At 52.1% G+C, this 68,764-nt stretch overlaps 4 protein-coding genes and 1 long non-coding RNA gene across 7 annotated transcripts; all 5 read right to left on the bottom strand.

Moving 5' to 3' along the window:
• Window positions 1-12,960: 12,960 nt before the first annotated feature.
• LOC117006070 lies at window positions 12,961-15,474 on the bottom strand. The gene is made up of 2 exons (XR_004419946.1): window positions 15,203-15,474; window positions 12,961-14,419 (listed from the first exon to the last, which is right to left on the bottom strand). It is a non-coding gene; the product is annotated as an uncharacterized LOC117006070 (long non-coding RNA).
• Window positions 15,475-32,519: 17,045 nt separating this feature from the next.
• BCL7B (BAF chromatin remodeling complex subunit BCL7B) lies at window positions 32,520-36,714 on the bottom strand. 3 transcript variants are annotated; one of them, XM_033078474.2, is made up of 6 exons: window positions 36,569-36,714; window positions 36,178-36,253; window positions 35,340-35,436; window positions 34,220-34,405; window positions 33,934-34,013; window positions 32,520-33,546 (listed from the first exon to the last, which is right to left on the bottom strand). In XM_033078474.2, the coding sequence occupies exons 1-6, from the start codon at window positions 36,658-36,660 to the stop codon at window positions 33,454-33,456; spliced, it is 624 nt and encodes a 207-aa protein (XP_032934365.1). In that variant the 5' UTR covers window positions 36,661-36,714; the 3' UTR covers window positions 32,520-33,453. The 3 variants fall into 3 exon arrangements, with proteins under 3 accessions (XP_032934365.1, XP_032934367.1, XP_032934368.1); XM_033078476.2 differs by having other exon boundaries at window positions 34,220-34,390; XM_033078477.2 differs by having other exon boundaries at window positions 36,601-36,706.
• A 548-nt stretch (window positions 36,715-37,262) lies between these two features.
• On the bottom strand, window positions 37,263-42,277 carry TBL2 (transducin beta like 2). The gene is made up of 7 exons (XM_033078522.2): window positions 41,920-42,277; window positions 41,714-41,838; window positions 41,253-41,437; window positions 40,474-40,625; window positions 39,269-39,395; window positions 38,490-38,642; window positions 37,263-37,805 (listed from the first exon to the last, which is right to left on the bottom strand). Exons 1-7 carry the CDS (start codon window positions 42,047-42,049, stop codon window positions 37,349-37,351), a joined length of 1,329 nt encoding a protein of 442 aa, XP_032934413.1. The 5' UTR covers window positions 42,050-42,277; the 3' UTR covers window positions 37,263-37,348.
• A 297-nt stretch (window positions 42,278-42,574) lies between these two features.
• On the bottom strand, window positions 42,575-60,436 carry MLXIPL (MLX interacting protein like). Its single transcript, XM_033078270.1, has 17 exons — window positions 60,141-60,436; window positions 53,993-54,099; window positions 53,769-53,851; window positions 53,490-53,579; window positions 53,256-53,300; window positions 52,823-53,021; window positions 52,091-52,168; window positions 48,161-48,375; window positions 47,487-48,081; window positions 46,906-46,979; window positions 46,344-46,518; window positions 45,584-45,696; window positions 45,307-45,426; window positions 44,976-45,103; window positions 44,573-44,696; window positions 43,319-43,448; window positions 42,575-42,936 (listed from the first exon to the last, which is right to left on the bottom strand). Exons 1-17 carry the CDS (start codon window positions 60,434-60,436, stop codon window positions 42,809-42,811), a joined length of 2,700 nt encoding a protein of 899 aa, XP_032934161.1. The 3' UTR covers window positions 42,575-42,808.
• Window positions 60,437-67,926: 7,490 nt separating this feature from the next.
• On the bottom strand, window positions 67,927-68,553 carry LOC117006209 (fibrinogen-like protein 1-like protein). The gene has a single exon (XM_033078570.1). It carries the CDS (start codon window positions 68,551-68,553, stop codon window positions 67,927-67,929), a length of 627 nt encoding a protein of 208 aa, XP_032934461.1.
• Window positions 68,554-68,764: the final 211 nt, after the last annotated feature.

Here is a 68,764-nt window from a genome sequence, read left to right as displayed (position 1 = left end):
CTGTCCGCGTTGTCGAGCGCGTACAAGTGTATTTGAATGTTTCCGAGCGTGTGCGAGTTTGCCGGCGATTGCCTGAGCTTGGCCGAACGTTCCCGAGCTCCAGAGTGTGTCTGTATGCTCCCGAGAATGTCCGACTAGTCTCGCTTGAGTGTTTGCGGCTTCGCGCAGAGAAGCCTTTCCACAACACTCGCATACATGCGAGAACACTCGGGCACAATCACGAGAACTCGGGCACTCTCCCACACACTCGGGCACACTCGAAAACGCTCCCATCTGTTCAGAAACACACTGGCACGCTCAAATACACTTAGGCACAGTCGACAACATTCGGGAACATTCAGGCAAACTCGGGAGCATGTCGACTGTGCTCGAACGTTTTTGGCTGTGCCTGAGTGTGCTTTAGTATGCTCGAGTGTATCTGTGTTTGTCTGGCATCGTTTGAGTGTGTCTGAGTGTGTTTGACTGCCCGAGTGTTCCCGAATTGCTGTCCGCGTTGTCGAGCGCGTACAAGTGTATTTGAATGTTTCCGAGCGTGTGCGAGTTTGCCGGCGATTGCCTGAGCTTGGCCGAACGTTCCCGAGCTCCAGAGTGTGTCTGTATGCTCCCGAGAATGTCCGACTAGTCTCGCTTGAGTGTTTGCGGCTTCGCGCAGAGAAGCCTTTCCACAACACTCGCATACATGCGAGAACACTCGGGCACAATCACGAGAACTCGGGCACTCTCCCACACACTCGGGCACACTCGAAAACACTCCCATCTGTTCAGAAACACACTGGCACGCTCAAATACACTTAGGCACAGTCGACAACATTCGGGAACATTCAGGCAAACTCGGGAGCATGTCGACTGTGCTCGAACGTTTTTGGCTGTGCCTGAGTGTGCTTTAGTATGCTCGAGTGTATCTGTGTTTGTCTGGCATCGTTTGAGTGTGTCTGAGTGTGTTTGACTGCCCGAGTGTTCCCGAATTGCTGTCCGCGTTGTCGAGCGCGTACAAGTGTATTTGAATGTTTCCGAGCGTGTGCGAGTTTGCCGGCGATTGCCTGAGCTTGGCCGAACGTTCCCGAGCTCCAGAGTGTGTCTGTATGCTCCCGAGAATGTCCGACTAGTCTCGCTTGAGTGTTTGCGGCTTCGCGCAGAGAAGCCTTTCCACAACACTCGCATACATGCGAGAACACTCGGGCACAATCACGAGAACTCGGGCACTCTCCCACACACTCGGGCACACTCGAAAAAAACTCCCATCTGTTCAGAAACACACTGGCACGCTCAAATACACTTAGGCACAGTCGACAACATTCGGGAACATTCAGGCAAACTCGGGAGCATGTCGACTGTGCTCGAACGTTTTTGGCTGTGCCTGAGTGTGCTTTAGTATGCTCGAGTGTATCTGTGTTTGTCTGGCATCGTTTGAGTGTGTCTGAGTGTGTTTGACTGCCCGAGTGTTCCCGAATTGCTGTCCGCGTTGTCGAGCGCGTACAAGTGTATTTGAATGTTTCCGAGCGTGTGCGAGTTTGCCGGCGATTGCCTGAGCTTGGCCGAACGTTCCCGAGCTCCAGAGTGTGTCTGTATGCTCCCGAGAATGTCCGACTAGTCTCGCTTGAGTGTTTGCGGCTTCGCGCAGAGAAGCCTTTCCACAACACTCGCATACATGCGAGAACACTCGGGCACAATCACGAGAACTCGGGCACTCTCCCACACACTCGGGCACACTCGAAAACACTCCCATCTGTTCAGAAACACACTGGCACGCTCAAATACACTTAGGCACAGTCGACAACATTCGGGAACATTCAGGCAAACTCGGGAGCATGTCGACTGTGCTCGAACGTTTTTGGCTGTGCCTGAGTGTGCTTTAGTATGCTCGAGTGTATCTGTGTTTGTCTGGCATCGTTTGAGTGTGTCTGAGTGTGTTTGACTGCCCGAGTGTTCCCGAATTGCTGTCCGCGTTGTCGAGCGCGTACAAGTGTATTTGAATGTTTCCGAGCGTGTGCGAGTTTGCCGGCGATTGCCTGAGCTTGGCCGAACGTTCCCGAGCTCCAGAGTGTGTCTGTATGCTCCCGAGAATGTCCGACTAGTCTCGCTTGAGTGTTTGCGGCTTCGCGCAGAGAAGCCTTTCCACAACACTCGCATACATGCGAGAACACTCGGGCACAATCACGAGAACTCGGGCACTCTCCCACACACTCGGGCACACTCGAAAACACTCCCATCTGTTCAGAAACACACTGGCACGCTCAAATACACTTAGGCACAGTCGACAACATTCGGGAACATTCAGGCAAACTCGGGAGCATGTCGACTGTGCTCGAACGTTTTTGGCTGTGCCTGAGTGTGCTTTAGTATGCTCGAGTGTATCTGTGTTTGTCTGGCATCGTTTGAGTGTGTCTGAGTGTGTTTGACTGCCCGAGTGTTCCCGAATTGCTGTCCGCGTTGTCGAGCGCGTACAAGTGTATTTGAATGTTTCCGAGCGTGTGCGAGTTTGCCGGCGATTGCCTGAGCTTGGCCGAACGTTCCCGAGCTCCAGAGTGTGTCTGTATGCTCCCGAGAATGTCCGACTAGTCTCGCTTGAGTGTTTGCGGCTTCGCGCAGAGAAGCCTTTCCACAACACTCGCATACATGCGAGAACACTCGGGCACAATCACGAGAACTCGGGCACTCTCCCACACACTCGGGCACACTCGAAAACGCTCCCATCTGTTCAGAAACACACTGGCACGCTCAAATACACTTAGGCACAGTCGACAACATTCGGGAACATTCAGGCAAACTCGGGAGCATGTCGACTGTGCTCGAACGTTTTTGGCTGTGCCTGAGTGTGCTTTAGTATGCTCGAGTGTATCTGTGTTTGTCTGGCATCGTTTGAGTGTGTCTGAGTGTGTTTGACTGCCCGAGTGTTCCCGAATTGCTGTCCGCGTTGTCGAGCGCGTACAAGTGTATTTGAATGTTTCCGAGCGTGTGCGAGTTTGCCGGCGATTGCCTGAGCTTGGCCGAACGTTCCCGAGCTCCAGAGTGTGTCTGTATGCTCCCGAGAATGTCCGACTAGTCTCGCTTGAGTGTTTGCGGCTTCGCGCAGAGAAGCCTTTCCACAACACTCGCATACATGCGAGAACACTCGGGCACAATCACGAGAACTCGGGCACTCTCCCACACACTCGGGCACACTCGAAAACACTCCCATCTGTTCAGAAACACACTGGCACGCTCAAATACACTTAGGCACAGTCGACAACATTCGGGAACATTCAGGCAAACTCGGGAGCATGTCGACTGTGCTCGAACGTTTTTGGCTGTGCCTGAGTGTGCTTTAGTATGCTCGAGTGTATCTGTGTTTGTCTGGCATCGTTTGAGTGTGTCTGAGTGTGTTTGACTGCCCGAGTGTTCCCGAATTGCTGTCCGCGTTGTCGAGCGCGTACAAGTGTATTTGAATGTTTCCGAGCGTGTGCGAGTTTGCCGGCGATTGCCTGAGCTTGGCCGAACGTTCCCGAGCTCCAGAGTGTGTCTGTATGCTCCCGAGAATGTCCGACTAGTCTCGCTTGAGTGTTTGCGGCTTCGCGCAGAGAAGCCTTTCCACAACACTCGCATACATGCGAGAACACTCGGGCACAATCACGAGAACTCGGGCACTCTCCCACACACTCGGGCACACTCGAAAACACTCCCATCTGTTCAGAAACACACTGGCACGCTCAAATACACTTAGGCACAGTCGACAACATTCGGGAACATTCAGGCAAACTCGGGAGCATGTCGACTGTGCTCGAACGTTTTTGGGTGTGCCTGAGTGTGCTTTAGTATGCTCGAGTGTATCTGTGTTTGTCTGGCATCGTTTGAGTGTGTCTGAGTGTGTTTGACTGCCCGAGTGTTCCCGAATTGCTGTCCGCGTTGTCGAGCGCGTACAAGTGTATTTGAATGTTTCCGAGCGTGTGCGAGTTTGCCGGCGATTGCCTGAGCTTGGTCGAACGTTCCCGAGCTCCAGAGTGTGTCTGTATGCTCCCGAGAATGTCCGACTAGTCTCGCTTGAGTGTTTGCGGCTTCGCGCAGAGAAGCCTTTCCACAACACTCGCATACATGCGAGAACACTCGGGCACAATCACGAGAACTCGGGCACTCTCCCACACACTCGGGCACACTCGAAAACACTCCCATCTGTTCAGAAACACACTGGCACGCTCAAATACACTTAGGCACAGTCGACAACATTCGGGAACATTCAGGCAAACTCGGGAGCACTGGAGCACTCTGTCACACACACGGAAATACTCGACAACACTTGGACGCTATTCAATAACATTCGGGCACATTCGCACGCTCTGGAACACATTCAGACGCACACAGTCGGGCAAGATCAGACACACGCGGCTACAGCCTACCTAACTCTCTGCGGCGTCATTTTTTTCCATTTGTGATTCAGGCCGACATGGAAGCACTGCAATGCCTTTTAAAGCTTTGCCGCTATTCAGCGCACATACTGTACAGACCTGCTCTTTGTCGTACACGGCTATTCCTTTACTTCAGCTATACTCGTATCTTTACCGCAGAGCACAAACTATTCTTGTGCCTCTTTCTCAGCGAAACGTGGCAGGAGAGAGGAGCACTCGGTCACTCTCCGACGCAGTCACACACACTCGGGAACACTCCTCCAAACCTAGGCACTCTCAAGCACACTTGCACACACGCAAACACACCCAAATACACTCGAGCACTCTTGCACGCAGTCACACACACTCGGCAACACTCACGACACTCGCACATTATCGGGAACATTCGGGTACAATCACACACGTTCTCACACAGGAGCGCACACATCGACAAACTCCACAACACTCACAACAATTCGGGAACACTCAAGCACACTCGAGCACACGCAGGCACGTTCAGGCACACTAATAAACTTGGTCACTGTCGACAACACACACGCTCCAACACAAATACACTCGGGCACACACGTACACACTGGGGCACACTCAAATTCAGCGGGCACACTCAACAACACTCAGTGTTGTGCGATTGCGGGTGTGCCCTAGCATGCCGGAGTTAGGTAGGCTGTGCCCGCGTGTGTCTGATCTTGCCCGGGTGTTTGCGGCTAAATGTGTTCCGGAGCGTGCGAATGTGCCCGAGTGTTATTGAATGCGTCCAAGTGTTGTCGAGTATGTCCGTGTGTGTGACAGAGTGCTCCAGTGCTCCAGAGTTTGCCTGAATGTTCCCGAACACGTGCGAATGTTGTCGACTGTGCCTAAGTGTATTGGAGTGTTGTCGACTGTGCTCGAACGTTTTGAGTGTGCCTGAGTGTGCTTTAGTATGCTCGAGTGTATCTGTGTTTGTCTGGCTTCGTTTGAGTGTGTCTGAGTGTGTTTGACTGCCCGAGTGTTCCCGAATTGCTGTCCGTGTTGTCGAGCGTGTACAAGTGTATTTGAATGTTTCCGAGCGTGTGCGAGTTTGTCAGCAATTGCCTGAGCTTGGCCGAATGTTCCCGAGTTCCAGAGTGTGTCTGTATGCTCCCGAGAATGTCCGACTAGTCTCGCTTGAGTGTTTCCGGCTTTGCGCAGAGAAGCCTTTCCACAACACTCGCATACATGCGAGAACACTCAGGGCACAATCACGAGAACTCGGGCACTCTCCCACACACTCGGGCACACTCGAAAACACTCCATCTATTCAGAAACACACTGGCACACTCAAATACACTTAGGCACAGTCGACAACATTCGGGAACATTCAGGCAAACTCGGGAGCACTGGAGCACTCTGTCACACACACGGACATACTCGACAACACTTGGACGCTATTCAATAACATTCGGGCACATTCGCACGCTCTGGAACACATTCTGATGCACACAGCCGGGCAAGATCAGACACACGCGGCTACAGCCTACCTAACTCTCTGCGGCGTCATTCTTTGCCATTTGTGATTCGGGCCGACATGGAAGCGCTGCAATGCCTTTCAAAGCTTTGCCGCTATTCAGCGCGCATACTGTACAGACCTGCTCTTTGTCGTGTACGGCTATTCCTTTACTTTAGCTATACTCGTATCTTTGCCGCAGAGCACAAACTATTCTTGCACCTCTAGCTCAGCGAAACGTGGCAGGAGAGAGGAGCACTCGGGCACTCTCCGACGCAGTCACACACACTCGGGAACACTCCTCCAAACTCAGGCACTCTCGAGCACACTCGCACACACGCAAGCACACCCAAATACACTCGAGCACTCTTGCACGCAGTCACACACACTCGGCAACACTCACGACACTCGCACATTATCGGGAACATTCGGGCACAATCACACACGTTCTCACACAGGCGCGCACACATCGACAAACTCCACAACACTCACAACAATTCGGGAACACTCAAGCACACTCGAGCACACGCAGGCACGTTCAGGCACACTAATAAACTTGGCCACCATCGACAACACACACGCTGCAACACAAATACACTCGGGCACACACGTACACACTGGGACACACTCAAATTCAGCGGACACACTCAACAACACTCAGTGTTGTGCGATTGCGGGTGTGCCCTAGCATGCCGGAGTTAGGTAGGCTGTGCCCGCGTGTGTCTGATCTTGCCCGGGTGTGTGCATCTAAATGTGTTCCAGACCATGCAAATGTGCCTGAGTGTTATTGAATGTGTCCAAGTGTTGTCGACTATGTCCGTGTGTGTGACAGAGTGCTCCCGTGTTCCCGATTTTGCCTGAATTTTCCTGAATACGTGTGAATGTTGTCAACTGTGCCTGAGAGTATTGAGTGTTGTCAACTGTGCTCGAACGTATTTGAGTGTGCCTGAGTGTGTTTTAGTATGCTCGAGTGTATCTGAGCTTGTCTGGTTTCATTTGAGTGTGTCTGAGTGTGTTCGACTGCCTGAGTGTTCCCAAATTTCTGTCCATGTTGTCAAGCGTGTACAAGTGTATTTGAATGTTTCCGAGCTTGTGCGAGTTTGCCGGCGATTGCCTGAGCTTGACCAAATGTTCCCGAGTTCCAGAGTGTGTCTGTATGTTCCCGAGAATGTCCGACTATTCTTGCTTGAGTGTTTCCGGCTTTGCCCAGAGAAGCCTTGAACTCTACTCGCACACACTCGGAAACATCTTGCACATTGGGCACACTCGTTCACACAAAGGCACACTCGACCTTACACTAGAACACTAAAGCAAACTGGAACACAAGAGGGCATAGGCGGGCAAATGCAGGACCAGGTTGTGTCCATAACAGCGCTCTACTACTGGGGAAGGGATGCAGTATCATGCTCTTTCCACTAGGATACAGCAATACTTGGCGGTTCTGAAGAACCGGATTGAATCCACCAGGGGGCAGCAGCACCAGAAGAAGGTGGTGCGCAGTGCTGGGATTTGTCAACCAGAGGGCAGCAGTGCCCTGGGTATGGGGGGAGCTACAGTTCTGGGTTGTGTCTACTGGGTGGGGGGCAGCACTGCTTTGGGGCAGGGCTGCAGTACTGGGTTTTGCCCACCCGGGAGCAGCACAGCCCAGGGAGTTGGGGATGGGTGCAGTACAAGGGTGAGTTCAAAAAGGGGTTGCAGTGCCTGCAATGTGGGGACACAATACCAGACCTCCACCAGCGGGCAGTTCTTCACTGGATGTGATGGTGCAGTACCGACTTGTGAACACAATGGTGCAGCACTACTCGGAGGAAGGGGGTGGCAGTACCTGGTTATGTCCACCAGGGAGCAGCATTACTTGCCCCAGGGGGTGGTGGAGTCACAGTACGGGCTCCTGAAAACCAGGGGGTCGCACAGTAATTGGGTGAGGAGATACAGTAGCACGTTGTGTCCACCAGGGGCACCATTCCCTGAGGGGTGATGACAACGCAGTGTGTTGTTTTGTCCATCAGGATGCAGCACTGCCTGGAGGGTTGGGGGCGCAGTAGTGGGTTGTGTCCACCATGGGGTAGCAGAGTTTGGAAGGTGCGGGGCTGCATTATCAGATTGTGTCCTCCAGGGGACAGCCCTTCCTACCATGTCAGGTACTGAAGTACCAGATTGTGTCCAGCAGAGAACAACATTCCCTGGGAGGTGGGGGCACAGTACCAGATTGTGTGCACCAGAAGGGAGCAGTGCCAGGGGGTTGGGGGCGTTGCAGTACCGGGTTGTATCCAGTAGGCAGTGACACTGTCGGTGGGATGGATGGTACCGGTTTCTGTCAACCAGGTGCAGCACTGCCCTGTGGGTTGTGGGTGCAACACCTTGTTTTGCCCACCTGGGAGCAACACAATCTGGGTTGTCTGGGGGCACTCTTCTGGGTTGTGTCCATCAGGTGGCAGTTTTACCTGGGTGGTGAGGGAAGGAAATAATTGGTAGTCTCCACCAGGGGGCAGCACTGCCCGGGTGGTGTTTAGGGCTGCAGTATAGGGTTGTGTCCACAAAGGGCAACCTTGCCCGGAGGGGCACGGTACCGGCTTGTGTCCACCTGGGGTCAACACTTCGCTGGGGCTGGGGGACCAGTACTGTGCTGTGTGCGTCAAGGGGCACTAATGCCTGGGGGGTGGAGGTGTAGTACTGGGTTTTGTCCACCACGTTGCAACACTGCCCTGGGGGTGGGACTCAGTAGCTGGTTGTGTCTGCCAAGGGACAGCACTGCTCTAGGGATAGAGGGGAGTGCAGCATGCGGTTGCATCCACCGGGGAGCACCACTGCCCCGGGGAGGGGGAGTGGGGTGGAGGGATGCAGCACAGGGTTCTGTCCACCAGTGGGATGCCCTGCTTTGGTGTTGAAGGCACAGTATGGGGTTTCGTCCAGCAGGGGACACCACTCCCTGGGTGGGTAGGGCACAGTATCTGCTTGTGTCCACCAGGAGGGAGCACTGCCCTGGGGTTGGGGGACTTCAGTACCAGGTTGTTCCAGCAGGCAGTGGCACTTTCTGGGGGCATGCAGTACCGGTTTCTGTCCACCATTGGGATGCCCTACTTTGGTGCTGAAGGCACAGTACGAGGTTTTGTCCAGCAGGGGGTAGCACTGCCCAAGGTGCAGGGGTCCAGTACTGAGTTGCTTCAACCAGGGGACAGTACTACCCAGGAGAGTTGGGGTGCGCAGTACCGGTTTCTGTCCAGAACGCGATAGCACTGCCCGGTGGGGAGGGGCACACAGCAATAGGTTGTGTCCACCAGGGGCAGCACTGCCCGGGAGGTGGGGGGCTGCAGTACCTTCCTGCGTCCACCAGGAAAAAGTACTGCCCGATGGGTGGGGGATTGCAGTGCTGGCTTGTGTCCACCAGGGAGCAGCACTGCCCAAGGGATGCGGTCCAGTACAGGGTTGTGTCCTCCAGGGGGTAGCAGAGCTTGGGGGATTGGGGTCTGTAATACAGAGTTGTATTACAGAGGGGGTAGAACTATCCAGGAGGTGGGTGGGCTGCAGTACTGGGTTGTGTCCAGTAAAATGCAGCACTGTCCTGGGGGTGAAGGAGCAGTACCGGTTTGTGTCCACCAGGGTGCAACACTGACCAGGAGGTGAGCAACTGAAGTATTGGGTGGTGCCCACCGGGAGGTAGTGCTGCCCAGGGGGAGTAGGGGGTGTGCACTATTGGGTGGTGTCCACTAGGGGGCAGCTTTACATGGGTGGTGAGGAGCTTAGGTACCTGGTTGTGTCCACCAGGGTGCAGCACTACCTAGGAGGGCTGGAGAGGGCACAGTAGCTGGTTGTGTCCTCTAGGGGGCAGCCCTGCCCAGGGGGGTGTAGGGCTGCAGTATAGGGTTATGTCCACCTGGGGTAAGCACTTCTCTGAGGTTGGGGAGCAGTAAGTGTTGTGTGCACTAAGGAGCACTAATGCTCGGGTGGTGGAGGTGCCGTACTGGGTTTTTTTCCAGCAGGGGGCAGCACTTCCTGGGTGGGTAAGGCACAGTATCTGGTTGTGTCCACCAAGAGGGAGTACTGCCCTGGGGGTGGCGGAACTTCAGTACAAGGTTGTGTCCAGCAGGCAGTGGCACTGCCTGGGGGCATGCAGTACTGGTTTCTGTCCACCAGGGGGTAGCACTGCCCGTGTAGAGGGGGGTCGAATATCCGGGTTGGGTCCACTAGTGCTCAGAACTACCTGAGGGAGGCGGGGGGTGGTCACTGTGCTGGTTTGTGTCCACCAGAGGCAGCCCTGACCTAGGGGTGGGGATGGCATACCTAGTATTTTTCACAAGGGGGTAACAGTGCTTTCGTGGTAGGGACGCACTATCTGGTTGTGTCCACCAGAAGTAAGCACTGCCCAGAGGGATGCAGTACCATTTTTTTTCCACCAGAGAGCATCCCTGCCTGGTGGGGTGGGGGGGTTGCAGCACCGTTTTGTGCCCAAAAGGGTGCAGAACAGCCTGTGGTTGCGGGGGGCTGCATTAGCAAGCTGTGTCCACCAGGGGGTTGAACTTCATGGGTAAAGCCCCTGAAGGGGGTAGCAGTGCTCAGTGGGGCGGGTGGCTGCAGTATTGGGTTGTGTCCACCAGGGGGAAGCACTCCTCTGCGAGTGGTGATGCAGTGTAATGGGTTGCTCCGCTAGGGGGCAATACTGTTGGTGGGGGTCGTAGTTCCGGGTTGTGGCCACCAGGGGGCAGCACTTCCTGTTCGGGGGTGGGGGTGTCATACAGCATTTAGTTTTTAAAGGGGCACCATTATTCAGGCGGGAGTTGGAGATTGGGGGGATGGGAGCGTGCACTGCAAGGTTTTGTCCACCAGGGAGAGGCACTACCCAGGGACTGGGGGGGCGGTGGGGGTGCGGGGTGGTAAGGGGGTGTGTGCAGTAGTGGGTTGACTCCAAAAGGGGGCAGCACCGCATGGAAAATGGGTACACAGTAACAGTTTGTGTCCAGCAGGGGGCAGCGTTACCCTGGAGTTGAGGGCACCATACAGTTTTGTGTCAATAGGGGGAAAGCACAGCCCAGGGGGTTGGGGGCTGATGTACTGTGTTGTGTCCAGCAGAGGTCCGCACAACCGGAGGGGGGTGCAGGGGCTGCAGTACCTGGTTAGAACCCAAATTTCCCTTTTTAATCTCAAATTCTCCTCTTTTATTCCCAAATTCTCCCTTCCAGGACCCAAATTCCCATTTTTGGTCCATTTTCTCCTTTTTGGGGCCAAAAAAATCTCCTTTTTTATCCCCAAACTCCCCCTTTTGGACTCAACTTTCCCGTTTCCAGCCCCAAATTTCCCATTTTTAGGCCAAAATTCTCTTTTTTTCAGTCTTAAATTTTCCTTTTCAGTCCCAAATTTCCCATCTGGGCACCCAAATTTCACATTTTCGCCACAAATTCTCCTTTTTTACTCCCCAATTTCCCTTTTTGAACCCAAACTTTCCAGCGGGGTGCCAAATTCTCCCATTTTTAGTCCCAAATTCTCCCTTCCTGGAACCAAATTCTCCTTTTTTGGTCCCAGATTTCTCATTTCTATCCCCAAATTTCCCATTTTTTGGTCTAAATTCTCCATTTTGGTCCCAAATTTCCCTTTTCAGACCCGAATTTCCCATCTGGGAACCCAAAGTGCCCTTTTTTGTCCCAAAATTCCCGTTTTTACCCAAATTTCCCCTTTTTAAGCCCCAAATTTTGTATTTTTGGACACAAATTTCTCTTTTTTGGGCCCCAACACCCCATTTTTGAACCCAATTTCTCCTTTTTCAGCCCAAAATGTCACTTTTTTATTCCCAAATTCCCAATTTTAAGTCCAAATTCTCCTTTTTTGGACCCAAATTTTCCTTTCTGATCTCAAATTCTCCTTTTTAATTCCCAATTTCTCATTTCCAGGACCCAAATTCCCATTTTTGGTCCAATTTCTCCTTTTTGGGGCAAAACCTCTCCTTTTTTACTCCCAAATTTTGCTTTTTGGACTCAAAGGCTCAGTCACGGGCACAGCAGCGGTGGCACTGTCCGCTGCCGGTGAGGCAGGACACGGCCCCGGGAATGGCGAGGGCCCCACTGGTAGCCCTGATGAACCCCATGCTTCCGGGTGGGTGGGACATTGCAGCAGGCGGCACCGTTCCCCCGGGATCCCATCCCCCCACCTCAAGAGGTGGGCAAGGCTCTGACATCAGCGTTGAGGGGACAGGCGGTGCCGCCCCTGCCCCTTCAGCAGGCGGTGCCTGCCATCCCGCCCCCGCGGGCGGACCCAAAGGCACAGAGGGACCCGCCCCCATCACTGAGCCCGCAGGTGGGGGGGCCCTGCCGCCACGGCCGAGCCACTCACAGGGGGTGTGACCCGGCCGCTCAGAAGCGGTGCACACTTCCCGAGCCATGGCCTGGACTTGTTCAAACATGTCCAGAGCCCAGACTTGTCCAATATTACTACAATTCCCCCCTTTTTGTTTTTTTCCCTTTTGGCATCAGCCGAATTTTCATTACAATCTTTATCTTAATTCAGTATTTTGTTTTTTGGTGGTATATATTGTGTTGTTTTATTTTTCGGCGTTATTGACTATGTGCAATTTTGGGTTTGAATGAAGGTCATTTTATGCATGGTTTTGTATTTGAGGTAGGATTAATTGAAGTAGGTTTTTAAAATAGACTTTTGATATGTATGATGGGGATTTGGGGTAGGACCAGCTCTACTGGTGGAGTTTTGGTTGTGAATTTATTAGATGGCTTTTATTAGATGCAGTTTTTAATTTTTGAAAGTTTTTTTTTAATGTAGTGCTTTTAAGATGGTTTTCCATAATATAATGTATAGCTTTATTTTGTTTGCATATGGTGTACGATAAGGTCTATATGGTCTATTTACTACTATCTTTTTTAGTTTTGGTATCGATAAGGTTTTCTTTGAATTGTGTTTTATTGTTGTTTTTACACATCCAAATTCCTTCAAGTTGCTTCGAGTTTCATCTGTTTCCTGGCACTGGGAGAAGTGAGAAGTGTTTAGCACAGTACAATGATTAGAACGGTCTCATTTTCAGAAGTCACAACTCAACGACAACAGACAGTAACACTGCTTCGAGCCAGTTTGGACACATTTCCCTTTCTGCAATCTGACCTTTCTTCTGTGTCATGCCTGAAATTCTGAGTTCCTTAGGAACTCTGACCCAGTCCTTCCCTCTCCTCTCAGCTGCCTCACAAATTACACTGCAGTAATGTGAGCTCCTGTGGCAGGTATGGCAACAACGAAATGTTAGTTTTACTTCAGGTTTTAATTACCTGAATGGAAAAGGATGCAAGAGCCATTGCTGCAGGCTAAACTGGAGCACTGCTTCAAAACAGGGCAGTGAAGGTGGAGGGTAGAAGCTTTTCTAAGAGAAACAGTATCTACCAATGGGACAGAAAGGGGAAATTCATGCCAAGTTTTTGGAGAAAACTAGAAAACTCACAGTCGTAGAGTTAAAGAGTGTTGGGTTAAAAAAAAATTAAAAAAAAAAATCCAAAGCCAAATCCAAAACAAACTGTAAACCACTTTTTGAGATTCTTCTTGCTTTATACCACAATTGCTTGCTTTGAGTGGAAAACACTCACTAGGAGGAACACTCCTACTGTATGAGAAACACTGACAATGAGTTAAATGCATGGCAAAGCAAACACAACCAAAAGCAGCATTAACAGAAAAAACCCTGCTGAAATAATTGCTCAAATATATACCAAGCCTTGCTGAAAGGAGTGTCACCGTCAGCCTGGTTTGGTTTTCTCCCTTTGAACTGGTAAAACAACTGACCTTCAACACCTCATGCAAAAGCATTTATCTAATGCTACAAAAAAAGCCTTTTCTTACACACCATATTTTAGCCCTAAACTTGCAAATCCCCCTCCAAAATAACAATTCACCACATATTGCTATGAAGTCATCCCTGTCTTTGAGCACAAGTCAAGCTGAACGTGTGGGGACAAGAAAAAGAAAAGTGACTTCATGCTGTTCCTTTGGAAATTACAGAATCATAGGGGAAGGTTTTTATTAGCTTAGGAAAATGCATGCCCAGTTCAACAGTAGCAGGGAAGTCAGGAGATAAATGCTTTGCTTTCAGAGACAAAAATTTAAATAAATATTTACATGAAACCAGGAGTCCACACATTGCCTTCTCAGAAGTCCTTATTACGAAAAAACCCCTGCGGTGTCCTCTCAAGGGACATTGGAAGAACTCCTTGGCTGGGTCACATAAGGAAATACTGTGCATCAAGGAAGACCAGAAGGAAAAAGAGCTGTGCAGCACATCTTGGGTAGGAGATGGTCCTGGTGTTCCAGAGGGAATTGTGCATGGCTTTGGGTGGTGGTGCAGATGGAGCCCAGGTCACTGAGGGCCAGGTTGAGCAGGAAGAAGAACATGGGGGTGTGCAGGTGATGGCCACAGGCTACGGTGCTGATGATGAGGCCGTTGCCCAGGAGGGCAGCCAGGGAGATGGCCAGGAAGAGGCAGAAGTGCAGGAGCTGCAGCTGCCGCGTGTCTGCCAATGGCAGCAGGAGGAAGTGGCTGATGGAGCTGCTGTTGGACATTTGCTGTATCTTGGCATGGGGATCTGTAAAAAACCTAATCATAGAATAGTTTGGTTTGGAGAGGACTTGAAATATCCCAGCCCAGCTTGGTGGCATTTTCCCCCCACTGCCTGCCCAGGGTTCTGCTGCCTGGAGCTGTCCCTGCCTGCAGCTGCTTCCCTGTGCCCAGGGCTGGGTCCTGCCAGAACTGCCAGAGCCAGCCCCCAGCCATGGGGACTCAGCTCTGCCCTGTAGACCTCTCCCAGCACAGGGCACTGCCCAGGGCCAGCTCTGCCTCTGCAGTCTCTGAAGGTATCGTCAGAGCAACTGTGAGGAGGCTGGAAAAGGATGCTGCCTGTAAGGGACCCTCTGCTGATTTCTGTCACTGTCTGTTTTGTTAAGATCTGAGAGAATATTTTTTAAAAATGTTTCTCAACCTGAACTGCGAGATGAATATTTATGTGCAATTTCCCATCCAGTCAACCCAGAGCAGTAGATTAAAAAATCAGGATTTTCCCTTCTGACTTGTGATGCTCTCTGTATAATCTATCTGAAAATGTTCCAGAGTTAGATTTGTTCTGGGAGCAGCAGCCCTGAACAATGCAGCATCCTTACCACACAAGGAGAACACTTCCAAGCCTTACCAGCTGTCTTCTTCCACCCACACCTTGTCCCCCAGTGCTGTGAGCAGCTCCCAGGGCTGGCTGAGAGCTGTCCCTGGCAGGCAGCAGAGTCCCTGCCCCAGCACAGTGCCCTGGGCTGCAGGACCCTGCTCTGCAGGACAGCCCTGGGCACCCCTGGCTGCTCTACACAAGAGATAATCAGAGAATGTACTCACAGTGTCTGTAGGCATTGGGATGTTCCAGCTTTAGAAGATCACTGCAGGAGCTGCAGCTGCATTGTCCTGCAGCCAGAGTCTTCCTGTGTCAAGGGCTGGGAGTGATTCTGCCCCAGTCACTTCTGAGCATCTTCCCAGCCCTGACTGATTGAAGCTCTCTGTGCTGTGCCAGGGGAGGCTGCAGGCAGTGCCCTCAGCCCTGCTAGCCTGTGCACAGGAGCTGCTCTTCAGCAGAATTGTCTTTTTGAAGCCGTTCTTGGTTGCCAGGAGGGACTGTGTTGTTGTTGTTTTTTTGTTGTTTGTGTGAATTTTGACTGCTTGGTGTAGCGAAGAGACGACCCAATTTTTTGTAATGAAGGTCGTACCTGCCATGCAGCTTCGGTCTCTTCACCCACCCAGAGAAGTGAGGGGGGGAACACAGTAAAGCTCTGTGTGTGTATAACTTAAGTAATTGACCTCCCTGGAGTGGTTTTGCCTACTCCTTCACAAAATGACTGAAAATCACGGTGTAAAAGATAAAGCTGAATTTTACACTCTATTAACTAAATATAACATCAGACCCTCCCCAAGGGGGGGAAGAGTGGGCACACAGTAACTGGTCTAATCTAGAAAATGTGATTGATAGAGTATGTTCTTTGCAACATGGAACAGAATTCAAACTGGGCAAAAATAAGACTAGACTCTGCTCAATTTTGGGAGCCTGTCTTACGGAAGCTGTAGAAACTTGCTCTAGGTGAAGACGTGAGGAAAGAACAATTACTGACTCTCTACAAAATTTAGTAGAAATTTTGCAAAAACAATTAGATGAAGAAAGGAATAAAAATCATTTTTTAAGGGATGAGTACCATTTTTTAAGAGCTGCCCTAAGACAGGAATGCACCCAAATTTTAAAACACACCGACTCACCAAAAGAAACAGAGGAGAAGGAAACTAATCAAATATATTCTCAAAAAGAACTAACTATGATGAAAAATTGTGGGGAACATTGCTGCCCTACCTTGAGATCCGTAATTAAAAGAGAATACAATTATATCAATGATGAGGATTTTGACCCATATATAACCACTAAAGAAATACTCTGCTACTGAATTGCCAGAACAAAAATCCAGTGGGTGCTGGGGACATGGGGTTTTTTTATCAACTCGAGACAAAGGTTACTCATGGTCCCTAACTCAGTACACAGCTTATTAGGCAGGGAGGCTCAGCCCCTTGGAAAGGGGAGACCCTGTAGCTTTAACTGGGACCCCCGACCAACTCCTAGAAAACATTCACAAAGTTGCCTGCTTGCAAATGACACATGAAGTAAAATTCACTGCTGGCTATAAATCACCTATGCAATTACCTGTAAATGTAAAACAATGCCCTCTTCCCTCTGGTGCCAAAGAAGAGATCAAACAAGTTATACAGGATTTGCAAGACCAAGGAGCAATAATTAATACTCATTCTCCTTTCAACTCTCCTGTATGGTCTGTGCAGAAACCCAAAGCTGACAATGTGGCTGTTTATCAATATATTGATGATATCCTTGTGGGAGAAAATTAAATAGAAGTAGTGGGATATACCCTAACCTCTTTAGATCAGATTAAAATGCCTATATCCAAAAAAGATCTACAACAAGCTTTAGGATTATTAGTGTTCTGGAGAAAACACATTACATTCACTACTGGGACACCCCCACCTGACGGGGTGGCCAGAGATCCTCAGTTAGAAAGTGGTATACCCAGATCGAACATTACTGTAACATCTTCTCAGTAACAGAAGGAGCTGTAAAAAATCTGGCAATGCAAGAAACTAAAAGCTTGGCTAGCAGCGAAGATAAACCTGCCTCAGTAATTAAAGTAGCCTCTCCTTTCTTCCCTAAACAATCAGCAAATTCTTGGTTCACAGATACCTTTGCCAAACGAGTAGCCCACCACACTTCCTTTGCTGAACGAACTATTGCTGGGGGAGGGGGCGGCTCTCAGGCTGGGGAGCTGATAGCTGTTTGGAATGTTTTCAAACGTGAGGTACAGAATACCTCTCTTATTTGCATTTACACTGACTCTTATACTGTGTTTAAAGGAGGTACAAAGTGGCTTCCTTTTTGGCAGCAAAATGACTGGGGAGTTAACAGAATTCCAGTCCATGTTACATGCTGGATAGTTCCATCATTTTAATCTCCTGCCTCTTTGTGGCAGATTCTGTTGTGTTTACTTTTCACAGAAGACCACCGAGGGACATGAAGAAGCACCCTCTTAGTGTTGGAAGACAAACACAATGTTTTCTCTTCCTTCATGGTAATACGATGTGATGATGTCACAATAGTATGTAGATTAACTGCTGAATTCCTCATCAAACCTGTATACAGTTATGGCACAGGACCTCACAGCCATGTTCTATTTTGTGAAATCCAAAATCAGAATTGTTGGCTAAATGTAACTGCTGTACAATTTTCCTATAAAATAATGTGTGGTAAAAACAATACAAAATACTGGGGAGAACTTGATGTTAATGTTGTAACACCTATCACCCAACCACGGGTTATGCTAAGCCCAAAAATTTTTGAAATCGGACCATATATAATTAGAAAAATTGGCCAACAACAAATATTGTTTAATCTGGCATTTTTTTTTAAACAAGTCAAATTGCCAATGCAAAACAATGTCTCAGAAATTCAGCCAGCTTGTTCGCCTTTTCGGCAAACCTCTTTTGAGGGGTGGACAACCTGGTTGTGAAAAGTGGGATCCCTCTAAGAAATGAGCAACAAGAGACATAACCGGTGTTGTGGGAACAGGATTGGGAATTTTGAATAGCATTGATTCAGAAATACTGATGAATAAATTGGCTATAACATGTCTTTAGCTCTCAGCTGTATCCAGGCTCAATTGTGGATGCAGTTGGTTGCTGGCTCAATTATAAGAGAAGGCGAGGAAGGCACTTTTCCTACTGAAATTTGTAGAATAATCTGGAATAGTGTCACTGATTTTGAAAGAGAATTCCAATCCTGTTTCAGTGCTTTCAATATTCCCTATCATTGCATTAGGGTTGAATCATGACAAAACTATTCTCTATCCTTTTCAGCATAGAGAATGGGCCCGACAAATTGGTGAGAATTGACAAACTGTCAATTTGGTAACTTGTATTGTCCAGGAACAACAAGGGTTTATCTGTGAAAGTAATGCAATCAGAGCTCAAGATATTTGTTTGGACACAGAACAGAATGTTTTTAACTTTGAAATTAATCCAAACGAAATTCCTCTAACAGTACTGGTATATATAGGCAATGGATGTGCATACTTAAGAACTGCTTGTGATGGTGTTTTTATAGAAGATTTAGTAGTAAGTACTAAAAATAATTCAAATCTTTGTGTCTGTAACTCTACTAAAATTGCAGGATGTGATTTTTTCTTTTGTAGCCCCTGGTACTTTTGATTACCTTTTACAGTTCAATTAACTATATGACTTAAAATAAGATAAAATGTGATATTAATTAAAATTGCTTATTTTAGTTGTACTGCATTCTGAAGATTGATTATTTTAGTTGGGTTGTACTTCGAATATCGATTTAAATTGTTTTGTTTAGTTGTATTTTGAATTGAAATTGATTATTTTTCTTTGTAATCAGAATTTGAAGGTATGTTCTAATTGAAAATTGATTTGTTTCTTTTTCCCTTTTTGTCTCCCTTATCTTTTTCCTGCTTTTCTATTCTGTCTGACTTTCTGTCTCTGTTTTCCAGGATATGCTACCAACTCAGACAAGTCCTGAAGACTTCAGAACAACACCATGAAGGAGTGCTCTTGACGACAATCGTGAGTCATGGGGTGCTGTAAGAGTCGGTCTGAAGTTTCCCTGATCTGCCTCACAACCATCATCAGAGACTGAGACCCCGGGACCCCACCACTCATTCTGGGCAGGAGTTTCTGGTCTGGCCAAGGTGGATGCTTGCTGAGGGACTGCTCTGCAGGTGCGTGCAATACTGTCATATTGCACGCTGCATTCGAGTAGGTATGGGCTGGGAGAGCCGTGCTTTCTACACCTGCTTCTCAGAGCAACAGGCCTCTGCACACAATAGTCCATAAATCTCCCCACCTTTTGGTCAGAGGCCACTCGCCTTGGAAAAGGACTATAAAATGATGACTTTGTGAAGAGACTTTTGAGATCTCTTTCTCCCCACGGATGGAAGACGTGTCTATTGGCTTAAGACCACGAGGACATCGTCCCATATGTTGGTTGCTATTTCCCATCCTTTCCTCTCTCTCTCCCCCCCCTTTTATTTCCTTTATCTCTCTCTTCCCTCTATCGCAAAACTGAGTTGTTGGTACTCAATATAAGTGCATTGTTGTTTGCTGCTGAATAAAATCTGAGTCTCCTGCTGTTTGTCTTTTACACCCTGAGGTCAAATGAACCATCACGACTCCCGCTCAGGTTGAGCAGATCGTAACAGCCACCCATGGGCCAAGCCAGCCAGACCTGTTACTCCTGGCACCTTTCATCTGGGGGCTATCTTTGGATTTTTGGAAATAGAATCTCAATTTGGCTTGTGGGTGCCTGGAATGGAAGAGTTCTTTTCATTAGGAAAGTAAAGAGTGCCAGTGTTTCAAAAGGCAGATGAGAGCCAGCACTCAGGAAGCCAAGGCCAGCCAGATTAGTGAGTTATGGCAGTTTTTGTCTGGGAGCTGTCCTTTAATATAGGGGATTCTGGAGGTAGATTCCCAATTTTGGCCATGGGCACCTGGATGTAAAAAGTACTTTCTTCCCATAGAAAAGGAATGCACATGGTCCCTGTGTTTCAAAGGCAGAGGAGACGTGGCCCCAGGGTGGCCAAACCAGACAGATCCACCCTCAACATGCCTAGGTCAGCCAGACCTGTCAAGTGGCCCCCAGGAGGCCCAGCCAGGCAGACCTGTTCCATGTTCCCTTGGTTCCCTGGAGTCCCACAGCGTCACAATGTTCTCCTTGATTTCGAAAGTCCCTGTAGTGTCACAAAATTCTCCTTGTCACATTGTTTCTGTAGTGTCACAATGTCCCCTAAGGTCTTGCAGTGCAACCACTGAAGGATAAAAAGGTCTGTTGGGGGTGTGTTCTCCTTCTGGTTTTTGGTTTTGCTTTGTTTTGTTTTTTTGTGGTTGTTGTCAAAAGTTAATTTTGTATTATTACCTCGGAGAACAGACTCCTTTATACCTCTGACTATGAGAGTTTGATAATCCTTCATATTCCTTCTCCCCTCTTCATGGTTTGGGTCCCACCCTGGATCTACTAGGGGCATTTTATGGTCTCCTGGGAGCCCTAATCTATTTTCCCTATCCCAGATCCTCATGTTGGCAGCTCGAATCATCCTAACCTCTTCTGGGCAGAATAATATATTAAGCATAGAATTTAACTCTCCCCAAGTATAGATACCAGGCCCCAAAAACCGGTCCACTTGATTCAATACTCCTACCGGATCCTCTACTAAGTTCCCTAGATCCTTTTTGAATCCCTGAATCTCTGAGGCCATCAAAGGAGCATTTACAAATCTGACTCCTCCAACCATTCCACCCATGGGGACCTCTCTAAGGGGGAAAAGTCTCTCTGCCCTTGATGTTTTAGACCTAATGTGGCAATAAGGTCGTTCTCCTGGGTTATTACCTTGGGAGGCAGATGTACTAGGGGTCATACAGTTGGTATTTACCGACTGTAAATGCAGTTCCCAGTCTGGGGCATGAGGAGGTAAGGGGAGGTATTAGGAGGTATTAGGTAAGGGGGAGGAGGTTACAGGGGACACTGGGGATGGAGTTGAACTAATAGATAAAGGGACAACAGAGGGGGCAGGAGGCATGGGCAGATTAGAGGAAGGTGTTAAGGTGGTGGACTGTATAGGTAAAGGAGTCAGGTTTTGGGCAGAAGCACTAGGAAGGGATGGCAACTGGATCACTGGTGGTGGAAGAACAGAGGTTATGGGTTCTGAGGAAGAGGGAATTGAAGATCTAACAACAGAGGTCACAGGGGGTACTGGGGTTTCTATAGAATAAGTTGAGGAAGAAACTTGGGGCATAACTGGGGGAGTTGGAAGAGGGGCTTCAGGTAGTGCAGGGTAAACAGGAGGTGGAGGTGGTAGATGTTCAAGGGGGTGCCATCCCTTGCCTGTTTCCCTTTGTACCTCGTTCTCTTCTTTATCTTTCTCCTTCCGTAATTTATATATCTTTGCATTATCCCAGTCTGTGGCTATCTCCTGCCAACAGGCAGTGTAGGTTAGCTCTTCAAGGTCAAGACAACATCGGTTTCTCAGATACCGACTCAATTGTGCACATATCCATTGGTCTTGGGTCCGTACCAAGGCCATTCCCCTTGTAGTTGTAATTGGGGCCAAATCTCTATGCAGTAATACACTAGTTTAATTTTATCCAGGCCCTTTGTGACTCTTAAGGTATCCCATTTATCTAACAGTTGCCCAAGAGGGCTACTAGGTGGAATGTTCTTTATCTTTTTCTTGGAGGAGCTTGTTCTCTTACTGTAGCACCCTCTCATCTCTTTAGGCCGGAAAAAAAACAACTTAATGGTGCCCCTACCAAAACGGAAATAGACGGGCAACCAAACACTTAAATAACTTAAGTTGGCCTCCCTTTTAAGTTAACTCTTATCCAAAATGTTTCTAACTTAACTCTCAATGATCAAACCCAACTTTTTCCAGCCTCTCTAGGCCTAAGGCCCAAACCCCCTTGAGCCCTTGGGCCTTGTCCTAGTGACCAACCCCCTACATACCTCCGCGCCTCGCCCCAGCAAGACTCTGAGCACTTCTGTTTGATGCTGCCAGGGTCCCTAATGCTAGATCTCCTTGAGGACCTCCCCTGCCTAGCCTTCCACTGGGTTGGATATACCCACACCCCAGACTAAAAGCAGTCCTACACCTACCATCATCTCCTTCCTGAGTTTTCTGTAGAGTCAGGAAGGAACAAAAAGACTCTCAGGGGTTACCTGGGGGTAAGCTCTCCATTACCAGAGGGTCACCCAAGCAGGGCTCGACCCCTTTGCTTTCTACCGGCCGCCTGGTGCTCTGGGCGGTGGGTTTACAGCCTCCCTTCCCTGGAGCCGCGACAGCACACCACTTACAGCACGTCTGGTCCGACCCTGGGGTCTGGGGCCTTCCTGGACACTTGGCACTGGCAGTACCTGGGGGTAACCTGTAAAAATGCACACGATTCACTTAATAATGCCTAGGCCTCCACACACCCAGATTCACCTAGGCTGCCCTTCTCAAAGGTGGAGGCTATCCTAATGCATGCCACTCACACTCAGCGCTTTCCTCCGCATACCCGGAAGTGGGGAAACCTTCTCTATCCCCTAGGAAATGCCTCAAGCATTCACTAGGCCTTGGTAGGCCTGACTCACTCTCTCTGTTCCCGGCTGGCCCTCTTGTGGGAGTTCCAGAACCACATACTGAGGGGTCCACACTCTGAGCTGCCAGCCCCAGTCTCACTCACACCTCACTCGTTCGCTTCCTATTCCCGCCACCGGCTATACCTACCGGTGCTCCTCTGGTCTGTTGTCCCAGGCTGATCTTCTGGTCCTTGTAGCCAGCTGTCCTGGAGGCCCAATAGGGCGGGCAGCCATCCCATCCTTGGTCCTCTTCAGGCATGGCTATCCCAGACGAGACCCCAGTTGAAATAAATGGGCCAGGAGACTTGCTCCTTTTTAAGGCCTTTATTGAAAACCCGCTTTGAGTGGGGAGCTCAAGGGGTTGCACGCACCACTGCTGCTCCCGATGGATGAGCCAGTGGAGGAGGAGTGCAGTTTTGCTTCTTCAGCAGAGCTGGGTCTTCTGTCCTCATGAGAATTCCTAGGAAGAAAATACTGGTTCGTTGTCAGGGCATGTCCTGTTGGAGTCATGGCGACAGGACAAAGCAGCTCCAGATGGTAAATTTGTTCTCTCCACTATTCCCTTGACCTGGGAACACTATTCTCAGTTCCAGATGTTATTTGGGCTCATTGTTTTAGGGGTTTTTTGTGGATGATACAATTCCTCCAAAGCCATCTTCCCCTGGCCCCTGAAACTTGCTATAATAGATAAGGTATCCTAGATACCAAGGTTGAGCCAAATTCATTAAGAATTTGGTCAGTCTCCTAACACTTTGGAAGATAAGTGGTTAGAAATTAGTCTGTGTAGTTGGTCAGTTCACCTTTAGAACTTCGCACTTAGATTAGGTGCTGTTCTTTGTATAAACTTTTATTGGTTGTAGTTTGAATCCTCCCTGAACTTATAAATATGGCTGTCTGCCCTTTGTTTGGAGAGAATCCTGCCTGACTCCCTTCACATGAAATAAAAGTTCTTGTGGAACTCGTCAAGTAAGGCCTCTGGTCTTTCTCTGCTGGCTAAAATGTGAGCTTTCTGAGAGATAGCTAAATGTTAGCACTCTCTGGACCTGGTAAATACCACCAGGGACCAAAATGAAAGCCACAGTTTTTAATTCTGAATAGTGTCCCAGCATCCTTTATGCCCCTTCCCATTTACATATAGCTCACTGATGTCACCCTCCTCCCAGTCACAGGTGCCATTTTAGGAGAGCAGTGGAGGCATTACGCGATGGAAGGGAAAGGACATATGGGTAAGACAATTGGGGACCGAAACAGAGTGAGGCCAATAATTTAACATTAACAATTAACATTAATTAGGAACCATAACAGAGTAAGGCTTGAAATTTTAACATTAACAATTAACATGGAAACCAAACAAACTTAGGAACTTGTTCCTAACAGTTATGGTTGCATTTGTTTGTTTGCTTGGAATGATTTGGGTTTTGGGGATTTTTTTTTGTTTGAATTTTGTTTTGGTTTGTTTTTTTTAAATCAGATCCTCCTGGCAGCTCTGGGCAGAGCTCTATAACTGTACCTGACAGTTATCTGTCGAACAGTGAAGGCGGCCAAGGGGAGGTTGCCCAAGTTGTCTGCAGAGGAATTCACATCAGCCCAGGCTGGGGGTGCTCAGCGGCTGGTCAGCTCTGTTGAGTGGTCGCTTGCCACAGAGCATCTCTAGGGATGGAAGGATTGGGCTGCCACCGCTGCAGTGTCCCAGAGAGGGGAACACTGGGGTCACAGCCACTGTGGTATCACAGACCTGGGGATGCTGGGACCCCTACCTCTGTGGTGTCACAGATGGGGGATGCTGGGGCAGCCCTGCTCCCAACAGCTCTCACAGTGCCTCGTGGGGACACAAAGGCTGAGCCAAAGGGTGAGAATTGCGGGAGGGGCTCAGCTGGGAGGGACCCAGCAGGATCATGGAGTCCAGGCCCTGACCCTGCACAGACAGCCCAAAAAGCTGAGGCTGTGCATCCCTGGGAGAGGTGTCCAAAGGCTCCTGGAGCTGCGGCAGCTTCGGGGCTGTGAGCGTTCCCTGGGGAGCCTGGTCAGTGATTGAGGATCATTCAAGGAAGGAAGGAAGGTTTCCAGGAAGGAAGGATTCCAGGAAGGATGGAAGACAGGAAGGATGGAAGACAGGAAGGAACAAGGAAGGATTCCAGAAAGGAAGGATTCCAGGAAGGAAGGAAGGATTCCAGGAAAGAAGGAAGGATTCCAGGAAGGAAGGATTCCAGAAAGGAAGGAAGGATTCCAGGAAGGAAGGAAGGATTCCAGGAAGGATTCCAGGAAGGAAGGATTTCAGGAAGGAAGGATTCCAGGAAGGAAGGAAGGATTCCAGGAAGGATTCCAGGAAGGATTCCAGGAAGGAAGGATTCCAGGAAGGAAGGAAGGAAGGATTCCAGGAAGGATTCCAGGAAGGAAGGAAAGATTCCAGGAAGGATTCCAGGAAGGAAGGAAGGAAGGATTCCAGGAAGGAAGGAAGGAAGGATTCCAGGAAGGAAGGATTCCAGGAAGGAAGGAAGGATTCCAGGAAGGATTCCAGGAAGGATTCCAGGAAGGAAGGATTTCAGGAAAGAAGGAAGGATTCCAGGAAGGAAGGATTCCAGGAAGGATTCCAGGAAGGATTCCAGGAAGGAAGGATTCCAGGAAGGATTCCAGGAAGGAAGGATTCCAGGAAGGAAGGAAGGAAGGATTCCAGGAAGGATTCCAGGAAGGAAGGAAGGATTCCAGGAAGGATTCCAGGAAGGAAGGATTCCAGGAAGGATTCCAGGAAGGAAGGAAGGATTCCAGGAAGGATTCCAGGAAGGAAGGAAGGAAGGATTCCAGGAAGGAAGGAAGGAAGGATTCCAGGAAGGAAGGATTCCAGGAAGGAAGGAAGGAAGGATTCCAGGAAGGTAGGATTCCAGGAAGGAAGGAAGGAAGGAAGGAAGTCCAAATCCTAAGTCTGGTCCTTACCAGCACCTGGAGCCTTAAATCTGGTGTTTGCTGCTATTGCCATGGCAAAGGTCCAGATATTTCCCAGTTCCAGCACAGCCCAAGTCCCACAGTTTGGCCCAGTAAGCCAAATATGGAAATCTCCCTGTGCCTTGCACTGCCAGGATCTTGTAATTTGCTGGTGGCAGGACTCCAGACCGAGCAGATCGCCCGTGCTGGCACTGCCCAGCACCAGTACTTCCAAAATCTGGTGATTTCCTACTGCTGAGGCACTCAGGGAGTCTGGGTGAGAAGGAAAGTTGACCCTGAGCCAGGAGCTTTCCTTGACTGGAGTGCTCCCAAGGAACCAAGATTCATTTGTCAGCACAGTGGAATCTCATGGAACCCAAGTGACCATTGTGAATCCATGAATTCTCACGGAAGAAACTGTCGATTTTAAGACATCTGGACCTTATGGAACCCAGCTGCCACTGGGACATTGCCCTTTCTCATGGAAGCAAGTGTCCATCATGACACAAACAGGTCTAATGGAACACAAGAGACTGTTGTGACACAAGGGAATCTCAGGATACCCAGGCTCTATAGTGACACAGAGGGCCATCACAGAACCAAGGAGACCATTGTGAGGCAATGCCATTTTACTCATGGAAAAAAGAGTAAATTGTCAACACTCCATGGACTCATGGAACCTAGGTGCTAAAGGGACATTTCCAAGGTTCCTGCAAGCAAATGTCCATTGTGATACAGCTGGGACTAATGGAAACGCAGGAGAACATTGTTAGGCAGTAGAATCTCATGGAAGCAAGTGTCAACTCTTTCACATCAGGGCCTCATGGAGCACAGCAGACCACTGTAACGCAAGGAATCCTGAGGATTTCAATTTTGAACAATGCGGGGCTTCATGGAACACAGCCAGGCCACTTGTGTACAGTAATTTCACGACCATAAGGCGCACCAGACTATAAGGCGCAGCCCCCAGAAGTCGGCAAATTTCGCAACTTTGTAGATCATATAAGGCGCACCGGACTATAAGGCGCACTTTTTTTTTGCAGCGAGGAGCTGCGCAGCATGCAACAAAGTAACGAATTACTGGCAGGTGCTCAATTTGCAAACATTTTTCAAAGATCGGTGACGCCTTTAAACGTAGTCCCAGGCGCCCTCCCTGGACAGTGGGCCCCGGCACTCCCACCTGCCCCCAGCGCCGACTGGCACGGCTCAAGGCTCCCGGCTCCCACCACACAGCCACGCTGCGTCCCGGTTTCCCCCCAGCTGGCGGTAGCTCTGCTTCTCGCCGCTTCCCCGTGGTTGGCGGCTACGCTGCCACTTCTTGCCACTCCCCCGTGGCTGGTGGCTGTGCCACTCCCCCCCGTTTCTCCCCAGCCGGCGGCCACACTGCGTCCCCCCGGCCGGTAGCCGCACCGCATCCCGGCATCCCCCCACCCGGCAGCCACAGTTCCCACGGTTCCAGACTTGGCTCGCAGCTCGCACTTCCGGATTTGCAAATTTCGCAACTTTGTACATTAAATAAGGCACACCAGACTATAAGGCGCACTTCCGGGTTCGGACCAAAATTTTAGTCAAAAGGATGCGCCTTATAATAGTCGTGAAATTACTGTATTGCCAGAGTATGTGGAACTCAGTGTCCACTGTGACAGAGAACAGACTCATGGAACTCAGCATACCATTGTGATGCATTGGAATTTCAATGATCCAAGGTTCTACTTTTACCAAGCTGGGAATCATGGGCTGCAGGTGCTACTGGGACATTGCCAGGCCTACTAGAAACAAGGCTCCAATGCTGCACATCACATCCTAAGGGCACCTGGGAGGCTACTGTGTTGCAACAGAATTTGATGGATGCAAGTGTACACTGGGACATAGAAGGGCCTCATGGCACCCAGGAGACCACTGTCATGCAATGCAAGCTTTGGGAACCAAGTTCCAACTGCAAACACTAACCCTAATCCTAACTTGACTTGCATGCGGTGCCAACATCTTGAGTGTACCTATAGTGACTTGTGGCCATTACTGCCATCTTGAGTATAGCATGATGCAGTTTCTGTTAAACCTCACCACCTTGAGAGTAGTACTAAGAGTTTGCTCTGGATCCACCATTTTGACTGTTATGGCACGTGACTTCCTGTCATGCTTGCCATCTTGAGAGCAGACTGATGCCAGTTCCTGGCTCCTCTACCATCTTGAACACTTTATCATCACAGAATCACAGAAGCACTAGGTTGGAAGATCATCAAATCCAACCCATGCCCTAACACCACCTCAACTAAACCATGGCACTGAGTGCCACATCTAACTGAGAGGAATGACAGATCTGTCTTTAAAAACAACCTGTGGGTCTGCTGGGAGATAAAACTAGCAGTGAGAGATAAAAGAAACTATGGGAAGGATTCCACTGATGGATGAATGAAAAAAAAAAAAGATATTTGCCTTTACAAACAAACTGTAAGTTTGCTAATAAATGAAATTGGATGTTGAAAGATGAAAGAAACAATGGGGAAAATCATGAATTCCATAAGAATTAAAAATTAAAAGGGAGAGTTATACATTTGAGGGGAATCTTAGGTACCAGTTGTTCCGGGAAGTCTGTACCTCTCAAGTACCTCAGCCAATGGAAAAAGAGAGAGGGAAATGCAGCCAGGAAAATAGGATAAAAAGGAGGCTGCATCCTCCAAAAATTTGAGAGACCCCAGGGGAATGTCCCATGGCCTCTGCCTTTATTCAAATAAAGAAAAAGGACTCCTCTATCTCCTTTTTGAACATAAACCTCTGGTGTTTGTGGATTAATTTTCCTGACACAATCTTTTTTTAAACACATCCAGGGATGGTGACTCCACCACCTCTCTGGGCAGATGATTCCAGTACTTCATCACTCTTTCAGTAAAAAACTTTTTCCTAACATCCCACCTAAGTTTCCATTGGCACAGCTTAAGAATATGTCCTCTCATTCTGTGAGTTGTTGCCTATAAAAAGAGACCAACGATCACCTGACTACAACCACCTTTCAGGTAATTGCAGACTGATGAGGTCACCTCTGAGTCTCCTTTTCTCCAGCCTAAACAACCCCAGCTCCCTCAGAGGCTCCTCACAGGGCTTGTGTTCCAAGCCCTTCAAGCCTTTCCTTCAGCCAAAGCCTAATGGCACACAGCAACAGCTCTGCTCTTCTTTGGCTCACTATAAACCCTCATCCTCCACTGCACTGCAACTGGGTCCCGCGCCTGGTGCTCCTAGGCAGCAGGTGTGCGCCAGGGCCAGCAGGAGGCAGCGGCAGGCACGGAAAGCGCCACGGCGGCACCCCCGTAACTCACTGTCCGCCTGCTCATTTCTTAGTTGCAGTACCGCTTTTAGTCTGCAGGTGACACTACTGAGTCATTAAAGTGCATGTGCGCAGTACTTGGTGTTATCACCAGGTGGCAGTAGCAATTTAAGGCCCAACCAAGATCTCAGTGACGTACAAAAAAGGTCTGAATATACAGAGTCGTTACCACTGCCTTCATAGAGATACTTTCTCCCATTTTCAAGCCCTTTCTTGTTTAACTTATATACATCAAAGGTACATTTGTATTTTCAAATACTATATATCTGCATTTAGAATTTTTATACTCTTAAGATCCTGCATATAAAACAGTAGATAAAGGGTTGTATTTGGAAAAAGATTTTTATAAAAATTATATTTATATATATATATATGAATTTTATATTAATATATTAAATAATATTATACATATAAATGTATAAAATATAAGAAAAGTTACCAGTTTTTAGTACGGTAACTACCCTAATCATTACCCCTTACAACTACACCTAACACAGCAACTCATTGTCTGAGGCAGCTCCTAGGAGCCCAAAGAGCCAGAGCCATAATTCCTGGCAGCTTTCATCATATAACAATCCTCCAACGATCACAATTTTAGGAGGCAGAATTCCACTTTTAGCCCCAGAAATGTGACTGTGAATGTTAGTTCTTTCCCATAGGAAGGAAAGCCCCGCAACCCCCTGTCTCAGGGGTAATTGAGACATAGCTCCCAGGAGTCCAAGTCCAGCCAGAGCCTGGCAGCTTTCATCTGGAAGGAATCCTATGATACTTGAAAATTTAGGAGGCAGAATATGAATTGATGGCCCTTTTCCACATGAAGGAAAGCCTGGCAACCCAGTGTCTCATGGGCAGTTGTGTTCCAACCCAAATCACTATGATTCTATGATTGGTAATGATTCAAGAAGTCCTGCTGAACAAGTTCAAGGATAGGAGTGCCACTGCAGGTCAGTAACTGCATCATCATCCCAGTGCCTGTGGCTGGGCATGGGTCAAAGGGCTCTTTCTAGGTTTGGTGAGAACATCCAGAAAACAAAATTATCTTTCCAGGACATTTATAGCACAACACGGAAATGAAGTTGACAGTAACATAAATGCAGTTTTTATGTGGGTCTGCAGCTGTCATGAGTTCAATCCATTTCCCGATGCTCAGTCTTTTGGTCGGTGCCTGGTCCCAGTCCCCCCTACTCTCCTTCCTGCCAATGCCCAGCACCATCCAGGACTGAGGGTTACCATTGAACACAGAGCAGCAGGACAGTTCTATGCATGGCACAGGTACAGCACCGTGAAGAGCCTGCTTGGTCACAATGTGCATCTGGATCTGCATGCCAACTGCAGAGCCACAGAAGTGATGAGCAGACATTGAGCTGGCGGCATCAGCCACTGTTTGTTCTAAGGCTACTTTTTCCACGTTACTTTGGGTCCTGGTGACTTCACATTGTCATCCACACCAAAAACTAAATATCCGCCCTCAGCGTTTGCAAAGGCAGAGACATATGTAGGAAGGTTTTTTTCTAATAGATTACAAGCTAGTCTTTGTACTGCATTTTTAAAATTCAATATATGTTGGCTCTGTGAAACCCAGGACCTCCCTGACCAGCACTTCATCTTTTTTTATAAACCTGGCCACAGCATCTTGGATGTTGTGCTCTTGGATGTTCAGGGGAGTCTCTTTTGCTCCCCCATCAAAACTCAGCGGAGCTCTTGTCACAGTTTGAAAGACAGGTGTCTACTAGGGAAGGCAGAGCCCTCCCTTGGATTGGAGAATGTAAACCCCTTCCTTCCGATTATGATGATTTTGAAATTAAGGGGCTCTCAGGCAAAGATATGGGGATAGGAATACCAGTTCTTTACTGGTATGTATAACAAGGCAAAACAAAACATTAACAACATTAGCAACAAACAAACAAACAGAACCAGGGACCCAGTAACAGTCCTATCGGCTGCAACACTTTTCCCTTTCATGCAGATACCGTCAGCCGGCAGGAACGAGCAAAGAATCCCGGGGTGGTGGACGGCGGTAGCTGCAGAATGCCCCCGGAAGGCAGGAGGGTGTGGGCTATGGCGTGGAGAATAGTGAAAAAACAGCGGTGTTGGGCCAGCCCGGCTCTGAGCAGGGCGGGGAGAGGCGAAGTTCAGGATTTCCGGGGCACACGAGCAAATGGTGACAAGTCCCTCAGGTGCCAGTGAATTCTCCCGCAGTAAGCAACAGCCTGAGCGTCCTTCTCCAGTGCCAAAGAGCGAGAGCAGAAAAATCCATAACTGCTCCAGCCCCTGTGCAGTGTCTCTGTCCGTCTGAGAGAAACTCCCAAAAAACAGAGGAGTTCCCCCTCCCCACTCCCCGATGTCTCAAGCACCCAGCCATCAGTGTCTCTTAGCAACTCAATGGGAAAAAATTCCAAAAGCAACAAGATAAAAAAATGAAAAGGCAAGAAAACCCAATCCCCAACAGCTCTCTTGGGGGTCAGTCCATTCTCTTTGTGGCACTTGGCACAGTTTTTCTTCCTCAGGAATTCAGGAACTTCTCTGGAAGCCGCAGGATAAACCAAAGTGCCGGATCTATAAAACAATCCAGCGGTCAAGCTGCAGTGGTGCAGCTTTGTGTCAGCACCTTCTGGCTCCGAGCCTCCACAGCTCCATGTTTTAACAAAAAGCAGCAGGTTACTCCCCTGCTACACCCATGCAAAGTATTTAGAAGCCTTGTTTCTGACAGTGCAATCCCTGAGGCTTCAGGGGACATGTGCCATGCATCACATCTACACAGCTGTTAAATCCTTCCAGAAATGGTGATTCCACCACTGGCCTGGGCAGCCTGTGCCAGAACTGGACAAACCTTTCACTGCAGAAATTTTTCCCCAATGCCCGACGTAAACCTTCTCTGAGACAACTTGAGAGTGTTTCCCCTCATGCCACTGTAGGAGCAGAACCCAACGCTCATCTTGCTACCCCCTCCTGTCAAGGAGTAGTGCAGAGCAAGAAGGTACCTCTTGAACCTCCTTGTCTCCAGACTGAGCTCTTCAGGTTTCTCAGCCGTTCTTTATCAAACGTGCTCTAGACCATTCCCCAGCTCCACCACCCTTCACTGGACATGCAAAGAAGGGCACACACACGGTATCGGCACCAAGAACACTCGGGGAAAAGGAAACGTTGGAAAATAAAAGTGAAAATTAAAATTATTTATTGCAAGGGCAGTCAGGTCTGAGCGGGCTGGTGCGGAGGCCGCGGGTTAATGATGGGAATTGCTGGGACGCTCTAGCACTGCCTTGAAGTCACGTCCAAAGCACATCCCCGCTTCCCGCAGCCGCGGCGTGTTTCTCCCGGCCCCGGCGGTCCCTGACGGCGAGGAGCCGCAGGCAGAGCCCCCTGGGTGGGCAGGGACGGCTGAGCAGCGGGCAGAGAACGGGGCCCGGGCCGTGCACAGTGCGGAGGCGCTGCCCTGGGCTCCTTTTCCCTCCCACCTGCCCCGAGCCGGCTCTGCCGGGCGGTGCTGCCGCCTCGGCTCGGGGACTGTGCCCGCCGCCCGCTCCGGACAGCGCCGGCCAGAAGCAGGGAGGAAAGCGTGGGGAACGGGGACCGGGCGCTGACCGAACTTCTCGGGAAACCGGGCTCCGGGCCGGCTCCGTGGGCGCGGCAGGCGGTGACTGCCGGCACCAGGCCCCGTTTAGCAGAAACTTCCCTACCCTTCTCTTTCCGCACCGCCCCTCCCCACCCGGCCCTCCGCGGCCGACATCGTGCTCTGCATCTGTATTTCAAACAGTTTAATTTTAAAAATATTCTATTCAGTGCTAAAATAACTTTCCACTTCCACGCGCGGCCGCGCCTCCAGCTTCACCAGGCTCGATCACGGCGGGACTCGGCGGGACATGCAGTGGCAGCTAGGGGAGAGTGAGGCTGGGGGGACAGCGGGTATGGGGGGCGGCAGAGCCCCAAGGCGGGAGTGCTTCCCGGGGGCTCCAGCACCCTGCCGCTTCCTTCTGCATCCCGGGGATAACAGGTACCTAGGCCGGGGCAAAGCCCCCCAGCACAGGTCAGTGGCTCCCGGAGGGACTGCCAATTCCACCCGGCTGGAGTTGTGCCCCGCGGCAGAGCTGAGGCCAGTCAGTACCTGCCCTCCGGGAGGGGAAAAGTGCTCCCATCTCTCCCAGTATGAATGGCTTAAACTAGCAGCTTATTGCACAGCGTCCCAGTGGGTCCCTGCTGGCCTCCCCTCACTCCTCCCCACACTCACCAGCACCTGCTCCCACAGCCTAGTGGACACATCACCCGGAGCAGGTGGAAGGTGGCTCTCCTGTTCCCAGCACCCAGGGGAAGGGCAGGCAGGGGAGCCACAAGCAGGCAAACAGCATCTGCCAGTGTCCTGGGGACCATGGAGAGCAGGGAGCCCCATGGAGAACCCCCCCACACATGCAGTGGAGACCCCCAGCTCTAGGGCATGGAGCAGGGAGAGAGGGAGCCAATAAATAGAGGCAAATTTGCAGGTACTGGCAGCAGCCCCATCCGTAGGTCAGGGCAGGGCAGGGCAGGGCAGGGCAGGGCAGGGCAGGGCAGGACAGGGCACACTTGATGCGAGTGGTAAGAGCCCCAACACTGGGGAAGGGGCAGGCTGGAGGGAAGCGCTGGTCCTGGGGGGGCCAGGTGGCTCTGCAAGGGGCTGACGAAGGTGCCGGGCCAGGCAGGTTAGCTCTCCGAGGCCGTGTGGCACACAGAGTTCTGGTCAGCACAAAATCTCTTCAGAGGTGGCGCACCGGAGTCCTCCTCCTCTTCAGTTACCTGCAAGAGCCAGAGGTCATAGGCAGTGACACCAAGCTATGCACACCTAGACAAGGCTGTGTCACACCATGGGGACACCCTAGGCAGTCACCTATGCACAGATCCCAGGGCACCAGCAATGGAAATCCACTCCAGCCCTAGAGCTTGCCAGAAGCATTGTTTTCCCACACTCCCATATCCTTCCCTCACACTTCAACACTGAAGCAGGGGATAAAGACCAAAGCTCAGTAAACCAGGAGGTTCTGGGAGCTCCCAGGGGGGCACTCTGGGACTGCAGAACAACTCCATCCACCAAGAAGCTTCTGCTACAAGAAGCAGCAACAAGGGTCAAAGGGCCAATTTGGATCCATGCACACTTAGAGGTGGTTTCAATCCCCCTTCCCTTACCTGAGTCTCAAGGGGGACTGGCTCTTCCTTTGTGAGAGTGGGAGGCTCATCTGCCACTTCTGAGGAAGGCAGGGAGGGCTCTGGGGAGAACAGGTGGGTCAACAAAAATGCAGGCCCAGCACCCAGCTCAGTGCTTAGGCAGGACAGAACACCTAGCAAAAGAAGTCTCTAATGCCCTGTCAGCTTGCAGCAGTGCCAAGGCCACTCACCAGACCACCAACCAGCCCTGGAGGGGCCTTCCCTGAGCCCAGCCATCTGCCTCCTCCCTTCCCAGTCCAGCACCCACCTTCCAGGGTCTCCTGCCCCAGGGTGGGAGGCTGCGAGTCGTCCGTGCGGAAGTCAGACGTGTGGGCAGGGCTCATGGACTCGCTCTGCTGAGGACTGGGGCTGGAGTTGGGGCTGCTGTCCACCTTGAGCTGGTATACATCAGATAGGGAGCTCTGGTTGCTGTTCTCATCTGCAGAAACAGCACCTGGTGAAGAAGAGCACCTTGACCCAGGGGCACAGCAGCCCAGGGCAGCACTGAAAGCTGGGGCCTTGTGGAGAAGGCAGAGCACAGTCAGAGATTCAGTCAGGGGATTGACTGTTCCCCATCAGCCCAAGGGCTGTCAGGCGCAGGACTGTCCTCCAGAACACAGCGGGAATCTTATACACAACTGGCCAATGGAGAGAGAATCCTCCTGCCCTGGGAATGAGAATGAGCACTGCCAAATCCCACATCTGCATCCTGGGAGGACCCTGGGCATCCAAGGGCAGGAATCTCCTGCCGTGTTACCAGGGTTTTGTTCCTGTTCTGTGAAGCAACAAGTGGATTAATGTTCAGCACCTGTCTCCCAGTGAGGAGGCAGGTCTGGCACACCCATTCCCAAACTGCTGACCTGCAACATAATCCCACCACATCTCCTGGAAGTGCCAGCACATTCCTGATTTTCCTTGGCAGAGTGGGGGTGGGCAGATGTGTACACTTTACTTCAGCAGTGAGTCTGACACTGCCGGAGCCTCTCCTGGCTGTACCACAGTACCCAGATGAGAAGCAAGGCAAGGGCCATCCTCTGCCCCTTCACCCTTGGCTGCAGGGGGCTACTGGCTTATACCAATCAGAGACTGGAATGGGGGGAGCAGGAAACCCCACTCCTCCAGTTAGCTGTGAAGCTTCCCACAGAAGATACCCAGAAACAGCACATTAAGACTCTTTGACAGCAAAAATGAACAGTTTGGACAGGGGCAATCCAGAAGTGGATCAGCCCAATTCCACAGCTCAGCTCCATAGCTCTCCACTCCGTGCCAGTGCTCTGAAGCAAGCACTCGTCTTCCCTATACAGGCAGCACACGGTACCAGCAATGTCCCAGTTGCTGTACAGCCTTGGAATCTTTCCCCTTGTTGAAGGGAGCTCAGCCAGACCCACCTTGGAACTCCAGAAGGAGGGAGGAGTTGGCAGAGGTGTCAGCTGGGAAGCCATTGGGCTCTCGGGCTGTGCTGCTACTCGATTTGGATTTCTCTTTCTTAAGAAGAGAAAGAAAAGCACAAACACAATGTCAGAGAAACACATGCTGCTCCAGAGGAGCCATTCCCCTTTCTGTCTCAGAAGCCCAGAGGGATATGCTCAGACTGGTCTTTTCCCTTGGCTTTGGGGGCACATTCCTAAGTGAGAGGCAAAACTCCGTCTATGAAGGGACTAGGAATCAGGAAAGAGGAGGAGCTGATGCCCATCTAGGAATGACACCGAGTAAAGCCAGTCCTTGGAGGAGTCAGGCAGAGAGTCTTAGGGGGAGCAGGAGGAGGCTCAAGGGGCTAGACAGGGGCTTGATAATTCGGAGGGGCTCAGGTCGGCTGAAGGAGCTTATTGGAGCTGGGGGAGGGGGCCTAAGAAGGTTTGACAGGGGCACATGGAGCTTCAGAAGGGACTCAAGTGGGGCTTGGGTGGGTTCAGGGGTCAACTGAGGGAGGGATCAGGAGCTTGGGGGTTTCAGGGGATCTTGATAGGGCAGGAGGGGCTCGGAGGCGCCTCAAGGGTGCTCAGCAGGGCTGGGAAAGCTCAGCGGGGGCTCGGGTGCTGCCTCGGGGACGGCTCAGCGGGGGTTTGTAGCGTTCGGCAGAACTGGGGGGCCCGGAAGTGGCTTGGGGGGCTTCGGTGGTCGGTAGGGCTGGGGAAGACTCAGAGCTCAGCTAAAGCGGAGTCGATAAAGAGGGCTAGGCTGTCTGTGGGCGGTGACTCCGGGCTCGTCTCCACGCGCGGTACCCACCTCCTTACTGTCCGCCACTGGCACCCATTTGAATATCCGCAGGGACGTGTCGCCTACCGTCACCCACTTTTTCTCCCTGCAGAACACAACGCTGACGGGGCGGACCGGGCCTGGGGCACCACGGCAACAAACCCGGCCAGCCCCGCCACGCTCCGGTTGGCCCAGAGGAGCGTCAGTTCAGCACCCTGCAGCACGTTCCCCGCCCCCCACACTGTGATTGGCTGGATCAGCCGCCCATCACGAGCGCTTCCGTCCCCGCCCCACTCCCATTGGCCGCCGCCCCCCCGCCTGCACCCGCTGGTTGGGCGCGCACTCCCGGGTCGCACCCCGCGGTGCGGTGATTGGCTGCGCGAGGGCGGCGGGGCCCTCCCCCCCGCGGGCCCGCCCTCACCATCTGCGGACGCGCTCGATGGCTGCCATCACCTTCTTGATGTCATCCTTGGCGCGGCTGCGGGTCTCGGCCCGCACCGAGCGCCCCGACATGGCGCACGCAGCCCCGCAGCACTGGTCCCGCTGCACCCGCCGCCGCACCCGGCCCCGCGCACGCGCCCTGCGCAGCCCGCCCGCGCGCTGCGCGTCCTGCGTCACCACGCCCGACACGCCCCGGCTGCTGCGCCTGCGCAGACCTACACGCCCCACAGTGGGCACGGAAACGACGCTCAGGGGAGGCGACAGTGCGCCGCCATCTTCCTTTGGGGCAAGTCATGCTCCACGCCACCGTGAGATCACCCTAACACCCCGGGCCTGGAGCATGGGGCCATCCTAAGGCTGCTGCACCGTTACAGCACTGCTCCGTGCCCTGCAGCAGAATCCCCACCGTTTAGCATCAAAGACTGAGCTTTGGCAGCTCCTCTGGAAAACAAAACTACAAAAAACCCAAAATAAACCCCAACCAAAAAAACCAACCCCAAATCCACGTAACTCCCGTTTCTAAGCTCAGGAAAAGTCGTAGGCATTGCCTTAGCAATCACTTCCATGGGATACTGATGATCCATACCCAGGGAGGAAAACAACCCAGGAGTGTGACAATGGGAGACGTCACTGTCCCCAGCCCTGTCCCACCCATCACAGAGCACGAAAGGAAGGACCTGGGCACTCTTTTATTACTGCTGTTCACAGTTATTAAAGACATCCCCAAAGGCGGAGCACAGCTACCTCCTGTGTGGGTAGCTTAGTGCTTCTTGCCATAGATAGCAGCCAACGCTTTGAGAGCACTGGAGATCTGCTGCTCCAGCCTCTCCCGTGTGGCTTTGTTCCCAGTTTTTTTCAGCATGGCCTCCATCTCCTCCACCACAGCACGGTGCCCAGCAGTGTTGTGGAAGACACGGATAGTGCGATCTCCAGAGGACACAAGATAGCGGCCAGTGGTGTCAAAACCAAGGTCAGTGATAGGGTGGCTGTGCACGCCAACAAAGCGCTCCTCCTCCTCGCCGCGCCGTGTGTTGCACACCACAATGTCTGTGCTGCCTGCCACAGCGACTGTGCGGCCGTCAGGTGACAGAGCAATGCGGCATGGCTCCGGCACTGCACACTGCTCTGTCAGAAGCAAGTATGGGTCTTGCTGCTTCTTGTACTCCACATCTGTGTCCCAGAACTTCCATGTACCGTCTTTTGACACAGTCGCCATCCTGCCGCCAAGAGAGAGCATTGGTGAGTGTGTGGAAAAAGGGTGGCACCTCTTACCCTGCCCTGCCCATGTCAGCCTGAAACCTTGTGACTCCAGGCTCTTGTAAATAATCTCTCTCCATCCTTCCTGTCAGTTCCCTTCAGGTCCTGGAAAGCCACAGTTACATAACCTGAAGCCTTCTCTTTTCCAGGTTGAGCAATTCCAATTCTCTCAGCCTTTCCTCACAGCAGTACTGCTCCACCCCTCTGATCATCTTGGTGTCTTCTCTAGATTCACTCCAGCAGCTCCATGTCCTGTGCTGGGATCCCAGAGCTGGAGGCAGCTCTGCAAGTGGGGTCTCACTTGAGTGGGGCAGAATTCTCCTCCCCCTTGTTACCCACACTGTGAGATCAACCCAGGGGAATTTCTGGGCTGGGTCATATCCAGCTCTCACCCACCAGCACCCCCTCGCTGCTCTCAATCTGTTCATCCCCAGCCTGGATTGATACTGGGGGTTGCCCTGTTCCAGGTGCAGCATCAGCACTTGGTCATATTAAACTACATGAGATTCCTATGAGCAGGGAATACATAGGAGCCAGATTTGGCTGGTTTTACCCCCCACAGCTCAGTGGTGCAGCTGGCTAACTGTGGAAGAGATGAGCTTACATGTCCTGAGGGTAACTCAGTGCAGGTAACACACACATACCTCCTTGAGTCGTTGGAGAAGGAAAAGGATTGTACACCAGCAGTGTGGCCTTTCAACTCAAAAGCCCTGGTCACCTCCCTGAAGTCTCCGTTCTTGCTAAAACACACTTCCCACACCTTCACATCAGGGGTAAAACCACAGGATGCCACAAACCTGCATGAAGGAACAAGCAGAGACACAGGCTGCCTCTTACAGAGGACCTGAACAAGGCAGGGCCACAGCTCTGCACACCTGTCCTGATTCCTGCATTCAAGTCTGGTTAGCTGAATTTCCACTTTTCCCTGAAACCTGCCCTTCCCTTAACATTAAGGAAGGCACCAGAACAACTCAGGAATGAGAAACTCTCCATCAAAGCAAAACAGTTAAATGTTTTGAGTCCCAAACTCCTCACACCAGGAGCAAGAAAAATCAACCTACAGCAGCAAGTGATTTTCCAATAAACAGATCTCCCAGAAAAAAAATCTTTACTTTTCTAATTAACATCTAAGAGATAACAGACAAGTTCAAAATACAGTTTTCTTTGTATAGGCCATTTGCTCTGTCCCACCTCTGCTACCTGAGGCCAAAGCTGTTCTCAAATTACCAGAACAGCAACGTTGAGGCAGAATGGCAACACACAAGTGCCTGAGCCCCTATCAGCTCCATCTCCCAGTGGCCAAAATACCTTTTTATACTGTAGAAGCCTAGAAAACTTCATTACAGTAACAACTAACTGCCTACGGTCTGAACTGCTGTTATTCTGGGCAAAGGAGCAGCCTAGAATCCTGCCTGTCACTCACCTCCCACAGGGTGACACTGTGGCATAGGCATTGTTCATCTGGTTGGTGTTAATGCTGGCCAGGACTTCTCCCTTTGGGCTCCAGATCAGGATGGTGGTGTCACTGGAAGCTGTCATGATAAACTTCCCTGGGGAAAAAAAGGCCAAGTTCAGGGGAACCCCCAGACCTAATACTGCCACAGACTCAAAGAACCCCCCAGGACAACCTCTCCCTGCAGCTGGAGAAAACCAGCAGCAGCACCAAAATCCAAGGAGTATAAGTCTCCTAGGATAGAGTAAAGAGCAGTATCAGAAGACTCAGCTCCTGGTTATGCCTCAGTACTCCTCTGGATCCTGATCAAGCAGCAGGCACTGAGCCCATGTGTGCCCTGTACTCATGACCTTGAGCCCCACGAGCAGAGCTGGGAGCTGCACTAGATTGTGCCACAGAGTAAAGCACACTCCACCTGACCTGCATGTCCAAAATCAGCTCAAGGACAAGCACCTTTCAAGCTGTGGATTGCAGGCAGGCAACTGAATCCCAGTCATACCACCATGATCCATGATTTCTGGTTGTGCCTATGCTGGACTCCTGCTTGTTCCCACTTCCCCTTTGCCACCTCAGCCCAGGCAGGGAGTTGCATATTTACCTTCCAGCTACTTGTTGCACGTTTAAGTTTTCACTTTCACAGCTCCAGTCTCAGTTAACATTTTCCCTGCTCTCCTGTTACAGAGGCAAACTCACATCCACCTGCTTCCAACTGCCACTGGCACATACCTGATGCATTAATTCATCAAGCCCTTACCACTAAAATGTAATTTCCACCCACCCACCCCCACCTCTGTTATAGATGATCCCAGAAGTTCAAGATAGACCATATGAACTCACTAGAGAGATTTATGACTGGTTAAAGAAAGACTGGCGGCCCAGAGAACAGCGATCCTCTCAATATTGAGACCAGACCTCTTTGCAACAGCATCCCTGAAAATGTAAATTAACAGACTGTGCATATTGGGGAGCTGGTTACAGGGACATAATTGGCGTGGAAACAACACCTTTTGGTTCAGTCAGTAGCAAATTAAGTAAAAAAACCTAAGAGACTACAGAGTTCAGTACTGGTGCTGTACACGGCCCTGAGAATGCCAAAAACTCCCAACACCTTGAATCCAGTAGCTTCACAAGGAATTCAAAGCTGATCTGGAGAGGTGAGCAGCTTATTTCCATACCTGTCTCTGCAATCCCTATGTTAATGACAGGAGCCTTGTGCTTCTTTGGGAAGTCCCCAGAAGTTGCACTGAAGGTGAAGCTGCCATCATCCTTCTTGGTCATCTTGTAGACACGAACAGTCTCAGCATTGGCCAGCCAAACAATGAAAGCCCTGTGGAGGGTACAGGCTCTGAGCCCCAGCTCAGCCCAGGTCACTCAGGGGCACCTGGGAAGAGGGATACGCTGGCAGGTAAAAATATTTACAAGGGCACCAAGTTCTCTCCCTGTGGTGGCTCAACTGCAACACTGAATGAAAAAGAATGGAACTTATTATCCACACCAGGAAACGAGATCGCTTCCTCTCCTTCTAAAATATACCACTTCAAAAAGCCAAAACACACTTTTCCATGAAATTTCCCCCCCAGCAAGAGCTCCCCTGACCACCGGAGAGACTCAGCAGTACATTCCAGCTGCAGAGTCAGCTGGCAGTGACCTCAGCAGGCACCTTCCATGGGTCCAGCAAGCTGGGCACTGGGATATTTGCCCTGAAAAACACATTAACACACCAGGAGCTGGACTAGATGATCTCCAGAGGTCCCCTCCACCTTGAACTTTGTGATTCAGTGATTAAGTGCCAGCTGCTCTCAGGAAAGGCCATGAATCAGTGATACTGTAATGACCTAGTGAGAGATGCTGCCTACACCCATTCCAGAGCAACACCACTGATCCCACCACAGCTCGGCCGTGAGACTGGCGGCTCTGCAGGACATCTCGGTGCCAGTACAAGGTCCGGCCGTACCGTGAGTCAGGGCTGAGGCGAACGAACTCGGCGTGGTCCAGCTCCACGTTGGCGCGCAGGCAGCGGTGCTCCCGCCCCGCCAGATCCCGGGTGCTCCACAGCCGCACCGTGCGGTCCTCAGAGCATGACGCCAGGTACTTGCCGTTGCTGCTGAAGTCCAGGCAGGTGACGGGGCTGCTGTGGCCCTGCAGACAGAGTGGTCACGGAGAACGCGGTGGGGGAGGGAGGGGGAGGGAGAAGGAGGGGCGGCGCAGTAGGACACCAGCACCCCGGGGGAAAGAGGGACACCGGCACAGGCGGAACGCCAGCATCCAGAGGGACACCTGCACCGACTCCGGCAGGACACCGGCACCGGGTGGGACACCGGCAAGAGACCGGCCTGAGCGCCGGCAGCACATCAGCACCGAGGAGCACACTGGCATCAGCAACAGGGAGGCACCGGCCCCGGGCACACGTGCTACCTTGAGCGCAGCGACCAGCAGCCGGTGTGCGAAGCTGTGCTGCTGCGGCTTCTCCCTGCGAGCCCTCGCCGCCGGCTTCGCCTTCCGCGGCTCCTCCGGCCTGGCGTGCCCGTTCGCCCTAGGTCCTGCGGGAGCGGAGGGGTTGGTGGGTCCGGTTCAGTTACGCTCCGCGCTGCCCGGTGCCCCATTGTCCGCACGGTACTCACCGTCCTGTGGGGCAGTGGGGGTCTTCCACGGAGCGGAGCGGTGCAGCGCGACCGCCAGTAGCAGGACGAGGATGAGGACGACGAGGGCGCCCGGCAGCCCCGACCCACCCAGCGCCGCTGTTGCCTCCATATTCCCGCCGCCGCGTCAGCGACCGGTACCGGGAGGGGGGAATTTCCGTGTGCGCATACGCGGCGCCAGCGATCCGCGCAGGGCGGCCCCTGGCGGTGGCACTGCACCCCCGCCCCGGCCGTTTCCCGTCGGCCACAGACGCCCCCGACCTCTTCCTAGCCCCTGCTTCTCCGCCAGTCCCTGCCTTCCACAAAGCCCCCTCAACCCCAAAGACCCTCTTCTAACACACTCCCTCATCACCTGACCACCCCAGCCCGTGCCTTCCGCACAGCCCGGACTCCCCTCATCCCACCCCCAACTTTTACGTTCCCCCCACCCCGGTTCCTGCCCTCATGCTCCCCCAACCCCGGCCCCCCTCCAGTTCCTGCTCCCCCAAGCCCCAGGCATTAACCCCCGTCAGCTCTTACCGTAACTCCGCCCCCTGCCCCCAGCACCCCTGCCCGTACTGACCTTAACCCCCCAGCCCGCCTCCCCAGCCTCTTCTTTTTCTTGCCCCAACCTCGATTTCTCTCATCTTCCCCAGCCCCTGGCCCGGCTCCCAGTCCCGGCTTTCATCCCTTCCGGTTTTCACCCCCCATCAAGTCCCTGTCCCCCTACGCCCTTCCCGGCCGTGCCCAAAGCGGCCTCGGGGCTGAAGAACCACGCCGGGTCCCTGGCACAGCAAGTCCTTTATTGCAGGAGGACAGGGCAGGACAGCCCTCGTGCAGTCCCGGCTCCCCACGCCTGTGCCCGAGGGACACCCCGGAGCCGCCGGAGCAGTCAGGTGGAGGAGGAAGCGCCGGGGCGCCCCAGCGCCGCCACTGCCCGCGCCGCCTGCTCGGGGACACGGGCCGGGTCGTTGAGGATGGAGGTGGAGATGCTCAGCTGCCGGAGGGAGCTCAGGACGGCTGCGGGGACAGGAGACAAGGGGGCTGGAAGGCGGACCTATCCTGGGGAAGACGGCGCTGCCCGGCCCTGCTCCAGCCCCCGGAACGGTGGGACTGGTCGTTCCCGCAGTCCCAGCAGACGCAATGAAGGGACACCCACCCTGAGGGGCTTTGGGGAGGGCCGGACCTGCCCTGCCGGGACACGGCGTTAGGGCACTTCGGTTCAGCTGGGGCGTGGGTGTGACAGGAGCATGGCTGATCACTGAGCACGAGCTCCATGACATCCCACAGATCATCCCGCCATCCCCCGGGACACCCCTGTCCTTTTTCCCCTCTGCCTTTCCCTCAGTCCATGCCAACACAACTTGCTCAGGGTGCCACAGCCAGGCACAGGGCCACCTACTTGGCCGAAGCGCTGGGAGGGAACAGTGCTGGTCCAACCAGGTGAGGGATGTTTGGGTGAGGCTCTCCATGCTGGATGTGGACACCATGTCATTGAAAGACTCGAAGAGTGGCCGGATGATGATACTGAACTGGTGGGATCAGAGGAGTTAAGGACCAGCTTTCCTGTGACAATGGTCTCACTCCTTCCAGGTTGTGGGCATCACCCTCCTATGACATCAGGAGAGACCGTCTTGTCTGGACATGGAGCAGAACTGCCAGGGCAGCATGACAGGCTATGGAACAGACCTGCTGAGTGCCTTCCTAGCACAGCACCACACCTGGCACTAGCCCAAGCTGCTGGGGTGATGGCATGAGTGTCACCTGGGTAGATAGTGGAAGAGATGCAAAACCCTGCACGGCTGGGGCTGCCAGAAAAGGTAGCTGAGACACAAGACATGTCCTTCAGAGCACCCCAGGGAACCAACTAGCAAAGTGCTCAAGGGCAAGGCGGAACACCAGTGTGTCCCATAAGCTCCCCTGTTGCTTCCAGCCTGCAGGGACCAGCCCGGTGATTTTGTGCAGGCAGTAATCCACAGAGATACCTTCACCACAAGCATGTCCTGGAGCCTATGTTGGCTTTATGATACCCCGTGTCCTGAGGAAGGAGCTCCCTAGCTCTGCATCAGAAGTCACCTCTGCTTTGTCCAGATGTCCTGCGCTGGATGGGACCATGGGCAGCAGTGCCTTTCATCGCTCTGCCACTTAGGATTTCACAGACCTCACAGACTCTACCAGGGAGTCCCAGTGTGTCTAATCTGTGCTCCTCAGAGAGGAGCAGATCCAGCCCTTTGCCCATGGAGCCCTTGGTTCTCTCCATCCCTGTGTTTCCAGGGCATATCATGCAACCACCCAGATCAAGCCATCATGTCCCCAGCTTTGTCTCTGGATCTTTCCTAATCCATAGCTGCTGCCTCTCAGAGCCAGTTCCCATGTTATCAGGAGCAATTCCCTCTATAAGCTTAGCTCCACTTCCATTCTCCCTGAGGACCATTTATCCAACTGTTTTTGATCCCTTGGATCAGAATATCCCATCTAACCACACAACATCAGCATGTTCCCACCATGTGACTTTGGCTGGGAAACATCTCCCTGTGGTCCCCAAAGTCTCCTGAGCTTGAGGGACCCCAAAGACCCGGTAGCAGCAGATGAACCAGAACACCTGGTGTCTGGTGGAGGGTGAGAGGGAGCAGCAGGCACTGACCCCAAAGGATACGATCCAGAACTTCCAGTTCTGCAGTGTGGAGGAGCAAACGTACTCGTCAAACATTCTGCGCATGTGGTCGAAGCGCTGGCGCGTGATGGGCACCCCTGTGGCCGGCAGCTGCTCCTGGCACAGACTGTGGGGCACAATCAGTGTTGTGGGCCATATTCGGGAGGCTGGGAGCCACAGAAGCTCAGCAGGAGTTGCCAGCCAGTGTCCCACTCCCAGGGACACTTGATGTCTCTTGAGCATCAGCTTTCCCACAGAAAGGGTTTGAGGAGGGACAGTCAGCTGGGAGGTGCTCCAGGGAGACCTGCCATGTCCTCCTGCTCTCCTGGCACTGCTGCTTGCCCTGCCTGGCTACCCCAAAGCAGGCAGGGCTCTCCCCCATCTCCCCCAGCCACAGCCCCCTTACTTGATGGAGCCATTGAGCTCCTCGATCTGCTCCCGCAGACGCAGTGCCTCATCCTGCAGAGCTGCCCGCTCCTGCTGCAGCTTGCAGATGTACTCAGCTGTCTTCTGCAGGGTGGTAGCCTTGCTGACCTGGGGGCCATGGGGTGAGAGGAGAAGGGGGCCTAGACCACCTTCACACAGCTGCACTGTGTGCCTGCTGTGTGCTCCACCCTTCTGCACCACAGGCTGGGGTGCAGGAGAGGAGTTCTGTGCTGTGGGTCACAGCAGGGATGCAGCGTCTCCAGGTGATGCACCATGTCCCTGCATGCCCAGGGCTGGCCCTGGGTGCTCACCTTGATGCTGGGTTGAGCACTCAGTGTGCTCACCAAGCTGTGCAGCGTGGTGAAGCCAAGCTTGATGTTGAAGCGTCTCTTCTGCTCAGCGGAGATGTGCGTGATGCGGCGGCTTTCCAGCTGCAGGTCAGCACCGTTAAGCACCTCCCAGCAGGGGGGACAGCCATGGGCCACCAGCCCCACTGGGGAATGGCCCAAAGCTTGAAGTGAGGGTGAATGGTGTTTTGGGGGCAGGAGGAAAGGGGGGTGCATATGAAGTTGGCAGCTCCTGCCATACCTTGCTGGACTCAGGCCTTCCTGGATGGGACACAATCTGATGCAGGGAGATGCTAGTGCCCAGCCTTGCAGTGGGTCCTGGGGAAGCCTGGCTGGGCTTGGGCCAGTCACTGCCTGAAAAAAGAAAGGTGCTGCTATGAAGAGAGGGATAGCAACAGCACTCATGACAAGGTTACGTCTCAGCACCTGGGATGGGCAGAGAGGGGCATCCCACAGTACTGCCCCCACCCCAGGACAAGCCACCCCACTCAGTTGATGGGGATACTGCACTTCAGCTTCCAAGCACACATTATCCCAAGTCCCACTCATTTTACAGCTGCTCAGAAATGGGAACATCCTGGATTTGACATTTTAAATCCCCAGCATTTCTTGGGGTAGAAATTGCGTGGAAAGAGTTGCAAGGTTGTGGTGTGCAGCACCAAACTGAACTGGGAAGAACACCAGAGGCTGGTTTCCAGCAGCCACACTGGTTAAAGCGGATGAAAGCTGGTGAAAGCGGATGCTTCCTGCTCCAAAACCAAGCTCTGGGGTTTCAAAACCACAGTCCGACATTTTGCTCCATTTTTGTCTTTCCCTATTTCTGCTTTTGCTGCTGAAGAAAGAGGCAGGTGAAGGGGCACAGAAGGAACCCTCCATGCTCAGCTGGATAAATGGAAATAGCTGGGATTGAAGCCAAAGTTAAAATTCCCACAGTGTTTGGTCCAAGCTCTGTGCAGGAATCCCAGTGCCCCGTGGAGCTCCTTGGGGTGCTCCAGACTCACCACAAGCCGAGGTGGGGGACAGCTGTTCTGCCTTAGGGACTTGCAGGGGGCCCGGCTGCATGTCCGCTGTGTGCAGCAACACTTGGGAAGGGCTGGAGCCAGGAGCCAGTCCTGGGCTCATTTGGGCCATTCTGGAGAGTAGGCTGGCAGGGGCTTCGGGGACAGTGCTCTGCTGCTGGGAGAAGGCAGAGGGAAGGGGAGTTGGGGGATCAGCACCCCACGCACACCAGATTGGCCATTGCCCAGATACTAGCAGCCAAACCCCCCCGAGGGGATGGGGAAGGGGGATGTGCAGCCGCCTGCCACCATCTGCAGAGGCAGCCCCAGCACTCCAGGAAAGGAACCCTGCAAGTAGGATGTCTCTCACCTCTGCCCTGTTATTTTTTACAGGAGAAGAAAGTCAGGCAACTCCTGCCATCCCCAGCCATCCAGACACGTTGCTACTCCTTCCCTCCATTTCTCTCCAGCCCATAGCAAAGTGTGACCCCCAGATCACATCTCTGCCCCTCCCCAGCAGCCAGGAGAAGGCAATTCCCAACACAGCAGGTTGTTGAGTGCTTACCGGGGAGACAGGGGCTGTGGGCATGAGTCCTGCACCCATCGGGCGAGGCGGATCCAGCACCGGGTCCTGCTTGGCTGAGGGGGCAGGGAGCAGATGGGCACTGCTGCGTGGGGCTGTTGGGACTGGGGTGACCTTCTCTGCCCCAGGAGACAGCCAGCCCCAACCTGCACCAAAACTGCTGCAGCCCCTTCCCTGCTGGATTGCCCCAGAGAGGAGGAGCCTGTTCTCTTCACAAAAGGGATGTTCTCAGGAGCCTCGTGCAGGCAGGGAGCCCCAGCCCTCAGTACCAACAGGACCATAGAGACCAGACTGAGGACACAGGAACTTCCCAGCAGTACCCATAGCCAAGTCCTGGGGCTGGGCCGCATCTCCCTCTGAGGCCAGTGAAGCCAGGGCAATCCCTCAGGCACGGCCTCACCCCTGGGTTTGGAACTACCCTGCTATGGGGACTACCATGTTCCCTGCCCAATATTCCCTGTATCCCAACCCCGGGGAGAAATGGGGGTCCCCACTCTGATCCCCACAATAGCATGCCCCACACTTCACCCTTGTGTCCCCCCACAGCCCCCCAACCCTGTTACCTGTGGTCAGGAGCTGGCTCGGGCAGGGGCTGGGCTCAGGCAGGTGGGACAGAGAGTGTCCTTGCAGCCTCCGTGCCTTGGTGCCACTGGGCTTCGCCTTGGGTCGCCCACCCCCACCCTGGGGCACCCCCTTGGGGGGGGCAAACCTGGGGTTGCCCAGCAGGGTGGGGGGCAGGAGCTGGGAGGCAGCAGGGCTGGGGTACCCCTGGGGCCCCATGCCTGTGGCATAGCCCAGCCCTGGGATGTAGGGGGTGAAGCAAGGGCTCGAGAGAGGGGAGGCAGGGTGGGTGACAAGCGAGGGGTCAGGTGAACTGCTGTAGGGGAACTTAAAGCGGGGGGCTGAGGCAGGGATGAAGAGGGGTTCCGGACTCATCAGTGGTGCCCGGGGGGATGGGATGGGGGGGACACAGTGGGGTGCTGGTGGCTCCAGGCTGAGGCACTTGCCAGGGAAGTCGCACTGCAGTGTGGGCTTGAGTCGGAGCTGGGGGCTGAGGCTTCTGGGTGCCACGTCGGGGGGATCAGGGGGCAGAGGGGCCAGGGGCAGCTCAGAGCCTGGGAAGGTGCTGTGGAGGCTGAGCTGAGAGGCACCACTGGGCTGCAGAAGATATGGCAGGGTCAGGGCAGGTGACTGGTACATCAGTAAGCCACAGGCTGCAAACTGGGATCCCACTTACCTGGAGGAGGGTGCCAGGTAGGAGTGGGGCCTCAGGGCTCACAGGGAGACTCCGAGCACCCATCAGGGACCCCTCACTGCTGAACAGGGGCTCAGCCATGGGCGAGAAGCAGGATGGATCCTGGTAGCCCGATTGTGTCTGAGATGGGGGTGGCCGGTGGCTGGTGAAGATTTCTGCAGAGCCAAGTGGAGACACAGTGACTGATATAAGCAGACCTGCCCAGAGAGGAGGGGGACACGCTGGGATGTGAGGGGTGGAATCATGTGCTGTTACTGGTACTCTGCACTTTTTGGGGCCAGGTCAGATCCAGCACATTTTTATCTAGGGCCAGCATTGCCATATGCATAGGGGCTGGAAAACCCACCTGGAATGCCACCCAAATGTGGGGACTCCATACCTGACACCCAGCTGAACCCCATGTGCTCCACCCCCAGAGCTGTTCCCAGGGGTGTGTGTTGCTGTATCAGCCCCAGGCTGCGGCAGTGATTGTGACACCCTGGTTTGGGGACAGCCTCAGCAGAGGGGATGGACAATCAGATCATGGCATTCCCAAGCCATGGGGATGGTCCCCTGGAGTGGTGACAAGTTCTGTGCTGCTCACTCCAGCGCTGCTGTGCGTGCAGCCTGCGGCTAACCACATCCCATGGCCTTCCTGAAGCCGCGTGACCCTGCCCTGACTCCCCCTCCCTTCCTCTCTCCTTCCCACAACCCTGATCCTTCCGCAGGCCCAGACACCACAGCACAAAGGGCTGACCCCATATTTTTGGCAGCTGTCTCCCTAGGCACATCAGCTGCATGAATGCCCTGGCTCAGTGCCTGTGTCAATGTTGGTTCTGGCATTGCCACAGAGAGGGTTTTTCGTGGAGAGGATGACTGTGGGACATGGATGGCACTGCTGGATGCTTCCCTGTAGGATGGAGCAGGAGAGTTCATTGGGTTTGCTGCCTGGAAGCCCCTGGCATAAGTGCAGTGTCTGAACAGCCACTGGGGACAGGCACTTGCATCTCTTCTGGGAAGAACCCAGCTGTGCTCTCCAGCCCTTGGGTGGTACTGGCAGTGCCAGCTATAGGCCCTGCTGCTAGTGCCTGCCTGGTGTGCACAGCCATGCTCAGGGCACCATCTGTGGCCCAGGCTCCAGCATGTGGAGTGAACTGGCTGGGACCCACAAAGGCCTGAGACCCTGTTGAATCTACACCAGAGGAACAAACATGCCAGCACTATAGGATGCCACGGGACTGGGCACAATGATGATTCCAGCGTGCCATGCACTGCCATCTGAGGAGAACAGTGATGTGTGACAGAACAGAGACACTGCTGAGATATCCCAGTCAGCTGTCAGACTGCCCTTTACCCCTGTCACAGCCATGGTGAATCCCTGACAGCATGTCAGGGCCATCCCTACCCCTCCACAGGCCAGCACTTTGTGTGTGCTGCAGTGCTGCCAGGCAGGAGCTTGGCCTTCCTGGATGCAGTCCATCCCCACACTGCCCCCACCTCAGCCATGCCCACTCCAGGATGTCCCTGCCACCAGCACTGAAGCTCTACAGATATTTATAGGAATTTGTGGTATCTCTTGTGCCTCTCACCGTGCTACAGCCATGGAAGGTGACTGGCAGTCCCCAGGAGCCTTGTTCTCCCTTTCTCCTGCCCCTTCCTCACCTCATAGCTCTTGTCCTCACTGTTGTATTGCCCTGTTTTGCTCCAGGCAGTGCAGCATGGCCAGAGCACAGCCTGCTCAAGGGAGAAGAGCCTTTGTGGTCAGTAAACCACACGTTTGGTATCCTGCTCAAACCTGGAGATGCTCTCCAATGTGATTGGGCCTTCCCAACCCAAAGACCCTCCAGCACTTTTCCCAGGCTTTGGGGAGAGCCCTGCAGTGCAGCAGGGCATTGCCACCCCATGGGATGGACAGTCCAGCCCCAGTGCCCAGCACCAATCCTACCTGGAGCACGGTGCCAGCAGGGCACAGGGCCGGACTACTCCCTCGCCTCTGCCATCAGGACTTCTCCATCTGCCTCACGCCACACTCCAGCACCCGCCGCAGACACAAGATGCTTCCTCATTTGGGGATTGGTTTGCAGACACTGACTGACAGGCACTGAGCTCTGCCACACCACCCTCGCAATGACAGCCCTGTGACCCCATGGTGCCCACCCCACATGCCTGCCGTGTGTAGCTCTGCATGAGGCTTCTGGGTAATCCTTGGTCCCAAGTTGCCTGCCCTGCTGAAAAAGGCACCTTTTGGGACATAATTGGGTTGGCTAGCATCCAGCACCCCAATCTCCTCTCTGTACTCTCCCCACAGCCCCAGAGGTACCTGGCACACACAGTTCTCATATGTAACACCTTATCACCCAGGGGGCTGCTCCATCCAGGACAAAGCTCCTGCCAACAGGTCTCCAAGCACCCCATGGGATGCTGCTCTGTCCTAGGGCACACTAGCCTGGCAGACCAGGAGCCACAGCCAGACTTGGGACCCTCCCCAGCTCCTGCAGTGTCCCTGGGCTGAGGTGCTGGACATGGTCAGAGCAGGAAGGGATGTTTCCTTGTGATGTTGCGGTCTGCAGTATGACTCATCCCATTGCCAAGAAGCACCCTGAAGCAAAACACAGGCCTTTTCCCAGGAAAAAAGGCTACCTGACTGATGTATTGGTTCAGAAAGGAATCATCATGCTTCTGCCATCTCCTGCTGAGCTTAAGGTCATACTGGGCTGTCAGAGAGGTGTTGGACCTGCTGCTGTGACACCATACAGGACCTCTTGAGATAAAGGACACTTATCAAATGTCAATTTGACCCACTTGGAGCTGTCACACCTTCCAGCAAGTGATGCCCCCTTTTGGGGCACCAGGGGACAGAAGGTGAAGCACCAGCCATGGCAAGAGATCCTCTTCCCAACACACCTCATTCTGATGTGATCTCTGGTTGGAATGAGTTCAGAGGATGCTGGCAGGAGTCTTCCCGCCTCATCCATCCCCAGAACATCCATCCCAAGGGCACCCATGCCACCACTTGCCCTGGCACATAGAGTGTGCAGCCTGCTCCCTGCCAGCATCTGGTCTTGCAACACCCCACAACCATGGTGCAAGTACCCTTTTTTCCTGGAGGAAGTGGAAGTGGAGGCGGGCCATGGAGTTCCAGGGTGCTCACAGAGGGGTCTGGAGATGTTGGTGCTGCCCAAGGCCACTAGCTATTGCTGAGTAGCCACCAACCCCCACTGGCTTCCCCCTGCGCCGTGTGTACAGGCCACCAGCTCTGACATGTTTGAGGACAAAGGTAGTCCCCAACAGTGCCTTGCCCTGGCATTTGGGGACACTGCTGGGACCAGGACATGTCCCAGCTGACTGCATGGACATTCACAGCTCAGAGCCTGCATGGCAGCATGGGGGAATTTGCCACTGCCCACTTGCTGGTGTTACCTCAGCAGCCCTCTGCCCCAGCTGGACTCCAGCACCAGATTTGTCTTTGGGCAGCCTGGAAGGGACAGTGACTTGTCCCCAGGAGATGTAGCACAGCCCAGTGCAGGGTCCCAGCTCCAAGACAACCACCCAGGCTGCATGGGCAGTGTGTGAGGAGGGGACTCAGCAGAACCTACTCTCTAGAGGTTTCCTCTTCCTCTATCTGCAGCCAAAATGAGGGACTTTGGGACTCTTGGAAATGTCCTCTTTTTGTAGAAATCCCCTCACACAGCTCCTGGCCAAGCCTTTCCTGACCTTCTGTGGCTCTTTCCAGAGGCAGGCAGGCACAACAAGGCTCTGCCCTCAGCCCTGCCCATCCATACTGCTTTTCCTATGCCGTTGGATATCCAGTGCTTTCTGCCTGTCTCAGCAGCTCCCACTGCTGCCAGACCAAACCTGTGACCCCCCCATTTTAGGCCGTCACAGAGTGCAGGGCTGGCTGGGATGTGATACCATATCCAGGCTGCATCTTACCTGATATGTCCATGTCATCCAGGCTGGGCTGCAGGGGTGCCAAATCCGGCTGTATCATGTCAGCATTCCCAACATATGCTGAAAGAGGGCAGAGCTGGAATATCAAGGCCCAGCCACTGCATCCCCAAGACCCACCCTGAGGGCTGCTCCCACCACTGCCCTGACACCTACCAGGCTGCCACACCTCTGTGTCACCCCAGAGTCACCCTGTACCACTGCACCCTGCCCTGGGCAGGGAGATAAGTGCCTATCCTGTAGAGAGCCAGGGCCATCCCATTCCACCACTGCCCATCAGCACCTCTAGGGCCTTATCCAGTTCCCAGGATCCTAGTGAAAGGCTGATCTTTGGCACAGGGTGCAGATGCCTAAGGGACATGGCCAGGTAAGGATGGTGAAGAGTGACCATGGAAGCAAGGCCTGCCCTGGGGGTTGGGGCAAAGCCCTTCATGTTGCCAGTGGTCCCTGGGGAGCTCAGCCCTGAGACAATGCATGCTGGTATATAGGGAACCAGAGGAGAAGGGGATGATCCCACCCTGCCTAAACACCCCTTAAGCATCCCTTCCCCTGGGATGTCCCTGGGCAGGGCAGGAACATCCCCCTACCCGATCAGGGCAGGTGCCAGGGGACCTTGCCTGCACAAAAGGACATGGCTGGTAGTTCTCAGGGGCTAAGCCAAGACAGCACCTGGATTTCACCTCCACATCCTGCTGAAGCGTAGTCTGCAGCACCTACCATCCTCGGGGAGTGCCTGGTGGGTGCTGGGCATCTGTGTCATGGTGAAGAGGGTGTCAGATATATCCGAGAGGAAGGTGTCCAAATCAAAATGCTGCCTGCTCCCGCGCTCCTCCTCCTCATCCCCAAGCAGCATGGGCACTACATTGCAGAAGAGCTGGTTGCACCATTTCTCTGTTGGCCTCCAGGCATCCTCATCCTGCATGTAGTAGAGCAAAGGAACCAAGTGGATGCCTTTCGTGGGTAGAGTCCTGGCTGCTTCCCCTAGCTGCTTCCATTTTAATGCCTGGCACATTGCTGCTCCCAGATGCTTAGCATCCCATTCCAATGGGCTTATCATGCCCTGGGGCTTTTCTTTGCCCTTCTGCCCAGTGGAGGGGTACAAATGGTGCTCCACTTTCTCCCTCTTGCCATCTTTTCTCAGCAGACTCACCCTCTTTGGACCGCAGATCACTCCATCCCGTGTGGACTTTCGGAGCTGGAAGGAGAAGACAGCCTATGTCACCCCCCAAGCAGGGAGAGCTCAGGGGGCCAGCCAGCTGGCCACAATGGCAAAGCCTGACACGTCCTGCCCTGTCAGCCATGGTTCCAGGTTCCAGGGCACACTGTTCCATCCCACAGCTGGCACTGCTACAGGACAGGGAGCAGCACGGGCAGAGCCACTCACCCGCTTCTTATAGTAGATCCTCCATTTGTGGTACTCCCTCATCACCACCTCAATGCGGCGTTTCCAGTAGTTGCCCTCCAACACAACAGCCTAGGAGGCAGGACAGGGAGTCATGGCTGAGCTCCTTGGCCCCAGCACCCCACAAGGAAAGGGCTGTTTTCCTTGTGCCATATCAGAAACACCTTTTCCAGAAAATCCATGAAATGCAACATGTCCCCAGATCCCTGTGCCACACAGACCTGCTGCAGCCCCAGAGTGCTGCAAGTGACCCTGGCCTACCTCTGGTTTTCGGTGCTCATCAGCCTCCATGCCCTCCAGAGGGGTGATGAAGCCGCACACAGGGTTTTTCCTCCGCTCCACATCTGCACAGGGGAGAATACAGCTGACTGTATCTGTGCCCCATCCCTTCCTTTGCACCTGTACATGGTTGTTCTGGTGCCAGACCCATCACACTGACACAGACTGATATCTGGCAGACAGAGTGGGGTCTGGTTCATACTCACATTGAATATACCATGCTCTCCAGATCACATTGTTGAGTCGAATTTTATCCCAGCAAAGCAGCTGCAGCCCCTTGAAATTCTTCCACTTTGGCGATACTAGTTTCCCACTGAAACACCAAGCAAAAGTGGAGGCTGAGGGGCACCACCTTGAAAGATGCCCAGGGAGCAGGTACTGCCACATGGCTCCGCTGCAGGTGCTTGCCAAGCACCTGTGGAAGCACCCACAGGAGCATTCCAAGCTCCTGCACACCCTAGGAGCAGCACAGACCTAAACCCTGAGTTTCACCGACCCAAAAGAGGCTTCTCAGGCCCCTGGATTAAAGCACAGAACACTGAGGCATTGATTCCTTGACGTTTGAACCCCACCTTCGAGGTAGGATCCTGTTGCCCCAACCAAGCCAGCTGTGTCCTGGCCCTAGGGGACAGGAAGGCAAGTCTCCTTCCCAGGTTTGATGTGTGGTGACGTGTACTGTAGTGGCTCTTGCCTCATCACAGTGTTTGAGCAGCTAATGCTGACCATCCCTTTAACACCAGGCAAGGCTTGGAAATGCTGCCTTCAGCTGGGGCAGTCTGGGGCAGCCATTGTGGAGGGTCTGGGAAAGCAGGACAACACTGGAGGATGTTCAGGATGTTAAGGGACACCTGCCTGTGCTCCAAGACAGACGCCTCCAAGTGACACCAGCCCTGCCATCAGCCAGAGCTGCCCTGGCCTCTTCTCCACACTGATCCCTGCAAACCTGCCCCTCCAGCCTGAGCTGCACTCCCTGCTTCCCATTCCCTAGTTCCCAGAGGCAGCTGTGTTTGTTCTACAGCTCATCGTAGTGGTGGTGGTGATGTCCCTGATGTGACCTGCAGCGCAGGAAGCCTCATTTCGCTCCTTGTCTTGTTTCCATCCAGCCAAGTGACACAACCAGAGTTCATGTGCAGCCACTGAGGAGGCCCTGAGGGCCCTGCTGCCCCAGGAGCTCTGTGGGGGAGACCAGAGTTCCTTTGGGGTCCATTGCACATCTCCAGTTCTCTCAACAACATGGGATGGCCTCGGGGCAATGTCAGGTGCTCCAGGGGTCCCTTTGAGATCTGGCTGCAGGCTGCATGGCATTCCTGCCTGGGAAGCCATGTCCCTCTCCAGCAAACAGCTTGTATCCTAAATATCTTGACTCCCACTGCTTTGACTCCCACTTTTCCTTGGTATATGTGTGGAGCAGGAAAGGTGGAGGCTGAGCTGGTGTCAGGGTGCTGTATCCCCTGTCCCCAGCCCCTCCAGGTGCCACTAGGCTGTGTCCCCAGGGAGGTGCTGGGGATGAGAGTGTATGAAGCCCCTGACTTGTTCATTCAAGCTTGTGAAACCTGTAAGTGTTCTCAAATAATGATTTTGGTGGGTTCTGTTCTGACCTGCCTTGAAATCTGCCTCTGGCAGAGGGGGAAGACTGGGGACCCCTACAATTCCAGAGCCTGATGCAGGGATGTGTCTAGGGGCAGGTGCAGGAGTGAATGGGCATGGTCTCCTGAGGGATACCCAGCCTGACACATGGCCCGAGGGGCTGGGGAAGGACCTGTGACTCCAGCCTGCAGAGAGTTAAGGCTGATACTGACCACTCCACTATCACCATGATTTTGAACTTTCCCCAGGTGCACAGGCAAACAGCAAGACGGTGCCAAGTGGAGGAGCCAATGGAAGGGACAGGATTTCTGGGCACATGGCCAGATCATGCTGGTCAAGGCCATGTTCCTCACTCACAGCCAGCTGAGAAGAGCAGCCTGAGCCTGTGGGACACACCTTGGCCTTGTGTAAGGCCAGAGGGCCATGGCTAAGAGTTGCTGTGGGGCCTGGAGGCAGCAGGGAGATGCCTTTGAGTTTTACCACCAAATGCCCTTTTCCCCTCTTAATGATCCTTTCAGTTTTGGGGCTTAACAGGCTGATCTTTGCTCCCTGCTTTGCCTTGAAAAGGGCCCCACCCTTCCCTGCAATTATCTTCACTGGGCATGTGGATGCAAACTTCACATTGAGCTGTGGGAAGGGTATAGGGTGTCCCAAACAGGCTGGGGGCCCTGCTGCCCTACACTGTAAGAAGGAGGGGAACACAGATCCTGCCACTGTTGTGCTACGGGTTATTTCTGGGATAGGGTGAGGTGGCAACAGGGCTCAGCCTCGGTCCAACGGTGGCATGGGTCCAGCAGTACCTTGTTTGGTCTGTGACTCATTTACCCATGCAGCAGTTTCAGTTGTTGCAGTCCCTGATTTTGTGGCAACATGGGTACTTTCCTCTTCATCAGCACAAAAGGAGCAGGGAAAAGAGGAATGATCTAGAGAGATGTAGGGCTGCACCAGCACACCAGCCCAGCCCCTCTGTGCAATCCTTTAACAGGATCAGCCTCAAAACCTTGGGGAATGACAGAAGAGTGCAACCCCTTGCCACGAATGACAACAGAGCCACAGTGCAGTGTGGGTGGGTTTAGCCCAGGCACGAGCCTTTCCCACTCATCAGACCCCCTAGAATGGAGGTCGTTTGCCAGAAAAAAATGGGGTTGGATGATGAATGCCAGTGAATGCATCCCTGGAGTCTCTGCCTGGCATTCACTACCCCTGCGTGACTACTTAAGGCACTGTGAATTAAAAAATCAATAGCAGCAATTCCACTTCTCCCAGGGGAGACATGGGCTGACAAGAGGATGAATTAGTAGGGAATTGGCACACAAGATATGTTGTTTTAAATCACAAGAGAGGTTGAGTGTATACTCCAAGTCACTTCCCAGTCTGCTGTCCCTGCCTGCCAAATCTCCTCTCTGGAGCACAAGACAGATGTTGCCAGGTACGACTACAAGTGGCTGCAGTTCACATCTCTCAGGTCAGTGATTCCCAACAATAAGTTACAGGAGAGGGTGTGAGCCCAGCCTGTGCAGGTCACACTGTGGTGACGGAGAGGATGAACCTTCTGGTGCTAAAGTCAAAGTGTGAGCAGCTCCTGAAGGAGCTCAGTTCCACCCTCAGCTTTTTGGGTAATGAGAGGCAGCCAGGTGAGCTGCAGGAAAAACAACATTCTACGGAAGGATTCAAGGAATGCAGGCTGTTGCAGGAGAAGGAGTGAAACGGATCATTAAGCAGGAAGCTGCTCTAGATGTCCAGGAATACAGGTAAAAATGAATTGCTTCATCCTAGCCTTAGGAGGAAGACCTCAGAGAGGGAAGTTGCCTCTCTTTGGGCGATCTGAGGAAACAAGTTTCTACGGGAAGCAAGCCTTGATGTGGAGAGAACATTTCTTTACCAGTGAGGGGTGATTCGCAGTCCTGCCCACAGAAGAGAGATAAGTCATATCCCCAGAATGAATGCTCAGGCTGAGACAGGGACTGCTATAATGTCTGTGAAATGCAGGGGAGGAATGCTGGAGAGGGGTGAAATTCTAGCTGTAGCCATTGAAAAATATTTAGGGAAAGTTTAGTGAGTTGCCTTTAAAATGGTGTGAGCCCAGGCAGCAAAGGAGGACTTTCTGCAGCAGTCAGCTCACCAGGAGACAGGATAGTTTTCCTGTCTGCTCCACACTGTTATGGCCAAGTCTGGACACTGTGTCCAATGGGCAAAGAGGGAGGTTCACAAACTGGAGTGATTCTGGAGGAGGATATCGAGGTGGCTGGGGACTAATATACAAGACAGGAGTGTGAGGGATGGGTTCCTTCAGCCTGAAGAAGATGAAGAGAGGATTACTGCGTTCAGCTGTCCAAAGAAGGAGATGGAGCCAGACAGTTCTCAAACATGCTCTGAGAAAGGCCAAGGGGAAACGGACCTAAGAATTGGAACAGGTAAACTCCAAACTAGAGCCATGGACAGCAATTCCCTGTGGGAGAGGGGCAGCCCTGGGCAGGCTGGGTATAGTGGGCTCGCATCCTGGGGCTCCATCTGTCAGAGTGATGGCCCTGAGCAACCTGACCTGGCTTTGAATCTAGTCCTGCCCTGCACAAGGGTTGGATGAGGAACTCCACAGGTGCCTCCCAGGTGACAGAATACAGTGGTTTCTCCTGGGTTAGGAAGTTAGTCTGAGCTTAACGGCGGGTGCTCTCCTGAGGGCTAGAGGATATCGGGCTGTTGACCCCAACTGAGGCTGTGCTGCCTCTGGGAACCTGGCTAGGAGAGGAGGTGTCAAATGGCAGGTGATGCAGAGAAGTATCAAATCAGACACTAAATACAGAAATGCACCGAGAACCCTTAGCTCCATTTTTCCACCCTGATACATTTCTCTAGCTGCTGCCTACAATGTGTCAAAAACATATTACCAGAAGAAAGGCTGAGTGAGCTGGAGCTGTCCAGCCTGGAGAAGGGAAGGCTCTGTGGAGACCTTAGAGCACCACCCACCCCCCCGCCCACCTGGTGCTTAAAGAGAGTCTGAGACAGCTAGAGAGGGATTTTGGACAAGGGCCTGAAATGACAGGACAAGGGGGCATAATTTCACAGTGTCAGAGGGCAGGGCTAGATGGGATATTGGTAAGAAATCCTTCCCTGTGAGGATGGTTTGGTCTCAGCACCAGTTGCCCAGAGATGCTGTGGCTGCCCCATCCCTGGAAGTGTCCAAGGCCAGGCTGGACAAGGCTTGGGTGAGTGTTCCACTACATAGGAGCCAGTATCTGCACTGACATGCTCAGTGCAGGGAGGAAATGAGCCACTGAGAGTCCAGGGGATAGGGAGAGCTGGAGTAATGGAGCCCTGACTGCAGTGGAATGGCCAGCCCCTAGTCACACATGGTACTCCAACAGTCAAAGCCCTTGTACCCTGTCCATTTCCATTCTGCCTGGGAGTTCCAGACCCCAGGGGTACCCTGAAGCTGCCTTGCACCTCATGAGTCTATAGTTTGAGCACACTGGTGTGACAGTGTCTATTTCTCCAGCCTCGAACCTGCCGGGCTCAGGTATGGAAAGTATGGGGCTGGGAGAGGAGAGAGCAAGGCCACCAGTGTCTCTATGTCCCCTGTTTGTGGCACTCAGGGGTGAGTGCCACATGCTCCCTACCAGGAAGCATGATCCTTGCCTGGGTCACCCCATGCTGAGGCTCCCTGTGCTCCCAGAGAGCACTGCCTTCCCCAGCCCCTTGGAGCAGAAGCTGTGCTGTGCTGGCTGCTGGCAAACTGAGATGATCCCATCCACCACCTGGGATATGGTAATGGGTCAGATGTGCACAGCTATGTGGGAACTGGTACCCTTGGAGTGCTGTCTCTGTGCCCAGCATCCCCAAGGATGTCCTGGCAGTGACTATTCCCTGTTACATTGAGCACTCAAGGACTCCAAGGCAAATCTGAGATCTCAGCCACTGGATGAGATCCTGGATGAGGCAATGGGCACCTTTTCAAGGCTGCTTTGCTGAGATTTTGCTTTCACATGGTAGGACTTTATCACCTAGGTGTTCACATTTGGACATTTTGAGAAAGCTATGCAAGCAGTTTGGCACTGACTCCACCGGAGCAAGTCATGTGGATGCCATGCTGGAGAGAACTCAAAACCTTAGGGCTTGGCAAAGGGGACGCCTCCAAGAATGAGGACTGTGGCCATAGTAGACACATTGCAGTCTGTCCTGTTGTCACCAAAGAGCTGTCACTGGGCTTTGGCAATTTATGTGGAAGGGGAACAATTCAGACACCCATATGATTTTGCAGGAGAGAAGGAGGAAAGCTTTCAGGACACCCTGGGCAAAACCTGTGCAGCCATCCAGTCCCAAGTGCTACTGCATGTCATGGAATAATCTCAGGACATGGGGACAGAGTCAAGGATGGAAAGCAGGACTCCTGCTCTGGGGTGGATTGCCAAAGAACTGAGCTGTTCACAGGGTTGCTGCTGTTCTACAGAGCGTGCTAGGTCTGGCCATGGGGGAAATACAGCTGGGCACAGTGACACCAGATCTCATGGGAAAATGGAGGAGAGTCAAGCTACACGTGAACAGAGAAGCTTCTCACCTGGTTCCATAGCCAACAACCCAACATCAGCTCTTTCTCCCTGAAACTTTTCAGGATGGCAATTTCTGAGCATATGGCACATCACTGCCCATGGAGAAGAGGAGGAGGAGGTCAGATGGAAGCAAATTCCTGGCTAGGGAATGGGGCTCAGCTAGCCTTCTGCCTTCAGCTAGCTGGGGGTCCATTAAGACACACGCAAGGGCTTTAGGACTCACCTGTACTCCAGGCTCATGCACTCAAAGAGCCGGGTGAGGGTTGGGTCGATACTCCAGGGATCAGCCAGCTCGGGCTCGGCATGGTGGTGCCGTCGCCGGGGCAATGAGTCGCTGTGCGGGCACGACACCATAAAGTGGCCACTGTGGATGACTTGGGAGGAGTTCTGTGCCCCAGCATTGCGTCCTGTGCCACCCACAGCTGTGTCCTCTGAGTCAGAGTCAGAGTCAGAGACAGGGCAAGGCCTAACCGGAGGCTCTAGGAAAGGTCCTGGTAGTCCCACCTGAGCTCCTGCCATTCCTGCTGCCTACTGGGAAGCCGTTATGGATCCGACCCAGCACGGTGATGCACGTCCTGGTTGAGCTGAAGCCTTACAGGCACTGCATTGGCATCGAGCACATGCTGTTGGACTCCTCAGTACAGGACACTGGCACCACGCCTCCTCCTAGGCACCTCCTCCACCCAGTCCATGCATCTGTTCCTGGCTCCAGGGTTCAGTGTTTGCTCCCCAGGGTGGATTTGCTGCCAGCCCTATTTATAGTGCTGGTGGCCGATCCCGCCCATGGCACACCATCAGCCGGACACGTCCAATGGCCACCAGGCACCAGCCACCAGAGCTTCAGCTCCATGCCACCGCCCAGCTCCAGCTTTTACATCCCACACACACCTGGGGAGGAGCACTGTGGGTTCCCTGTCCCCCCTTGCTGTGGCCAAGGGTTGGCTGGCAGTCGTCTCTGTTTACCCGGAGTTAATTGCTGATCCCAGGTGCTGGTGGAGTGAGGAGCAGGCAGTATTTACCCAGTGCCTCTGTTTTAATGGATCTCCCTGCACTTTCAAGGGAACAAATACAGATTAAGGGACACAAACAGCTAAAATTATAGCAACATGCACTCAGCTCAGCACAACACAGGCCAAGGCACTGAGCCAAGTGCGGAGCTGAGAAACAGCCCCAGGAAAACCTGCTCCTAGCTATGATCCAGCAGGAGAGGGTATACGAACAATCAAAGTGACAGAGAAGCTGTGAACTTGGGTATGGTGGAATTTATGCATCTTGTTGTCACATAGTCCTTAAAATCAAAGAATCATCAAATCCTAGAATGATTTGGGTTAGAATGGACCTTAAAACTCACCTCATTGCACTCCCCTTCCACTAGATCAGGTTGGAACCTTCCACTAAACCAGGGACACCTTCCACAAGAACAAGTTGCTCAAAGCCCTTTCCAACCTGGCCCAGAATACTTCCAGGGATGAGGCAGCCACAGCTTTTCTGGGCGACTTGTGTTGGGACCTCACCACCCTCACAGGAAAGAATTTTTCCTACTCTTCAGTCTAAATCTATCTTGGATTGCCTTCGCCTCAGAGGTTTCCTGAGAGCGGCAGGCAGGCAGGGCTTGATGCACCAACCCCCTGCTCCATGACAGCGGATCTTGGATAAATACAGATTGTGGAATGTGCCATCCCAGCCAGACCTGTGTCGCAAGCATCTGCTCACTGACCTGAGCCACAGAGGGACACAGTACATATAATTTCAGACTTAAAGCACTTTTTTTTCTCTCTAGTTTCTGGCAACTTCTTTCCCAGCCCCACATCCTGGAAGGAGCATGCATATCTGGAAAGCATCCAGGCATAGATCTTAGGTACCTCAGATGGAGATACAGTATAAATGGGTGGGATAAACCCAACATAGATGGCTGCAGGCATTGGAACCCTAATCCAGTTTGTAGATAGAGCAGAATACTTTCCATACCACCCAGGTATGTCCAAGAAGAGTCAGCAGCTATCCACGGTATTTTCCAGAGCTGGAAGAAGAATATGCACAAAAAGCTGGTTTGGACAGTTTCTACACTGGTTGGTGCAAACCTCCCTTTGGGACCATTTCTTCATTTGACAACCATTTCTTCATTTTTTCCAGAGAGATTTCTGTGGATCTGTAGCTTTTTGTCCCCTCTGTGATTCATTACGACCACCTCAGTCTGTTCGAAGCTGCTTGTCAAGATGTTGAAGAGAGAAGTAATTTTAAAAGTACTGTCTGCATGCATTTTAAAGCACTAATGGGCATGTGAGTTTCCTGGGAAACTAAGAATTAAGCAAGGCACAAAGAAAAAAAAATATCAGAGATACAGAGGCTTTCTGGGCACATTCCACTCATGCTGTGCAAAAGAGATTTCCCAGGATTTTGCCATTTGCCATCTGTTCACCAGCCACAGGCAGACTTCAGTCTTCTGGGACAACATCTGTTTGAGGGGAACAGAGAAACATCAGTGAGGCTTTTATGAAGATCTCAACTCCCTCATTCCTGGCCTAGCACCTCTCATGCTGCAGAGAAGGGAAATCCCACAGGCAAAGGACATCCAGCCCAGGGAAAGGAGTGACAGATCCTTAGTCAACCAGGGAGCAGAGCAGAAGTCCTACACAGGGGCAGGTAGGCTGCAGAGCTGAAGAATTTTGTAAAAGGCCGTTTGGATCCTAAAATGTGTGATGCCGAGCACAGCAGTAGGGATGCAACAGCCTTGGAGAGAATGTGGCAAGGGAGATGTAGTCCAGAATGCAATGCAAGATGGATGCCTTAAAGCTGTCCCAAAGATGCCCCAAAGGTGCACTGACACATGGGTGGTTAGAGACCACAGTCCCCAGAGCGTTCCAAAGTTATCCTGACATCACGCTTAGAGGTGCAGAGAAAAAGCCTGTGCCTGGGAGGGGAATGGCTGGTACAGAAGGGTTGGATTTACTAGTAGCTGAAGAAACTGGGATTGGATAGGACATGAACAAACATGAAGATCTCCATGTGATCCAGACAGCACCGGGGCACTGGTATGTGCAGTCACAGTGGTGCTGGGTGGGGATGGTTGGGCTCAGACCTGCAGGGTTCAACAGATACAGAGAAGCACACAGCTTCCAGTCTGTTCCCACAACAGGGGGATCCTGGGAAGTCCTAAAAATTAAAAATTATAAATTATAAAAAAACCACTAGGAATGGAACTTGTAGCACTGTTGCCAGGAGCAACGTAGAGAGGAGAAATATATCATGAAAGCTTTATTAGAAAACCAGCAGCAAAGTTGGTGGCTGGAGTATATCTTCATCAGGCAGACCAGGAAGACCATATGGGTAGAAAAAAGGAGAGCTTGTTAAAAGGAGATTAAAAGGAGCAGGAAGCCCCAGCTCATCCATTTCCAATCCCCTGCTGTGGGGGCACCCTCCACTAGACCAGGTTGCTCCAGGCCCTGTCCAACCTGGCCTGGAACACTTCCAGGGATTCTCTGGGTAACGTGCCAGAGCCTCACCACGCTCACAGGGAAGAATTTCCTCCCAATATCCCATCTAAGCCTGCCCTCTGGCACTGGAGCCCCTTTAGGCACTGGAAGTGGCTCTAAGGTCTCCCCAGAGCCTTCTCTTCTCCAGAGGAATAACTCTAGCTCTCCCAAGGTATCTCCAGGGCAGAGGGACTCTAGCCCTCAGAGTATTTCTGTGGTCTCTTTTGGATTTGCTCCAACAGGTTCAGGTTTCTTGTGCTGAGGGCTCCAGTCCTGAATGCCATATTTGTCTAGAGATCTCCAGAAGTCTCATTTCTCTACCTACTGAAAAAATAGTAATAAACACTGAATTTGTAGGAACTAATGAATAAAGGGAAGTGGCAAGGCAAGTGGTTATGGACCCAAGGCTGCCAGAGCTCAAGGAACATTTTGCACAATGCTGTTTGGAACAGGGTGGGGTTTTGGGGGTGTCCTGTGCAGGGCCATGAGTTGGTCTTGTGGGTCCCTTCCAACTCAGGATATTCCATGAATCTATGAGTCTGTAAATACAATAAACTGAGGAAGAGTCAACATAGTTTTTAGCAGAATGTTGTGGCTCAGAAATCTGTTCCAGCTCTTGCAAGAGGTGGTGTGTGTGGACAACAGCGATCTGGTCAATATAATGCCATCCAAAAACACTTTTAAGAAGGTCTGTCATAGAGTTTTCAGAGAAACTGAGCTGTAACAGATCAACAGCTTGCAAAGATAAGGCAAACTGGTAAAAATGCAGATTTCCTGTTGGATCTCCACTGGGGCTGGAATTTTCAACATATTCATTATATGGAGAAAAGGCTGCAAATAGGATGGTGATGGTGTTACTGCTGGAAAAGCGGTAGAAAAAGCTGCAGAAGTATTTCAGGCTACAGAGCTAGTGGGTGATAACATCAGAAATTAAAATTAATGCTGATAAGGGTAAAACACATCCCAGAGGGGGCTCTCTAGATTAATGCTAGTCAAGAGCTAAAGGTAACTGTAAGCAGTTCCCTGAAAAGCATCATCTGGAGGTTCATGAGTAATTAAAAAGAGGCTCCAGATATTGCAAGGAAAATATCACTTGCCCCAGTATAAAACAAGCTCACAAGTCTGTGTGGTTTCGGTGCCTGGCTCAGGAAAGATGGAGAAACACTGGGAAAAGTCACAGAGACAAAGAAAATGGGTGGTCAGAAGTAGGAATAGCATTCTTGCAAGAAAAGCAATCAGGACTGTTAGGAAAGTAGTGAACGAGGTGACAAGCACTGGCAGTGTATACATGGATGCAGTAGGAACAGCAAATGGTTAGAGGTGGTTGTTTAGCACTTTTCAGAGCAGAAGGTTGGAGTGGATGATCTCCAGAGGTCCGTTTGAACCCTGACTTTTCTGTGATTTTGTGTTTCTGGGGGCACCAGGCAAAGGTAGGACTGGCGTGTTCATCTCAGGATGTTGTGAAACCAAAAGTCTAATTGCACTTAATAAGGAATTGGATAAACTGATAGAGGACTGGAACTATTAAAATTCTTTGTGTGTCCAAATCAAAGCTGACTGATGGGAACTCAGGACAGAGGTGCAAGTTCACCCTCAGCCTCCCCTCGCTCAGGTGGGTGTCTTTGAGCACAGAGTGAGGTCTTCCAGACTGCCAGGGTGAGAGACCTCCCTGGCTTGTCAGAGCCACCTGGGCAGCTGTTCCTCAGGCTCACGCAAGAATGGACAGAGAAAGTTTGTACTTTCCATCTTTGGCTGCAGATGAACAAAAGATCTGAAAAAAAAGAAGTAAATTATACCTTATGCAAGCTTACCATGTTCCCCAGGAAACAATTATGAAGTCCATATTAAATCCTTTGGGAAAGGTTGAAAAATCCTGATTCAGGGAAACATGTTATATTTTCTCTGCATGGAAAGAAATTTTCTGCTATATATTTTCTGCTTGCCTAGAGAAGCTGTGGCTCCCCCATCTCCAGAAGTGTTCAAGAGCAGGATGAACAGGGCTTGGAGCAACCTGGTCTAGTGGAAGGTGTCCCTGCCCTTGGCAGAGGGATGGAATCAGACGAGCTTTAAGATCAAAAACCATTCTGTGAGTCCATGATTCGATATCTGTGCAATGAAGTTCTTGGTGCTTTTTTCCTTGGATGGCCTCACTCACATTTCCTGTGTTAACAGCTGGTGCTGACAGGATCTCAACACTCTATGCAGCAGCAGAACAGAGTAAGGAACGTGGAAAAGAAAATTGGAACCTGCAACTAGACTCCTTATTGAATATTTCTGGGCTCTCCTTGTCTGCCAGACTTCCTTCCCACAGGAAGCTGCCTGGCAAACCTTGGGCAAAAGCACCCTCTGGGGATCAGCAGAAATGCAATGGTGAGATTACACTTCTCAAATCCCTTCTTTTCACATTGACGTTGCATTTTAAGTATGGTGATACTGGGTTGTTTGCTGGGTTGTTTGCCCATGAAGTGGAGCCTGCTGGAGAGGGCTGGCTCACTACATCCCATTTCTGTTCCTGTGGGACAAGTTGAGCTCCCTGGAGAGAGCAAGAGAGGCCTGAGGAAACACAGCAACTTTGGAGCTTGCAGGAAAAGTAAGATATCACTTCAAAAACTTGTGGAATGGTTTGGCTTGGAAGGACCTTAACCATATTTCATTCCAACCCTACTGTCACGGCCAGGGACACCTTCCACTAGACCAGGCCCTGTCTGGCCTGGCCTGGAACATTTCCAGGAATGGGCAAACAGCTTCTCTGGGCAGTCTGTGCCAGGGCCTCACCACGCTCACAGGAAAGAATTTCTCCTCAATATCCTGTGTAACCCTGCCCTCTGGTAGTGGGAAGCCATTCCCCCTTGTCCTGTTACTCCGGGGTCTTGTGCAAAATCCCTCTCTAGATCTCTTGGAGCCCCTTTAGGCATTGGAAGGGGTTCTAAGGTCTCCCCAGAGCCTTCTCTTCTCCAGGTGAGCACCCCCATCTCTGCCAGCCTGTCTCCAGAGCAGAAGCCCTTGTGCATCTCAGTGGCCACCTCTGGACTTGTTCAACAGCTTCACATCTTTCCTGTGCTATGGACCCCAGAGCTGGTGGCAGCTCTGCAGGTGGGGTCTCACAAGGGCAGATGGGGACAATCTCTTCCACTTGGCAAATGTCACACTGGTTAGAGATAACGAGGGGACATGGTGCAAAAGAGACTTTTCTGCATCTAGGTAAGGAGAGTCACCATGAGGATGGAATATCCAATGGAATTGTCTTTTCTGTCATGGAAGGGAATTTGGTGCTGGGAGCCCAGCACAGCTGGGTGGCACTGCCCCTGAGCTGCCTCTCATCCTACCTTGATGCACAGGGGATGACCAATCTGGGAGGGGAGGCATTAGCAGAGGGTTCCTTTAATCATACGTGTTCATGTGTATCTCAAGGCAAGAGAGTTAGCCAAGAAAAAAAATCAAAAAGATTTCTAAATGTGACAAGAAATTCCCATGTTTGACAGCCAAGAATATTTCATTTAGGTTATTGTCTCCTACACTGGATTTAGTTTCCATTCTGAGCTGGCAGATGCCTACTCCCACCTGTCACACACCTCCTGACTCATTACAGAGGAACAGGAGGCAGTAGGAGGCAGGGAGAAAAATCCTATGTTTCAAGGCAGACATGCAGTAAAATGCCAGTGTAAAAAAATTACACACAAGCACAACAAAGTAATAGAAGATTTGTTACTGATGATTTTCATTTTCTAGCTTATGTCTCTATATTGATGAGGAAACAGCTCCCATCTTCCTGAGCCAAAGGCACTCCAAGATTCACTCCAAGATGCCACTAGAGGCAATTTTACTACTTAATACCACAGAGGTGGAATGGGAGGCATCTGCTGAAGGGTCCTGCCCTTAAAGATGAGGATGTATCATAGAATTATGAGGGATGGAAAAGTCCTCTAAGATCAAGTCCAACTGTTCTACCAGCACTGACTCTGGGAAGTCATCATTGCCCTGGCTTAGGGAAAAGCTGAGCTGCAGTGGTAGAAACCCAGTAATTAATTAACCTCTTTGAGTACTTCAAAGGTCTGAAACAGACTTTCACAATTCAGACAGTTCTTTGAATTTATTTGACTATTTGACATCTATTAAGCCATACATGAAGGAGGTTCGGAGTGGCAAGTTGCCTGTGCACTTTAGTATTTGAGCAAGATCTTCAGCAAAAATTAGGTAGGTTTCCTGAAACTAAAGATGTAAATTAACTGACAACAAGGTTGACCATTTCACATGAAACATACTACCGACATAGAAGCTTCTGAGTTTCCAGGAGACTGTTTCCAATATTAATGCAATTAAAATTATCTGACTCTGAACTAGAGGACACAGGCACAGCTGAGAAATAGAGAAAAACTGTAGTAGGAAGAAGAAGTGGAAAATGCTTATTTTATTTAGCTACATATTACCAACCTCTGCAAAGACCCCATGGCAGACACAGTTCAGTTTTGCTTTGTTCCAGTTCTTTGGAGAGCCAGAAGTAGCCCCAGGTTGGACAGAAAGGAAAAGAAAATGCAACTAGCAGTAGGTGGTGGGTTTGATGAGGATGGCTGAGGCTTTGCAGTTCCCCGGGCACAGGCTGCCCCATGTCATGCCCCCTCTGAAGTTCAGACGCACAGAGTAACATGCTGAGTACCACCACCCACCCCCAGAGCTGGAAGCACAGTTCCCACTAGAAGTGTCCTGATCTCGATCTTTAGCAGAGAACTTCATGTTGTCATGCATGGTGGTCATGCTCTTGGAGGCCATGGCATCCTCTGCTGTCCCTGAGTGCACTCCCAGCCTCAGCTGGTAGCCCTGGGACTCATCACCCAAGCTGAACAGGTTGCTGTTTGCAGCATCCCAGATGACAAACCTGACCTGGTAGACCTTCTGCCTGGTGATCTGGTGGATGTACTCGGTGCCCAGCCAGAACTCAGAGTGTACATTGCCAAAGCCATGTTTGTAGGTGCTCCAGGACTCATCCCAGCTGACTGGTGTATCTCTGTGGTTCCTCTGGATGACAGTCCAGCCTCCATCCTCCCTTCTCATCTCACAGTAGACCACGATAGTTTGCTGTCCTGTGGGCTGAATGATGTAGATGCCACTGGCACTGCTAGCAGGGAGCTCACTGCAGTCCCTGGGCCAACCTGGGGCAGAGAACATTGGAGGACCAATGCATAACATCCCAGTCTACTGTCCCTGCAACCCTGGCATCCACTGCATCCCTAGGGTCGGGAAGGAGGAAACCTCATTCCCTTGGTATTGGAGCCTATGGATGGTTGTGAAAACCCAGCTTTGCTCAGAAGGAACATCTTCTGTGGACTTGTGGCAGCAGAGTAATGGCAGCAAAGTAAGAGCAGCAGAGTCCTCTGAG

This window comes from Catharus ustulatus, chromosome 22 (genome assembly GCF_009819885.2).
Source record: "Catharus ustulatus isolate bCatUst1 chromosome 22, bCatUst1.pri.v2, whole genome shotgun sequence".
Lineage (NCBI taxonomy): Eukaryota > Metazoa > Chordata > Aves > Passeriformes > Turdidae > Catharus > Catharus ustulatus.
The sequence above is the reverse complement of the archived record's forward strand: the minus strand, read 5'-3'. Positions and strand labels throughout refer to the sequence as shown.

What these genes read in the sequence shown, in the direction of transcription:
- BCL7B (XM_033078474.2), bottom strand. Translation starts at nt 36,660, where the DNA reads ATGTCGGGGCGCTCGGTGCGGGCCGAGACCCGCAGCCGCGCCAAGGAT. An exon ending in CAGTGGCGGACAGTAAGGAG is followed by an intron (nt 35,437 to 36,177) that starts GTGGGTACCGCG and finishes TCTCTTCTTAAG; the next exon opens with AAAGAGAAATCCAAATCGAG. An exon ending in CCTCCTTCTGGAGTTCCAAG is followed by an intron (nt 34,406 to 35,339) that starts GTGGGTCTGGCT and finishes CTTCTTCACCAG; the next exon opens with GTGCTGTTTCTGCAGATGAG.
- TBL2 (XM_033078522.2), bottom strand. Translation starts at nt 42,049, where the DNA reads ATGGAGGCAACAGCGGCGCTGGGTGGGTCGGGGCTGCCGGGCGCCCTC. An exon ending in CATAGGGATTGCAGAGACAG is followed by an intron (nt 39,396 to 40,473) that starts GTATGGAAATAA and finishes TTTTTTCCCCAG; the next exon opens with GGAAGTTTATCATGACAGCT. An exon ending in TTCTCCAACGACTCAAGGAG is followed by an intron (nt 37,806 to 38,489) that starts GTATGTGTGTGT and finishes TCTTGGCGGCAG; the next exon opens with GATGGCGACTGTGTCAAAAG.
- LOC117006209 (XM_033078570.1), bottom strand. Translation starts at nt 68,553, where the DNA reads ATGTTCTCTGCCCCAGGTTGGCCCAGGGACTGCAGTGAGCTCCCTGCT.
- MLXIPL (XM_033078270.1), bottom strand. Translation starts at nt 60,436, where the DNA reads ATGGCAGGAGCTCAGGTGGGACTACCAGGACCTTTCCTAGAGCCTCCG. An exon ending in GTCCCCCACCTCGGCTTGTG is followed by an intron (nt 45,697 to 46,343) that starts GTGAGTCTGGAG and finishes TTCTTTTTTCAG; the next exon opens with GCAGTGACTGGCCCAAGCCC. An exon ending in CCTCCCAGCGCTTCGGCCAA is followed by an intron (nt 42,937 to 43,318) that starts GTAGGTGGCCCT and finishes CTGTCCCCGCAG; the next exon opens with CCGTCCTGAGCTCCCTCCGG.